At 43.9% G+C, this 70,922-nt stretch overlaps 6 protein-coding genes across 6 annotated transcripts; 3 read left to right on the forward strand and 3 right to left on the reverse strand.

The window, feature by feature from the left end:
• The first annotated feature begins 3,670 nt into the window (after window positions 1-3,670).
• Window positions 3,671-9,910, forward strand: LOC127331661 (uncharacterized). Its single transcript, XM_051357836.2, has 11 exons — window positions 3,671-3,967; window positions 4,464-4,577; window positions 5,615-5,766; window positions 6,334-6,427; window positions 7,089-7,159; window positions 7,228-7,334; window positions 7,761-7,882; window positions 8,279-8,367; window positions 8,633-8,692; window positions 9,142-9,246; window positions 9,329-9,910. Exons 1-11 carry the CDS (start codon window positions 3,769-3,771, stop codon window positions 9,443-9,445), a joined length of 1,230 nt encoding a protein of 409 aa, XP_051213796.1. The 5' UTR covers window positions 3,671-3,768; the 3' UTR covers window positions 9,446-9,910.
• Window positions 9,911-12,810: 2,900 nt separating this feature from the next.
• Window positions 12,811-13,414, reverse strand: LOC139835434 (uncharacterized). The gene is made up of 2 exons (XM_071825288.1): window positions 13,207-13,414; window positions 12,811-13,124 (listed from the first exon to the last, which is right to left on the reverse strand). The coding sequence occupies exons 1-2, from the start codon at window positions 13,412-13,414 to the stop codon at window positions 12,811-12,813; spliced, it is 522 nt and encodes a 173-aa protein (XP_071681389.1).
• A 20,473-nt stretch (window positions 13,415-33,887) lies between these two features.
• Window positions 33,888-36,538, forward strand: LOC127328342 (protein GAMETE EXPRESSED 1-like). The gene is made up of 4 exons (XM_051354947.2): window positions 33,888-35,277; window positions 35,379-35,538; window positions 35,626-35,702; window positions 35,850-36,538. Exons 1-4 carry the CDS (start codon window positions 33,888-33,890, stop codon window positions 36,092-36,094), a joined length of 1,872 nt encoding a protein of 623 aa, XP_051210907.1. The 3' UTR covers window positions 36,095-36,538.
• Window positions 36,539-36,713: 175 nt separating this feature from the next.
• On the reverse strand, window positions 36,714-41,531 carry LOC127331662 (probable serine/threonine-protein kinase At1g54610). The gene is made up of 7 exons (XM_051357837.2): window positions 40,994-41,531; window positions 40,608-40,892; window positions 40,199-40,516; window positions 38,953-39,180; window positions 38,251-38,351; window positions 37,411-37,528; window positions 36,714-37,308 (listed from the first exon to the last, which is right to left on the reverse strand). The coding sequence occupies exons 1-7, from the start codon at window positions 41,342-41,344 to the stop codon at window positions 37,027-37,029; spliced, it is 1,683 nt and encodes a 560-aa protein (XP_051213797.1). The 5' UTR covers window positions 41,345-41,531; the 3' UTR covers window positions 36,714-37,026.
• A 4,981-nt stretch (window positions 41,532-46,512) lies between these two features.
• LOC127331663 (probable nucleolar protein 5-1) lies at window positions 46,513-50,353 on the reverse strand. The gene is made up of 10 exons (XM_051357839.2): window positions 50,214-50,353; window positions 50,012-50,102; window positions 49,854-49,895; window positions 49,182-49,361; window positions 48,931-49,095; window positions 48,546-48,746; window positions 48,168-48,464; window positions 47,802-48,002; window positions 47,591-47,722; window positions 46,513-47,208 (listed from the first exon to the last, which is right to left on the reverse strand). The coding sequence occupies exons 2-10, from the start codon at window positions 50,087-50,089 to the stop codon at window positions 46,822-46,824; spliced, it is 1,683 nt and encodes a 560-aa protein (XP_051213799.1). The 5' UTR covers window positions 50,090-50,102; window positions 50,214-50,353; the 3' UTR covers window positions 46,513-46,821.
• A 7,927-nt stretch (window positions 50,354-58,280) lies between these two features.
• Window positions 58,281-59,639, forward strand: LOC139835435 (uncharacterized). Its single transcript, XM_071825289.1, has one exon. It carries the CDS (start codon window positions 58,281-58,283, stop codon window positions 59,637-59,639), a length of 1,359 nt encoding a protein of 452 aa, XP_071681390.1.
• Window positions 59,640-70,922: the final 11,283 nt, after the last annotated feature.

Here is a 70,922-nt window from a genome sequence, read left to right on the forward strand (position 1 = left end):
GAGTCCTGTCCCCAAGAGGTCGCCCCTCCCAAAAGTACCAAAGGTTCCTCCCCCCGTCCTTGGGATCTTACTGTCGAGGAAAATGCGGCCGTTGCGAAACACAACTATGATCATTTCCATAAGCCAAAACCTCCAGCGCCAGAGCCATACACGAGAGAAGCAAATAGAATATGCTACTAGTTTTCTCGAACACACCATCGCAAAGTATGAGTTACACGAGAAGAAGGATGACTATACACGCACTCTTGCGAAGGTAATTGACCAAAAGAAGGATGAAAAGGCTAAGGAGAATGACATTGCTGGCACGAGCAAATCATCGGCTAGAAGTGCGAGATGAGAAAAGGTCAAGTTCAACAAGTGCACCCCTCAAGGCCAAGCAAACGACAAAAGGCAAAAAGAGAAAGGAAGTTCCCCTCCTCGGTGCTCAGCCCAAACAATCGATCCCAAAGACTCAAAGTGTTTAATGTTCTCAAGGTGTACGAGGAACATGGTGGTGGTGTCAATATGGATGAAGCTGCAACTCTAGCGGCTCAATGTGGAGTTACCGTGGAGGAATTGTTTGGTGCCGCAGATGCTGCACTACCCACTTTGATATAGCTCCTAAATTTGTCTACGGGGCCGACTTGGTCAGCAGAGAGCAGCTGCATAAACTGCCAACACATATGCGGAATTTGCATCGATGGTACCTTGATGCATGCAAGGAGAAAAAATGTACATCGTGGCGAGTATACCATGGGAATATTACTACCGAAAGGAGGAGATCCATATTGAGATGAATGAACTCGCGGTTATTCAATCTAGAAGCCCTCGACAAATCTCTCATGAGTTGCTATTGCTTGTAAGTTGTTAACTACATATAAGTTCATTTTCATTCAGTTCATGTTCGTTTTCATTGCATATATATACTCATTATATCTTATGGGTTCTCTTTTGCAGATCAAGATCGTGAGTGCAAAAGTAATAATATTATCAATGTTGGGTTTGTTGACCCAGATAAAATACATGTTGAAACGGTGAAGCATAAACGCGAAGAAACGGGGGAAACCTACTAAGGTTTTTGGGGCAGCAATATTTACGTGATTCAATATTGTTTCCTTACAACTACGAGTGAGAGTCTTAATGATCTTTTATATATGCACATTCAATTTTTATTACTCGATGTTAAGTGTAATTCCGACGTATATGCATAACATGTGCAGCTTCCACTGGATTCTACTAGACATTCAACCCGATAAGGGAATAGTTGAAGTAAAAGACCCATCGAGTAGAGGCCTGGACGGGTTCCAGGACTTGCGTGTTGCTCCAAGTGTAATTTCCTTCATCGCCGCGCTTTATCTTTCGTGAGATATCAATTAATTATCCACTCATTCAATCATTCTTTTGCCTGGCAGGGCTTGGCAAGCTTTGAAGAATGTTCATAAGGAGATTACCTTTGCAAAGAAGCTAACATTTAACTCGCATCGTGCCCCACAGCCACAAGGGACGAATCTATGTGGATACTACGTTTGCGAGTCCATTCGCATGTTAACCACTCGAGAAGCGTAACAAAAATAAATTCGACGTAAGCAATAACATTCACAACTTTATTTATTATCATCAATATTTCGTTATCAAGACTGATATAGTCATACTCATCTCATTTTCGTATATAGGTCGACTTCATGCGGATGGACTCCAACCAAAGGAACACGCACTAGGAATCGCGGAGGAACTGGCGGGACTTTTGGTTAGAGAAGTAATAAACAACAAAGGCTTGTTTAGTCCAGATAGTTGTTCTACCTCCAAATAGACGGTCGTTAGTACCGTTTGTCGATCGTGAGCTCCATGTATATATGTAGGGAACCTACGAATATGTGCAAGGGGAATCGACTTCTGCTTCCAATATTTGTTTGATCGATCTATATATATATATAATGAATGAATGTGTACAACTTCTAGTAGCGTACAAATATATGCAACTTTTATTTTCGGACGAAAAAAATGAAATAACAGGCGGTCGGTGGCGGGGGGGAGGGGTGCTGCACCCCTCAAACCCTAAAGCAGAAGCGTTGTGCGCGCGCCACGTAGAGGGCCTTTTGTCGCGGGTGGTAATACCGCCCGCGACAAAAGGGCCTGTGCGCTGCGCGCCCCGCGGCTGCCACGTGGTGGACCTTATGTCGCGGGTCGTAAGTGACCCGGGATAAAAGGCCACCCTTTTATCGCGCCTTGCTTGTCGCGGCTGGCCGCCCGCGACAAAAGGCCCTAACCACCCGGATCAAAAGGCCTGTTTTCCACTAGTGACTCAGGAGCACTGGTGCTCATGTGGCAAATACATTTTCCGGTTGTACACCTCATATATTCGCTGAAGACTTTTAAGCACCATGTTTCTTATGGAAAGAATCTGCTAATGGATAAGAATGAGACCCTTTAATAAAATATAAACATGGCATTCCTTGATTTTCTTAGAAAGCATGACTATAATACATCTATAAATCTCTCCGAGGTCTTACAATCTGTTCATACAACCAATCTAAGAGCAACTCTAACAGAACCCGTAAATACCGCCGGAACTAAAAAAATTCTGTGGATTTGCGGATTCAAGCCGAAAGCGTCATAGGATAGATGTGTAGGGAGTGATAGGTAAGTTCCCTAGGGACACCAGGCAAGGTTTCCATGCAAATATATCTCTATTTACACGTAGGAACTCCACGAGCACGCTTTCCTACTTGGAGTCAAAGTCGGCACCAATGGTGGCTTACTAGGAGTTGTCACCCTCGGGCAGGTCCAACTTCTTAGTTTCTTAAGATGGCTTGAAGGCTAAGCAGTGGCGGAGGACGAACAAAAAGTTTGCTATGGTGGAGTTAATAGTTTACTGGAAAAAACGTACCGCAAAATCAAGCAATCCATATATTAACTACCTAAAATGAATCACCGGGACATAAAACTAATCTTTCACGCATGTTCTGGCAAGAAAACTGATAAAAATAACATATTTTGGCCATGCTCTAGTCAGGAAATTGGTTTAGATAACATGAGAACTAGTATCAACGGCCAAAAGTAGCTATGGCGTGAGCCATACCTTGCCAGAATGGGTCCTCCGCCACTGAGTCTAAGGCGGGCTCAACAAACTTCTTCTTCGTGGTCGACATCTCCTTGGGTCTACCTTCTTCACTAGTTGCTTGCTTGTATTCGTCCGTGCTAAGAACAACTCCTCTGAAGGCGGCTCCACCAACTTCGCACTCACGAGCCTTCTTGATGTGAGACTCAATGGTGATGACATTGTCTAGGCCCGGGTACAGTAGCGGAACTACAACACAATTGTTGGGCGGGCCAGCCCAAAGAAGATCATATATTTTTGCATTTTTGGGCCAATTTTTCTTCCCACTCTTCAGTGTTTTGGGCTGAGCTGGGCGGGCCATGGCCCAGTTTTGTTTCAACATAGGTCCGCCACTGCCCGGGTATCTTCAGCTTGCTATAGATGTAGCACGACCTTGCCATGAAGACGGCAAACGCCGGACGACCAAGGCACGACCTCGAAAGTGAGGGGCTCAGCGCGGTAATTATCCGGGGTGGAGAACACAACATCTAAGACTTGTAACCGTTCAATCAGATTTGTACGGTCCAGATTGAGCCGGCGAGCACAAGTGGCGCAGTGACGCTGTGAATGTTCCGCTCGTAGCTTTGGGCCGTTAAGCCCAGGCGAGTCCCAGCCCAGCTCAGGCCGCCTCCCAAACTCTCCGTCGCCTCCTCTCTCCTCTCCTCCGGCCGCCGCACGGAGAAGGACGAGCCATGCAGGCCGCCGCAGCGCGCGCGCGCCGCCTCCTCGCATCGCCGGCGGCCTCCGGGATCCAGGGAGCGCTCTCCGCCTCCCACCGGGGGTGCGCGGCAGGCGCCGAGCTCGTCCTCCTTCCCCATCTCGACAATGGCTTCCCCGCCTCGCCTTCCTCCTCTCCGCATCACGCCAGGAGCTTCTCGTCGCACCTCTCCCGTGAGTTCCCTTGCCTAGAATCATCTGTATATTCATTTTTGTAGCCTCTACACGCTGCTCCCCGAGTTGGTTGATGGGGCATTTCGTCGAACTGCTGGTGGGCACGCGGCCTGGTCTGCTAACCGTACCATCTCGACCTCATGGTCTAAAGGGGTCCGAATGGCTTCTGAGGTTTAAGGGTTTGTTGCGATGGAGATGTCCTTGAGTGGGTCATGCTCTGCAACTTGCTTTGGCTTATGTGTGATAGATTTTTGACATAAGGCAGTAATCTTCTGTCGATGCTGAGTCTTTCCAGGTTATCTGTAACCAGTTAGCTGTGATTTAGGGATTTGATTATTAATGGTTTAGAGTCTATCATGCTTGGCTAGCTTCTTGGTGAGGCACTTTGTGGACGATGTGCTGGATTATTAGTTGAGAGTGGCTATTCAGTTGTTTTGCGGTAGTGCAAACTACTTGCAAAGCAGTCGAACTGACTACCTTTACTTTGATAATTTAGGTACTTTTCTATTGCGAACCGGGACTTCTCACTGGCAGAGTAAGAAATCGGTGGGCTATCACATTGAAAGAGCTCATTTCACGACAGAATCAAGCGACACCGACCACCCTAAAGGTTACTTTTGAATACTGTGTTTTGCCCTGGTCTTTATGTTGCTTTTTGTCCCTTCTGTTCCATGAATCCTTTGCAGTGCGTTGTACATTCATTAACTTGCTAAGTTGTACTAGTGTTTAGCTCCCATGACCTATCAGTTAAAACTGCACCATTTGAAGTATTTCACTATTTCATCGAGGAGAACTGAGCGGATAGTGGTAGAGGCAATGTCTGGTGCTGCACGCCAGCCCAGTTCGACTCCCCACCCTTCACTGGGGCGAACATTGTACCCAAAGTTAAATAACCAAAGGGTCCCTCCCTTTCTACTATTGCATCAATACATGTTTTTGTAAATCCCGTACTCTCGAAAAAAAAAGTCTTGGTACTAAGTGTTATTCATAACAAATTCTCTTACATTGCTGTTATATCCTTCAGACCTTAACCTGTTACTGAAATCAATACTAGCAGATCACCGAAGAGATTTTGATATGTGTGCAGAGATGCCTTCAGATCCATTACTGAGATAGATAGCAATTGTTTTTTTTTTTTTGAAACGGGGATATATAGCAATTGTTTTCTTATCATTAGTAAGAATTTTTCTTACGAGTATTGCCTGCCATCTATCATCTGGACTCACTAGGGATTTTGCCCTGACTCTTAACGCTCAAAATAATGTTATCATGTGATATTTGTTTACCCCGTTTGACCTTTCCTTTTGGCTCTTATAAGTTCATAGACATATATTTCAAATGTTTGCAGATAAATTAAAACCTGTTTACAAAGCAAAACAAGTAGTTCAATGAATCAAGTTTCTGGTGAATTTTCTTTTGTTTTTTATACGAGTGAATTGAATTTGTATGCCTCCTATATTTGTTTATCCATTGAAATCACTTTTTGTTTAAACAGTCTCACTCATTGTTACAGTAATGTTATGTGACACATATGTTTCTATCTGGTTGTATAAAATCTGTGCGAATTCCCTATGGTTCATCAACCTTCCCTTTGGTATGTTTTTTCTTAGTATAATGTTTCTATTAGCTAATATCTGTTGGCCACAGAATCTGCAGAGGAGCTGTACCAAAAAATGCTGAAATCCGTTGAAGCCCAAACCATGCCTCCAAATGCCTGGTTATGGTCAATGATCAGTAGTTGCTCCAGTGAGGAGGACATCAAACTCCTTTTTCAAATTTTGCAGAAGCTAAGAGTATTTGTAAGTCACATCCATTTTCCTCTTAAATTAAGAATGCTTCCTTCTCCCACCCTTTGCATGCTCTGTGTGTATATTTGTTGTATCTTATGTGTACCACTTCGAAAGCCAGTTTAGTATACTGTGTGTCATGTAGTATCATCATCACAACAGATACTCATTTGTTGGTATCACCACCCAGTTTGGCATAGTTATGAGAAACTATCTGTTGTTGAATTTCAGGATCTGCTTTACTCTGATGAGACACAGATGCTCACTCAGCCGAGTTAACATATAATTTCCATTATATATTGATCATATTGAAAAGTTTGTCCCATGATTTTAAATATGCAATATGTAGCACTGTTATATAATGTTGGGTCATGATGTCAATTGACTGTCAGTTATTTCTATTGCTAGCATATGAAGATTCTAAGTATAGGTAGCAATATGTTGTCAGTCTTGTCATTCCCTCTGTAGTTAGTAGTTTTTGTCTGGATGTTAGACAGGCCAGTGTGTTTTTTGTACTCCTATTTATATATTTCTGTAACTAGATGCTGTCTTAAACATCACTTTTTTTTATTGATGCAGAGATTATCAAATCTTCGCATCAGTGCGAACTTCAACGACCATCTGTGTATGAAAGTTTCTGAGGCTTGTGCTCGTGTGGGTGTCCTTGACTATGGTATAGTTCGGTCTCAAAGATCATTTTTATTTGTTACCTTGACTAATGATGGGTCATATGTTCCTTTCCAACCTTTTGTTCGGTTATGAATATTATTTTGATGTACTTCTAGTATTTAGCTCTAGATTGCCTTGTAGGCTTTATGCATGCTTATTAATCCTAACCAAAACAATTAAACAATGATGTTATATAGTTTTTCAAAAATGAAAGAACACGCCGCTAGATACACCCATTTCTAAATTTGTCACGGATTTGAAACCTTATTCGCTAGGAAGCATTAGATAAACTTGACATGATATGATGATGATGTGGGTCACGTCTCAGACTCTCAATTATATAAATGTTTTATTTCGTGTACTGCATGTAAACAATAACTTCTTTCCTCTTTCCAGTTGTGTACTTGTGTAGAAGAAAGATTTATGGAACTTTGCTGTGCTATATTTTTTTGTGTGTCAATGCCCCCATTCTAGCTTCAGAAGTTAACTTTGTTGTGTTTCAGAACTTTGAGGCCCTGTTTGAAATGGATGTATTTTTTGTGTTTGTGTCTTCCAGTTCTTAATTCGCATTTGAATTAATTACCAGAGCACAAAAATACCTCTAATCTAAACAGGCTCTAATGGAACCGAAAACCCTTAATTCATATTTTGTACCATGCATGCAGGGTTGAAGGTTTTATGGAATCACAATGTTTATGGAATAACGCCAACCATTGGTTCTGCCCATTATCTACTGGTATTCAGTGTTACTAGCTCTTTGATTATCTTTTCAAGTTGCTTTGTAATGATTTCCTCCTTCTACAGCAACATGCTAAAGAGCACAATGATACTAAGCTAATGGAGAGGATAATGCAAGTCCTTAGGAGGAATTCCTTACCATTACAACCAGGCACTGCTGATATCGTCTTCAGGTATGTTTTGCATAAGTTCCCAGTTGCTATTTGCCGATGTATACCATTTGTTTCTTTCGGTTGTTTAATTTCTTCATATTGTAGCATGCCAAGTTCTACCCTTTTAAATTAATCATTGATGAGAAAATATGCATAGCTCTTTAGTGAACTTATACATCAATTCCGGTGTTTTACTACATAGTATCAGTCCTTTCTGTTTTGCATGATATTTCTGACCAGCTTTGGCCTCATTTTTCTAGCCTAACAAATCCACAAAATGTTATTTTAGTAGGCTATGAACTACAGAAGTACGTTAAATCATGTAAATCTTTCACAAATGTGTCATAGAGTTTGTTATAATTTTGATTTGTATTCCAAGTCGTCTTTTAGGCAAGATGATGATGATTTGTAGGTATTAATTCCATGGGCAAATATTGTGTTATGCAGTATCTGCTATAATGCTGATAGATGGGATTTACTCTCAAAATATGCGGCGAGATTTGTTCAGGCTGGAGTCAAGTTGCGCCGTACTGCATTTGACATATGGATGGAATTTGCTGCCAAAGTTGGTAAGCAATTTTACCCTTATGTAAATTATAGCGTAATGGCCAACTTAAGCCTAAGATTAGCTATGTTAGAGGTACATTGCTGTTCTGGACGTCCGCCCAAAAGGCAAGATATTGCTAAATATGTTTCATTGTTTGTTTCAACTGGCCTTCTCGCTCCTAAGGCAGTTATCCTCACTATAACATCCAGGAGTGGTAGTGATGATCTGGGAATTAATGATTTGGTATTATATTTTTGGGCTGTGATGTTGCCTCTCATAATAATCATTTCATTTGTTTACTAATCATAGTTCCCCTCTTGCTTTTTAAACTTTAAACATTTGTATTTTGGAGTTACCGAGTTAGTGCTAATTTTTGTTTCTGTGAAGGATGCTTTCTAATATATTTCTGCTTCTGCAGGAGACTCTCAATCTATATGGGAAATCAATAGTCTGAGAGGGAAGTCTGTCAAACACTATACTCTTACAACCGGTTTTGCATGTGCAAAGGTAATTGTTCCTAGTATGGGCATTATTTTCCGTGTAGTAATAAACTATGATGCTGATTCTTCTAATGTTTATTTTGTGTGAACTTAACTAACTGGATTTTTTCACGTCAAGCAGTAGCAGTATACTAAATCATGTAGTAACGTCCGTAGCATACCAGTATATCACATCACTACCTTTTTTTTGTCTCCCATGGACCGGGGGTGTATCTCCTCTGCTACATTAATTTCTTCTAATACGAGACCTACCGTGAATTGTCTCATTGCAGGGGTCTCTGCTTGAACATAAGCCGGAAAATGCCGCTGCCACCATTAAACTCCTGCACAAGGTTGGTTGCACAATGCTAATTGCTATTAGATTTATGTTTCTCAAATACTGGTTATTGCTTCATATTGACCAGCAGTATCTTCTCTTCTTTCTGGATAGCAAGATTCATTCCATAGTCTTGTTGTCCAATTGCATCCTGTTTATTAGACTTGCATTTGTATTCCTACAATATTGGAATTCCTGTTCATACCGAGAAGGCAAGAACATTACACTGGTTTGTTTCAGGATGAAAGTGGCTCTTCCTCACTCTTAATGTCGTTCATCTATGGATCACATGCTACTATTGTCATTTTTTAGTCTATGTTTTCCACGCATGCTACTATTGTCATTTTTAGTCTATGTTTTTCACAAATCTTGGGAATATGGGATGCCATAATAGTTGGCACTCAGTGTTTTTGCATATGAATCCTTGTAGAAATTTGCCTGATGACATTTTTGGTTGTATATTAGCACCTTCCTGATCAGAAGAAACCGTTTGTCAAAGATGAACTCCAAAAGCTTGTTGCTGAATGGCCAACAGAGGTGACAAAAAGGCAGAACAAAGATGATAGGAAGGTGAGAATTAGACAAACGATCTTTGGTTCAATTTTTACCTCGTGCTACATTCGGCTAGTAATAAAATATCTACATATTCCAGGCAATGGAGGAAGCTTTGTTTACGGACATCCCTAAAATGATCAGTTCTATGGCAAAGTCGGGCCTCGACATTTCTGTGGATCTGGACAAGCTTACCCCTCAGCCCGAAGCAGCATAGAGAAGAAAATCCTGCAGTGCCCTGATACCCCGGGAGAACTTTTTGACTGGGCTGGATGCAGGCGAGCAACCTAGATGTTTGATCTGACATGTTGTTTTGACATGGTAGCACTAGCGTCTGCCATAATAACGTGTACACTTTTGTTTCGGTACAATAGATGAAGGTGGCAAATCCTTTTCTGGTGGCAACACATATAGTGTATTCATCAAAGCCGACAATGGCTAGTTCTGAACAAAATATTGAGCGTAAATTTTTTGGAGTTAATTACAATACGTGTTCTGAACGGGAAGTAGTTTTATGAGCATCTGTAGTGTTGGACAGCCGATCGCGGTACCAAATCAGTGCATGGATAAATTTAAACATCACTCATTCATTTTTTTAGGACATAACTATATTAAATGGTTGTTTGATCTCAAACATAATAAAGCAGCAGGGCGAAATGGACTGCCTACTGAGTTTTATCAAGTGTTTTGGGTACTATAAAGTACCTCTGTTCCATATTATAGTATGTTTTGGAAAATTAAATTAGTTTTCGAAAACATACTATATTATGGAACAGATGTAGTATGATTTAAAACAAATGTTGGATGCTTTTCATGCTTGAAGGCTGGATATTGCTAGGTTGAACCATGGGATCATCTCTCTAAATTTCTGATGATGACAGGCCCATAAAGTTATTGCTAACGTTTGGACTGACTTCATCAAAGATATATTCGTCACGGAAAGGATTGTTTTGCTACATGAGACCATACATGAAATTCAACAAAATAAAAAATGACAGGCGTTTTTTTTTCTAAATTGATTTAGAAAGTGCATATGATGAGGTGAATTTGGTCTTTCTCTACCGGATGATGCATGCAAAAGGAATGGGAGATATCTGGTGTGACTGGGTGATGAAATCAGTAAGAGGGGGTAGATTGGCTGTTGCCCTACTTTTGCACCTATCAGTAGTCTGGCAGAGAGATCCTTTCTGTCCTCACACTGATGCTGATGGGCTTGCTCCCCCGATGAAAAAGGACAAGGAGATGGGTATTATCACAGGTTTGGTTGGTCATCTAGTGGAAGGGGATTGTCAATCTTGCAATGTGTAGATGAGACTATACTTTTGCTGGAAGACAATCTAATAAATACCAGAAATGTTAAGTTTATTTTGTTCATTTTTAGCAGATTTCTGGACTCAAAACCCACTTTAACAAAACTGAATTTTTACTATCTGGTGAAACGCAATATCTAGAGGCACAATATTGTGATTTTTTTTTCTCTTGTCCAACTGTCAAATTGGGCATGAAATATTTGGGCATGCCTATTGAGGGAAAACGGTTGGCCTTGTCACAATGAGACCCAATTAGGGAGAAGCTTGCAAACTAATTAACAGGATGGAAAGGGAAGATGTTGTCTTCGGGAGACATGATAACTTTGGTGAATGCATGTCTCAGCGGTGTCACTATATATATGCTATCCTTCTTGGAAACCCCAAAAGGCGTGATTAAAAGATGAGACATGCCTAAGAAAAGATTGATTTGACATGAATTAGATGAGATAAAAGGTATCATTTGGTAAACAAGCAAACTATTTGTCTTCCTAAGAGCATTTCCAGCCGTCTCTCCGGGAAGGCCCCCAGAACGCTTTTTTTTCATCCGGATGGAAGAAAATGGCCCAGCCGCGTCCCCGGCTCCTCGCTTTCCCCCGAAATAAGCCTTTCATCCGTCCGGTGAACCCAGGCCATCCCCCGGTCCCCGGGGAGCGCTCGGGGACTCCGGACGAGAGAAAAGCGCGGGAACCATCTGGTGGCCCCGACCTGTCAGCGACAAAGGCCTGGGTTCTACGGCAATACCCTCGTCTTCCCGATATATGGCACGCGTGCGTTTCGGGGGAAATTTGTAATTCTACGGCAATACCCTCGTCGAACGAAAGCTTTGAACAAACTCAAGTGGTGCAACATAGACAAATTATATATAAAACTTCGAATAAACATAAAAATTACATATAAAAACTTTAAAACAAACTTAAACTATTTCTTCTTCCTAGATGGCCTCGCCTCATCGTCGTGGCGGCGACGCTTCCGGCTCGTCACCTCCTCCGAAGAGCCGGTGTCCTTCGACGTGTCGGAGGAAGTTGAGTCCTCCTCGTCGTCGAAGGTTGTCGCCGGCTGCGCCTTCGCCTTCGCCCGGGCCGCCGCGTCCTCAACCTGTTCCTCCTCCTCCTCCTCCTCGGCCTCTTCCTCGGCCTGATCCTCGGCTTGCTCCTCGATCTCTTCGTCCTCCTCCTCGTCGTCATCCCATTCGTCCTCGCTGGCCGGCGGCGGGGAATCGTCGCTGCTGGACGATGCATCTCGATCCCACCAATGCCGCTATCTAGACGGCTTCCCCTCGCTGTCGGTGTCCGATGGCCAAGAGAGATCGCTCATGGTTGACAGAGGATGGTGAGGAGAGAATAGATGAATGGCGTCGACCGTCGAAAACCGTATATGTAGGTCTATCGACGAAGAGAGCGGCGGTTGCTCTTCCACGGAGTTCGTGCTCCATTACGGCGGTTCTCGCGTCGAGGCCACTTCGACCGTTCCCGACGAGGCGTTTGGACTCCCCAGACCACTTCACGGACCATTACGGCGGTTCAATGCATCGAGGGCACTCTGATGGTTGCCCTTCCCGACGACTGCACCGTCGCTATGCACGCAGTGGATGAGCGTCAGAAGGAAAATCATGGGCTCGCCGCTGGGAAAATGGGCCTCCCCAGGCCAAAAATACATCCATCCGGCGCTAAATAGCGCCGGATTTTGGCCTGGGGAACCCCAACGGCTGGGGATGCTCTAAAGATTGTGGAGATTTACGAGTGTTGGATCTTAGAGCATATTCACTCATTGGCGCTCCCCGGGCCAAAATCCGGCGCTAGTTAGCGCCGGATGGATGTAATTTCGGCCTGGGGAGGGGGAGTTTCCCATCGGCGAACCCATGGCCGATCCTCAAGCCCGGCGAATTCGGCCAATTTTTGGCACAATTTCAGAATACAACACAAAATATAAAAAATTATGACATTGTTCGCTGAGATTTGGCATTAGTTCAACAAAGACAACATGACAACAACACAACAAACACAACAAATCATGGTGCATCCGCTCTTGCTGCACCCTTGCGAGCCCAGTGGTGGTCGACCAGATCGTCATGTAGTTGTTGATGCACACGTGAGTCTCAGATCTCCTGGCGCATAGCTAGGAAGGAAGCCCATGATGCCATCACTTGATCATCAAACTCTGCAAGAGGATCCTATCGGTGATATGGCTGCAGCAACTCAACTTCAGGAACTGGATATTTCCGCTCATTCTCTATGATCATATTGTGCAATATACCACAACAATTCATCACCTCCTACATCTGATCCTGCGACCAAGTCATAGCTGGGAACCATACAACTGCAAATCTCGTCTGGAGGATACCAAATGCTCGCTCGACGTCCTTCCGGGCAGCTTCTTGCTCCTTGGCAAACCACGCTTCTTTTGGTAGCTTCGGGCTTGACATCGTCTTCCTAAATGTTGACCATGTAGGATAGATGCCATCTGCAAGGTAGTATCCCTTGTTATAGTGGTGCCCACTAACCTCATAGTTCACCGGCGGTGCATGGCCCTCAACGAGCTTGGCAAAGACAAGCGAGCACAGCAAGACGTTGATGTCGTTGTTTGAGCCTGCCATTCCAAAGTAGTGCCAAATTCAGGTATCATATGTAGCCACTGCCTCACGTACCACACTACATCCTCCTTTGTGGACCTTGTAAATACCCTGCCAAGCCATTGGACAGTTCATCCACTTTGCAGTCGATGCTTCCAAGCATTCCAGAAAATTCTCTTGTTGCATTGGTTGCAAGTATCTGCTCAGTATCTTGAGTAGTTGGTGATCTCAAGTATAGTTCCCCGAACACTGCTATAACTGCCCTGCAAAACCTGTATAAGCAATCAATGGCGGTGCTCTCGGCCATGCGCAGATAGTCATCGACACTATCACCCAGAGCTCAATATGCAAGCAATCTCATAGCGACCGTGCACTTCTGTAGCGAGGAAAACCCAATCATGTCGGTGCAGTCTAGTTTGCATCAGAAGTAGGGGTCCAAGTCCCAGAAGGCATACACAATCTTCAGAACAAGATCCCGGTTCATCCTGAACCGGCGCCGGAATACTGCCTCAAGGTGCAGCGGTTCATCAGAGTAGTAATTGGCATACAACATGATGTACCCCTCCAGGCGCCACCTCGCCTTGGCCTTCCGGCAACCCGGCGCAGAGCCACCACGCTGCGGCTTTGAGTTCCGCTCGGCGTATAGGCTGGCTAGAGACGTCAAGGTCATCATGTGCTCTTTATCTTCGGTGGTGGTGTTCTCCTCCTCCAACAGCAAAACAAACATTTGCTCATCCTCGTCGTTGGAGTCCATGGCCGAGCAATCAAAACTCCGAACACCTCACGGGCGTGATGCAGTAGAGGTCGGCACAAGGATCAGCACGAGGATCGACAACGGAACACCGGTGAGGTGATGAAAGGCGGCGAGCTCGGCAGTAGCTAGGGAGCGGGTGCGGACTTTCTACCGGCGTATACACGATGATAGAGGGTAGGGGTGGTGACGGCGGCGAGGTGGAGGCGACGAGGTGGTTTGGGCAGAGAGAGTGGAGTGGGGGGATCTTTGTGAGTGTCACACTGATAGACCTGGCCCACACTCTTTTTCTCTTCATCCGGCGCTCGCAGGCGCTCCCCGGGGTGTTGGGTTCGGTATGCGATCGCCGGATGAAAAATAGGCCCAATCCGACAAAAAATGGGCTCCTGGCGACGCGGCTAGGGAATTTTCGTCCATCCGACGATAACTTTCGGCCCGGGGAGGGGTGCTGGGAAGCCGAGTGGAGATGCTCTTAGAACCGCGAATCACAATTTTAGTTTGCAAGTGGTTTTGAAAACTAGAAAATACTATAGGAACTTGGCAAGAAATGCTAATAAATAAATGTCTTCAACATAAAGTGCCATAACAAGCTACTGCAGGACCTGGGAGCTCCCATTTTTTGCAAAATGGTAATTAACCATATCTTCAAACAATATATAAGAGACTTACTAACAATGGTGAAAAAACACTCTTCTGTATGGATAGATTCCTGGGTGAACAATTCACCTCTGGCAAGTCAATTTCCAAGACTGTACCATCACTTTTTCTCCAAGCTCATTACTCTCAGTAGGGTGAAGGAAGAAAGGTGGAGTTGTTTAGTGGGGAGAACTCTGTGGGGAGAGATAGATGTCTCGTGGGAAAACCTGAAGCTTTTAGTAGATCCCAGTCACTTTGAATGATGAACCTGATAAAGTTAGGTGGTGCATTGGCACATCTCGTCAATTCAAAGGTAAGAATATGTATCATCATTTGACATAGGAAGGGGGTTTCCCATACAAACATCGGAAGGTTTGCCGCTTGCAGCGTCGCCTCGGGCTTCTTCGCCCCTCCTATATATCTAATACACCTTCCAGGGTGTATTCTCGAAAAAGAGTGTTCATTTGGTTAATGCTTAAGAATGTACCAACTTTGAAAAGAGCTCTATGGTTCCAATTAGATGTGGCGGCATCAACCTTGACGAGGTCTTCCATGGCCTACAGGTGGTGAGAGCTTCTTTCCCTATGAAGTATCGATCTCGTCCTCCCACTCTCCGTTTGGCGTCTCCATCGTGATGGCTTCCAACACCTTGAGGAAAAAGTCGTCGGTAAACTCCCATCCTACAATGGAAAGCTCATCACCATGTCCGGCCACACCTCCCATGTCAAATCCGTGCTCACATCCCAAGCGATCTACCATTTGACACCCCTCAATGTGCACCCCGACACCCTTGAGAGCATAAATAAGTTGTACAGAGCCTTCATTCGGTGCGCTAAGAAGCAGTCCACCGGTGCACAATGCAAAGTGGCTTGTGACTTTCTAAACTGTTTGGCGTCTTTGTTAATGGATATTGACGAGGCGGGGCTCATTGGGTAAATAAACTATATTAAACAGCTTAGTTTTCTCTAACTAGTTCCTCTTTTCCTGAATTTCCATGAGTCCTTAGAAGTTGTGTACTTTGAACATGTATCTCCCATAATCGGGCAAGCTGTATGAGTAACGATTATTTATACTGAACTGGTATACTCTGTTACAATTCATTTTCTCAATGGACTTTTGGTCACTTTGCCGTGTGCACACACACGGCAAACGAGCCACGTGGCGGCAGCCTTCTGGGAGCTCCTGGGGGCGTGCTTGGAGGGGCCTTTGCCGTGCGGGCTGGCATGCTGGCGCACGGCAAAGCCAGCTGCACGGCACAGATCTGCCGCACGGCAACGATTGCACGCACGGCAAAGAGCAGGCCGCACGACAATGTTGGCGCGCACGGAAACCCTAGCCCGCACGGCAAAGACAGCGCGCACGGCCAAGCGCCTGCTAAAAGGACACGGATGTCGCCTAGAGGGGGGGTGAATAGGCAATTTAAAACTTTTTACTAGATGGGCTTAACAAATGCGGAATAAAACTAGCGTTTACTTTGTCAAGCCCAAAGCATATATACTATGGTTCACCTATGTGCACCAACAACTTATTCTAAGCAATGGTTCACCTATGTAGATCTAGATCTCCTCTCTCTTTTCCCTCAAGAATATGCAAGAATCATGGGAGGAATCAAGAACTAGGGCAAGCTTTGAAGGACAACAATGGAGGGGGGAGAGAGAGAGAGAGAGTGAACCAACCAGTCCAAGGAGGAAGAAGGGGTGCTTAAATAGCCCTCCCATCGAAATATGACCGTTTGGGTATGCTCAGGCCGGATTTTCCGGGCCGGATATTTGCAAAATATCCGGGCCCCGAAAAACGGCTAAGGACCAGAAAAAACATGCCCCAGGATGGGGGCCGGATATTTGGCCGGATTTTCCCAGAGGCCGGATTTTTCGGGGGGGGGGGGGGGGGATTATCCGCCCCAAACTTGGGCCGGAATATCCGCCCCTGAAAACTTGCAGAAACATCAAACTGAAACGGGCATAACTTTAGCATCCGGACTCCGATTTTGATGATCTTGGGCTTGTTATAAATCTAGGAACAAGATCTACAAGATCATGCAGGGAACCATCATAATCCAACAATGTAGGATAGAAAAAAAATGACGAAAGGTTTGACCTATCTAAAAAAGACATACCGGTAAAACCTCCAACCTTGAAAATGCAACAAGTTGCCCGTGCAAAAACCATTCTTGATGAACTAGAGCTTGTCATGAGAATAAGAACAAGCTCTAAAACATCACATGGATAAGATCCAAATAACAACCAAGAAAGATGATGCAAGGATGCAAAGGTTTGAGCTCTCCGAAGGATACGATCGAGTTACTCACCCGAGAGCCCTCTTGATAGTACGGCAACTAAACTATAAACTGGTCTCCAACTACACCATGAGACCGGTGAGAAATAAACCCTATCAAGAGCAAACCTTATACTTGCGCATTCCACTTGAGCTCGATGATGACGATCTTGACCTCAACAAGATGGAACGCCTTTCTTGATTGTGCTTGCTTGACGAAGTCTTGTGGATTGCTCCCCCATAATCCACCATGGGAGAGCTTCTTCTTTGGCGCATCTTCACATATCCATGATCACCATATGGATGACAAGAGTCAAGCAAAGAATCTCTTCGAGATGGCTCATCTTGAACTTGCACATCATTTCTTGATGGCAAGCTTCAAGCTTATGATCTCTTCGAGTTGGCTCATCTTGAACTTGCACTTCATTTCGTTGATGTCTTGAAGTTAACCTTGAGAGCTCACTTCATCTTCATCTTCAAGACATAATTGACACTTGATCTTCTTCATTTGCTTCTCATTGCAATCTTGAAGCCAACATACGGTTTAAGCATTGCCTTCAAGCATATGATCTCTTCAAGTTGGCTCATCTTGAACTTGCACTTCATTTCTTCATTCTTCATCATGTTGATGTCTTGAAGTAACTTGAGGGCTCACTCCATCTTCATCTTCAAGACATACTTGACACTTGATATCCTTCATAAATTTCTTCTTCTTGCAACCTTGAAGCAAACATATGGTTCAAGCATTGCCTATGGACAACTCCTACAAATATAACTCAATCTAAACATTAGTCTATAGGGATTGCCATTAATTACGAAAACCACACATGGGGGCTCCATGCACTTTCAATCTCCCCCATTTTGGTAATTGATGACAATCTCTTTGAGAGGGTTTATATAAGGAATTTAAGTAACAAACAAGTTGAATATATGAGAGTGGATTTGGTGATCAGATGGGTACGTGAGCATGCATTCATCACCGTTGGATATTATCCAGCACCGTTGGATTCTTTCCTTGACTAACGGCCACAACACGGTTACTAACAGATTGCATGCGGAGGTGGGACCCATTTTCTGAAAAGAGAAAAAGTAAAACCAGATATATCTACTCTATGTTGCTTGGCATGTTGTGCTTGCAACTCCTCGCGAGCGTATAATTAACTAAGCACTCTATTAACTAACAGATTTCTTTCTCTCAGTTTATGTAGACATGCCTAATTAGTATCTTTGTACTTAAGCTAAAATCTCAAATTTACATATATGGAGACAAAGATCAGCTACGAGTTGGAGGTCACATGCATATAGATTTCCATTCAAGAAAATTCCCATCAAATTCAGACAAGGTCATCTCGCACTTTTCATCAAAATACGATAAATAAAAATACTCCAGCGACAATTACTTAAAACCAGCGATTAAAATGCAGGAGTAATAAAAGCACACGCACAAGGATAACAAAGAATCTTCAGACTGTCAATATACAGCGGTGCCGTTCTTTTCAGAGGAAAAGCTTATGAGATTGTACACAACAGCTGTAGGTATAATCTGGATTTGCATTGCATAAATTACATATTGAAGTGGCAAGCACTGAAATACAGCCATAATTTCCAGGATTTGCATCTGCTCCTCTAGCCTATCAAATACAGTGCACTGGTTGGATTGTGCTAGTACCAGCCGTGGATCGATTGCTGAATGCAATGCTGCTTGTATTCAGAGCTTTCACAGGACCGTATGGCGTCTTGCAAGATTTGGAACAACCGCTGAGTAGAGCACATATCTACCAATAGCAGAGCAGTCCATAAGAGATAGGGAGAGGGAGGGAGCGAGGTGAGGGAAGCTTGGGCGAACCGTTCTTCGGCGGTGTCCCAACTCTGGGCCAGGTAAAGCAACATGGACGCAGGTGGACGCGCGGCAGGTATGATCCCGGCCAGCCAAGCCATGGACGCAGGTGGTCTCCTGCGGGAGGGCCGGCCAGCCAAAAATATGGTCATTAGCCAGCGGCAACACCTTCGACCTCCGGCTAGCCCCCAACAGCCACCGCCAGCACCTCCGACCACGCGTCCCCTCCGCGAATCGGTCCGACCGGAACTCGCTCGCGCCAAAGCCCCAGAGCGCCTCTTCGTGGATGCGGGATCAGGCCGAATCGGACGCCACCCTCCAATGCCACAACGTCTCCCTCCTCACCCCCCGCCGCCTATCGGAGGCCCGAGCCGGAGGCCGCGACGAAACCAGGAGATCCACAGGTGGAAGGCCGCCTCATGAGCTCCACATAGCGCGTGGATCCGAGGCCCCGGCTCCGCTCCTTGTGGAGACTCTGCACCTTGATCCCCGCCGCCGGCGACCGCCGTCCTTTCTGGACTGATCCGGCGCAGCCGCGAAACCGAGGCGGGCAGTTGGACTGGGACCTCGTCGGATCGAAGCCAAGTCCCCGAATGGAATTCGCGCGCGTGCTTGGTCGGCGGGATAGGGCAGGGGCAGCGCACCTGGCTGTTGGGAGGAGGATTGGTGCCTAGGGTGAGGTGGGGCGGACGGGGCGGCGCCGCATCGGGTTGGGTCAATGCTGTGGTGCTGCATCTGGTGACGATATGGGATAAAGAAGACACAAGCCAGGTTTTTTTTAGTACCTCACGCTGCTGTGTTTCCACCATCCACAAATGACAGACAAACGGAGTTAGACACGTGTTAGCTAGTCACCGCGTGCTCACGTACCCATCTGTACACCAGGCTTCATTTGTTGAATATATAGAGCAAACTCCCCCATAATATATGCATGTGTGAATGATCTTGACTTTCATTGTATATATTGGCATTCAAGGCCTAGTGGAGTTTCCTCTAAATATTCAACTATGCAAAGCAACAAGATGCAATGCAATAAAGGCACATGCTTCAGCACAAAGCAAAAACATAACCAAATTCTCTTAAACCCTCCAAACTTCTCCCCCATTGGCACCAATTGCCGAAATGGGTGAAAAATTAAGAAGGCCAATATAGTGAGAGTTCCTCCATAGCGTGTGCATTTCTCATAATTTGAGTGGATTCAAATGCACGTATCCAATGACGAATATTCGTAAGGAATCACACTATAGATAGGATCAAAGATTGCAAAAAGATAACAAAGTCAAGAATCTTCAACAAATGAAGCAAGCAACCAAATGAACCACAAAGAAGATACCAAAATAAAGATATATATTATGATAAAATCAAGAAGATTGCTCTAAAAAATATGAGGAAGCTCCCCAAGGTTTGTGCACAAAACTAGACAATTTGCATTGGAGTATAAAGTGCACAAACATGGAATCATCACTCCCATAATATCATTCAAAACGAAAGATACCAAGTGAATCAAACTCTAATGATCACTACAAAATAGTGCCTTAAATAAAATGAGGAAGCTCCCCAAGGTACATGTATAAATTAAAATGTTGCATTTGAATACAATATGCATAACATTGAATCCTCACTCCCCCATTACCATTTAAAACACAAACATTTGCAATAGATCATAGATAGAAAATTAAACTTAACACTTGCAACAAACAAATGGTTGAGCAACAAGTAAGAGGCACCATAATAAAAGGCTCAACCAAGAGGATATGTGAAAGGCATGATAAAGCATATTATAAGACTATTACAAGGATGAGCAAAAAGCATCATCATAGTCTTCAATGAATTATATTGCTTAGCATGACCAATCAACACGCAACAAATAAATAAGATATCGAATGGAGATGTATCATCTCTTATGTGTATAAGTTTCTCTAAGTGAGAAATATCACAAAGATATTTATCCACAAAAAAACATGCACACACAAAATAGATACACAATAAATATAGCATGATATCCAAGACAAAGTCATGCAATATACCAATAAGAATTTTTGCTTAATAGCATGGCCAAAGGCTCAATTTTATCTTATGGTACATTCATGAACTTCAACCATAAACACATAAAATACATCACAAATATCCACAAGGGATAGAAGATAGTTGGGATGCTTTGAGAAAGGCAACAAGTATCACAAACGAGGATACTAAAAGAAATAACTCAATTTGCACTTTCATCGATATTGCACATGTGAGAGGCTTGAGGAATTGATATGCAATAAAATTGCTAGATAGGCATAGATGGGATGGGTGAATCATGAGCATGATTTTATATACTTCCCAACGTATGTACTCATCTCAAATTATTCACATTCTCAATAAAGAGGTTTCGTTAAGACTTTAGCAAGAAGCACAACATTTGTAAATCAAGAGATTCATGCCAAGATGCAACCACATGGTTGGATGCTAGAAAAATATGCATGAGAAGATACTTGTTACCGAGATAGCATTGGTGAGGATGTAGTAGATATGTGTTCATTGACCATCCTAGCTTGCCTCAAGTTACCATTGAGTCACCACTTCTCCCCAAGAGTGAGAGAAGCATCCAATGCATATCCATTGTACCTAACACAAGGTAAGTACAAAAAGGTCCCCAAACTAATTGGGTCCAAAGTTGTTAGACACACTACAATATATAGGACAAACTCCAAAATACTATGTGCATATAGATATGAAATTGAATTTCATGCACATCTTAGCCAAATTAGGATTTGATGGAGTTTACCCTATATATTGGATCAAAGAAAGTAACACATGCCATAAGATAGACATAAATTGAAGATGCATGTACAATACTTTTAAGAACCAAAGAAAGATATAATTTGGACAAGACACCAAATAAATCAAGAGACAATGGTTGTCCAAATTATATCAAAGAATCAAATCAACACAAGATTGACTCCAAATAATTATCTCATTATAAGAAGCTAATTAAACCTAAACACAAAGGAATGAGATAACCAACTCCCAAGAGAGCAAGGTTCCAACAAACAAACCAAACCCTCAACACTTTTTATGATGGCACAAAGTACCAAAAAGAAAGTTTATGTCTCCCAAAACCAAATTTTTGATAATGATCAAGAGATGTTAAGCATTCTAACATATATAGGAGAGCTCCCCCAAGATTAGTGCATTATCTAGGATTTTGCATATGAATACTAAATGCACAAAACTAGGATCATCACGCTACCTATATCTACTAAAATGCTAAGAAGGTTTGAATAGACAAATTAGATCCATAAGATGCAAGGAAGACACATGGGAGTCAAAGCACAACACATTCATGGCAATAAATAAGACAATTTAAACACAAGAGCCAATGTAAATAAGATCAATAAATTTCTACCTCATAATAGATTGCCAATTGTCCTAGGACAAGAGGTATTAGGAAATATTTCCCGGTGGTAGTTTGTAAGTATATGCAAGATCATATTTACACCAAATAAAGCATATGGTAAAAGATAAGAGTTAACCATCATGCAAAGAGAGTTTCTTGATAGCTTCAATTAGTCATACCAACATGCAAAGCAATTAATAGTATTCATACCAACATGCAAAGCAATTAATAGTACTCCCTCTATACCGGTTTATTGGGCTTCTTATGGTGAGCGTTGTGACCAAGGTTAATAGTGATTGGCTCAAATAATTACTGGTAATGATAGTTTTTGTCTCGGGTAATTATCAGGGGAAGGCGAGAGATCAGGGGAAGCCCACATCGTTGGTTTGCATGCATATTCACACGAAGGAGGATGAAGTGTTCACACAGCATGCAAAGACTTTTCAAGCAAAAACCATTTTGCCTGCCTAATGCTATTAAGAGGGAGAGGTGGGCGCTGCTTGTTTCCAAGAACTGACGGCAATTAAGTCAACATTAATTATCAAATCAAGCCTAATTTTTGTGAACTTCTCTAATTCTAAAGTGGGCCTAGTAAACCGGTATGGAGGGAGTATTCATACCAACATGCAAAGCAATTAATAGCATTCATACCAACATGCAAAGCAATTAATAGAATGACTTGAAGCACATGGTTTTCCAAAAATGTATTGAGGGACACATTGTGAAAAACCATGCCAAGAAAAACTTTCACAAATAAGATCCACAAAGATATTAGCAATGAAGCCATTTAAGCAAATTGGAACTTGTTTGAGCAAACTTGCCACATATGAGAGAGATAATTTATAATATCAATTCTATGTGACACAACCTCAAATGTTCACATTTTCTAGGCTTGTAATATACACAAAGCTTATTACTCCCCCACAATGTGATAAGGAATTTAATTTCACAAGAGGCAAATAAGATCCAACTAGAGATATTAATGGACATTAGAATTTGAATTTCTCATGAAGATGACATACCACATAGAGACTAGATAATCTTGCAATATCAATTCTAAGTGATATTCCTCATGTACACACATTGTTAGGATCATGAAATTCCCAAAAGAATATCACTCCCCCAAAATGGGATAGTCCATTAATCGCTCATAAGAGCCATATAAGATACAACAAGATGCAAAGTGGCTCCAACACAAATACAAATACATGGTGTGCAACCCAACATACATAGACTTGATTTCTCAAGAAAAGCAAGTAGGAAGCACAACATATACAAACACATGTTAGCAATAAAACTAACATATGCAAAGGGGCGAGTAACTTTAAATATATATGAGTTGAGCACATGTTACCGCAAGGAGGAACATTGGATATATGATAGAAACAAGATAACCAAAAGACTTGGCTTGATATAATATAAATGATGAAGATCCCTTAATTCTGCATGATGTAGCCAAGTCTCCAATGCCCACCAACAAGCACCTATTGATCAAGTTTTGGATTGTTGGTCCCCAACTAAGTTGGGTCCTAAGAGGTTAGTCACAATAGGCTTGGCAACCCAAATGGTTCTTTTCTTGACACCACTTTGAGCACCAACATATTTGGCAAACATATTGCCACCCTCATCCTTACGTAGAGAATAAACATCATCAATGGTGATAGAGTTGGATGAGGTACCAATAGTAACAAGTTCTTTTCTTCTCCTTCTTCTCACTAGATTTCTCCACAATGGGAGCATTGGCTTGTTTCTTCTTGGGAAGTGACATTTCTTCAACTTGAGGTTGAATATGAGTTTGAACTTTAGGCCGCTTCCCTTTTTGCTTCTTCTTCAAAGGGCAAGATCTAACATGGTGCCCTTCAATTTTGCACTTGAAGCAAACAATCTTGGCCGGGTCTTTGACTTGTACTTGGCCCTTCTTCTTGTTGTTGTTATTGTTCTTGGACTTGTTCTTGTTGTTGGATTTGAATCCAAGTCCACTCTTGTCATTGGGGGATTGTTGCACACTTAACATCGTGTCAAGTTTGCATTTCCCTTCGTGACTCTTTACCAAGTCATTCTTCAAAGAAGTGACTCGGGCCTTGAGCTCTTTGATTTCCTCTACATGGTTAGTAATAACACAAGTACTAGAGGAAGTAGAACCTTCATTGTTAGAGCAACAAGGCAAGGAAAATAATTCATCACAAGATTTAGCAATACTATGAGTGGATGAATTACTAGGACTTGCACATGGCAATATAGAATTTTGAGTAGTAGTGCTAGTATCCACATGAGGCTCACAAGGTGTTGCCTTTGATATGATAGCCTCATGAGCTAACTTTATCCTATCATGGGAGGCTAGAAGATCCTCATGGGAGCTAGAAAGCTTTTTATGATTTTCTTCCGATTTCCCAAAATTGCTAGTTAGCAATTCAAGTCGAGCCCTTAGCTCAACATTGTCCTTTAAGATAGATGCTTCACAAGAAGTAGAGTTAGTAGCACAAGCATCATCACAAGACATATTAAGAAGAGATGGTAACATAGCATGCTCTTTTAAATAGGAAGCTTGAAGTTGCTCATGGGACTTGGTGACGATAGAGTGTTCGCTCTCCAAGACCTTGTGGGCCTTGTCTAGATCATCTAGATCCTTAACAAGTTTATCATGACCAACACCAACTATGGAATTTTCCTTTTTAAGCATTTTTACTTGAGCTTTAGCATGGTCTCTTTCCTTAGTGAGTTTAGAAACTATTTCATTTTGAGACACTTCAAGGGTTTCAAGTTGCTCAAGAGAGGCAACGGTCTCTTGTTCTTCTTCAAGATCATTCTTTAGGGATGCTACATCATTGGCATACTCTCGTTCAAGAGCACCCATTTTATCAATGGTGTTCTCATGCATCCAAATAAGTTTTTGGCTCTCAATAGCGGTAGTCAAGATTTCAAAGAAGTGAGTGCTAGCAATTTTATCTTTGCAAAGAACCTTGAATACATTCTTACCCTTATCGCGTAGAGAGACAACCCAATCCTCTTCTTCATATTCATCCTCATCCTTATCACCACGAGAAATATTAGGTTCCACGGTAGGAGACACCATGGAACTCTTGGCCATAAGGCATATATGAGAACTGTGAGATAAAGATGAGGAGTTACTTGAGGCTCCTTTCAAGATCTTGTCTTGACCAATAGAATCTTTGGTTTCCTCTACATTGTTAGTCACACAACAACTAGAGGAAATAGAAGCATTTTTATCATGGCCACAAGACAAAGCAAGCATATCATCATGAGATTTATTCAAGCAACTTACACATGATATGCAAGGACTACCAACACAAGCATGTAGATGATTTATAGTTCTAGATGTGTTTATGTCCAAAGATGAAGCATTGCAATGAGATAGAGATGATGAATCATCAATAGTAAGCTCAATATCAACATTGCAATTTTCATCACCACTCACCATATCATTACCTTGTGTCTTTCCACACTTTGGTGAAGTGGATGAAGATGAGAACTCATCACGGCCGGAAGTGGAGGCAATGCAATCATCCTTAATAATATTGGACACATCATATTTATCTTGAATCTTTGTCCATAACTCATGAGCGCTCCAAAAAGGCAAGAATTGAAAAAGACCTACATCTCTCAAAGCATTCATAAGAACATTAGAAGCTTGAGAATTGAGATATAAATTTTTCTCATCCTCTAAAGATAGATTTTGTGAATCCATAGGAGGAGAAAAACCTATATCTACAATTTTCTCCATATGTGGGTCAATGTCCCGAAAATGACTGAGCATGCAAATTTTCCAAACATCATAATTTGTGCCATCTAATATAAGAGTGTTATCATGCACTAATCCTCTAGCCGACATCTTTACTCTCAAGGCGGTGAAGCCTAAAATGAGAGACCTAGCTCTGATACCAATTGAAAGGACACGGATGTCGCCTAGAGGGGGGGTGAATAGGCGATTTAAAACTTTTTACGAGCTGGGCTTAACAAATGCGGAATAAAACTAGCGTTTACTTTGTCAAGCCCAAAGCCTATATACTATGGTTCACCTATGTGCACCAACAACTTATTCTAAGCAATGGTTCATCTATGTGCACCAACAACTTATGCTAACCAATACAAGCAAGTATGTGATAGCAAGATATATATAACTTCAAGCATGATGGCTATCACAAGGTAAAGTGCATAAGTAAAGAGCTCGGTATAGAGATAACCGAGGCACGCGGGAGACGATGATTTATCCCGAAGTTCACACTCTTGCGAGTGCTAATCTCCGGTGGAGAGGTGCGGTGGCTTAGTGCTCCCGAACGCCACAAGAGGCTCACCTTGAGGTGTGGTTGCTCGATGCACACCAACGCCACAAAGGCCTCACCCCAAGATGCGGTACTCACACCACACACCGAACGCCACGAAGGCGCCTCACCTAAATCTCCGGTGACCCTCGCCACAAAGGCCTAGGTCACGGTTCCACTAAGGGATTTCCTTCGAGGCGGAAACCGGGCCTTACACAAAGGTTGGTGCACACTTCCACAACTTAATTGGAGGCTCCCAATAAATCGCCACAAAGGCCTAGAATCCGTCTAGGGTTCCAAGAACCCAAGAGTAACAACCTTCTTGCTTTCACCACCACGAATCACCGTGGAGAACTCAAACCGATGCACCAAATGCAATGGCAAAAACACCACAAAGATGCTCAAGTCCTTCTCTCTCAAATTCCAACAAAGCTACAAAAGCTATTGGGGGAATAAGAGAGGAAGAACAAAGAGAAGAACACAAAATTCTCCAAGATCTAGATCTAGAGGATTCCACTCACAAAGAGAGGGATTTGATTGGTCAAGATGTAGATCTAGATCTCCTCTCTCTTTTCCCTCAAGAATATGCAAGAATCATGGGAGGAATCAAGAACTAGGGCAAGCTTTGAAGGACAACAATGGAGGGGAGAGAGAGAGTGAACCAACCAGCCCAAGGAGGAAGAAGGGGTGCTTAAATACACCTCCCATCGAAATATGACCGTTTGGGCATGCTCAGGCCGGATTTTCCGGGCCGGATATTTGCAAAATATCCGGGGCCCAAAAAACGGCTAAGGACCAGAAAAAACATGCCCCAGGATGGGGGCCGGATATTTGGCCGGATTTTCCCAGAGGCCGGATTTTTCGGGGGGGGGGGGGCGGATTATCCGCCCCAAACTTGGGCCGGAATATCCGTCCCCCTGAAAACTGGCAGAAACATCAAACTGAAACGGGCATAACTTTAGCATCCGACTCCGATTTTGATGATCTTGGGCTTTTTTTAAAGCTAGGAACAAGCTCTACAAGATCATGCAGGGAACCATCGTAATCCAACAATGTAGGATAGAAATAAATGACGAAAGGTTTGACCTATCTAAAAAAGACATACCGGTAAAACCTCCAACCTTGAAAATGCAACAAGTTGCCCGTGCAAAAACCATTCTTGATGAACTAGAGCTTGTCATGAGAATAAGCACAAGATCTAAAACATCACATGGATAAGATCCAAATAACAACCAAGAAAGATGATGCAAGGATGCAAAGGTTTGAGCTCTCCGAACGATACGATCGAGTTACTCACCCGAGAGCCCTCTTGATAGTACGGCAACTAAACTATAAACCGGTCTCCAACTACACCATGAGACCGGTGAGAAATAAACCCTATCAAGAGCAAACCTTATACTTGCGCATTCCACTTGAGCTCGATGATGACGATCTTGACCTCAACAAGATGGAACGCCTTTCTTGATTGTGCTTGCTTGACGAAGTCTTGTGGATTGCTCCCCCATAATCCACCATGGGAGAGCTTCTTCTTTGGCGCATCTTCACATATCCATGATCACCATATGGATGGCAAGAGTCAAGCAAAGAATCTCTTCGAGATGGCTCATCTTGAACTTGCACATCATTTCTTCATGGCAAGTGATGCGCGTGAAACACACGTCCGTTGGGAACCCCAAGAGGAAGGTGTGATGTGCACAGCAGTAAGTTTTCCCTCAGAAAGAAACCAAGGTTTATCGAACCAGGAGGAGCCAAGAAGCACGTTGAAGGTTGATGGCGGAGGGATGTAGTGCGGCGCAACACCAGTGATTCCGGCGCCAACGTGGAACCTGCACAACACAACCAAAGTACTTTGCCCCAACGAAACAGTGAGGTTGTCAATCTCACCGGCTTGCTGTAACAAAGGATTAACCGTATTGTGTGGAAGATGATTGTTTGCAGAAAACAGTAAAGAACAATTATTGCAGTAGATTGTATGCGATGTAAAGAATAGGACCGGGATCCATAGTTCACTAGAGGTGTCTCTCCCATAAGATAAATAGCATGTTGGGTGAACAAATTACAGTCGGGCAATTGACAAATAGAGAGGGCATGACAATGCACATACATGATATGATAAATATAGTGAGATTTAATTGGGCATTACGACAAAGTACATAGACCGCTATCCAGCATGCATCTATGCCTAAAAAGTCCACCTTCAGGTTATCATCTGAACCCCTTCCGGTATTAAGTTGCAAACAACAGACAATTGCATTAAGTATGGTGCGTAATGTAATCAACAACTACATCCTTGGACATAGCATCAATGTTTTATCCCTAGTGGCAACAGCACATCCACAACCTTAGAACTTTCTCGTCATCCTGTCCTGCATTTAATGGAGGCATGAACCCACTATCGAGCATAAATACTCCCTCTTGGAGTTAAGAGCAAAAACTTGGCCAGAGCCTCTACTAATAACGGAGAGCATGCAAGATCATTAACAACACATAGGTAATAGATTGATAATCACCATAACATAGTATTCTCTATCCATCGGATCCCGACAAACACAACATATAGCATTACAGATAGATGATCTTGATCATGTTAGGCAGCTCACAAGATCCAACAATGAAGCACATAAGGAGAAGACGACCATCTAGCTACTGCTATGGACCCATAGTCCAGGGGTGAACTACTCACTCATCACTCCGGAGGCGATCATGGCGATGAAGAGTCCTCCGGGAGATGATTCCCCTCTCCGGCAGGGTGCCGGAGGCGATCTCCTGAATCCCCCGAGATGGGATTGGCGGCGGCGGCGTCTCAGTAAGGTTTTCCGTATCGTGGCTCTCGGTATAGAGGGTTTCGCGACGAAGACTTTAAGTAGGCGGAAGGGCGGAGTCGGGAGAGTCACGGGGGCCCCACACGCTAGGGCCGCGCGGGCCCCACTTCCTTTCCCCCTCGGTCTTCTGGAAGCTTCGTGCAAAAATAGGACCCTGGGCGTTGATTTCGTTCAATTCCGAGAATATTTCCTTTGTAGGATTTCTGAAACCAAAAACAGCAGAAAACAACAACTGGCTCTTCGGCATCTTGTTAATAGGTTAGTGCCGGAAAGTGCATAAATACGACATATAATGTGTATAAAACATGTAGATATCATCAATAATGTGGCATGGAACATAAGAAATTATAGATACGTTTGGGACGTATCAGCAAGCTTCAAGCTTATGATCTCTTCGAGTTGGCTCATCTTGAACTTGCACTTCATTTCGTTGATGTCTTGAAGTTAACCTTGAGAGCTCACTTCATATTCATCTTCAAGACATACTTGACACTTGATCTTCTTCATTTGCTTCTTATTGCAATCTTGAAGCCAACATACGGTTCAAGCATTGCCTTCAAGCATATGATCTCTTCAAGTTGGCTCATCTTGAACTTGCACTTCATTTCTTCATTCTTCATCATGTTGATGTCTTGAAGTAACTTGAGGGCTCACTCCATCTTCATCTTCAAGACATACTTGACACTTGATATCCTTCATAAATTTCTTCTTCTTGCAACCTTGAAGCCAACATATGGTTCAAGCATTGCCTATGGACAACTCCTACAAATATAACTCAATCTAAACATTAGTCCATAGGGATTGTCATTAATTACCAAAATCACACATGGGGGCTCCATGCACTTTCACCTGCCGCACGGCAGCCCAGCACACGCACGCCAAAGGCCATTGCCGTGCAAAGTGGCGATGCGCACGACAATGGTGCCGTTGCCGTCGGAATCTTTATCGAGCGGTCTTTGCCATGCGTCCCTTTGCCGAGCATATAGGGTCCTTTGCCGTGCGATTTGTCGCACGACAAAGGGCAGTTTTCCCATAGTGTTAAGTATTTACACAATGCTTATTTGTATAAACGATGCACATGATTTTTTATAATAATATTATATAATGCATATGTAGGATGATATTCATCTAAGGAGGCGAATTTTGGTTCATAATTTGAAGTATGAAGAGAATGAGGCTCTAAACAATATCCCATCCATGCAACGAAGCATCATTGATCACATACATAGATGGACCTTCAAAAAATAAACATAATATGTTAAATTATGTGTTGCATGAATAAATGTTATATTAATTTCTGTTTTTGAATATTTTTGTAACTGGTTATAATACATTGTGATTGTGCGTTTCACGCACCTACCCATCGTTAGGCATGAGAGTGGCTTGGCAAATAACACACTATAAGAAACTGTGTTTGATTTTTGTGACACATTATAAATTATAAAACGTGTGTTGCACGTGCATGCTTACTAGTAGTAGAAAAAAGTCTGAAGTTCTAGATGGAATATACCGGCGCCTCCTCAACATGTCTCTCGACGGATCATGGCACACGGTGGAAGCCCTGCCCTAGGCGGCTAGGCCCTAGCTATTGTGGTGAGTCGGCAAGTCCTACCGATTGCGGGCTGCAGCGATCGGCGGGCAACGGCTAGCGGCTCTTCGTGACGACCGGCGGCAGGTCGTTAGCAGCCCTAGGTATTGCGGCGAGGCGGCGATTCGGTGAGCCCTTGCCGATTTTGGCTGCAGCGACCGGCGGGCAGCAGAGTAGCGGCTCTGCGCAGCGACCGTCGTGGCACGGAAGTCGGCAGCTGTCAGATCAACGACGGACGGGTACTCTTTTTTGTTTGAACAACCGCATGTGCATAGTAGATGATTAGCACTTTGGCAGAATAGTGTGTGCAACTTATTCACCTGATTTTAGATATTACGGAAACAGGGATGTCATGTTCAGTTCTTCCAAGTTGAGATTAGACATAACACTAGTGACATTGTTAGCTACTTATTGGCTACATGATTTCACATAGTGCAGGCTAAAAGCCTTCACAAATATTTGCAATTGAGTGTCCTAAAACGGCAGGATGTTTACAACAGAACTAACAATATGCAGATTATCAGCTTAATTATAGCATAGGTTAACAGTTTAACAATAGGCATGATTTTGCTCTTTTTCTTCGTAATTTTGTTTAGAATTTGAGAGTGTTAGTAGTGGCTCACTGTAGTTATCATATGGATTTTGTTTACTGAAATGTGTTCCGTATGTTCGAGAGAAGAGATTACCTATTGCTAAGTTAATTTACATGAATGTTTTCTGAACTTGAAGTTCATATGGATTTTGATTTGATATTGGCAATGTCTCCTATTTCACCTTATTTCCTGCCATTATTCTCTTGCCTAACAAGAGAAAAGAATAAGTAAAGAAAGTGATAAGAGAAGAATTGAAGTTTTAGTCCTTGGATATGGTTCATTTAGGAGTACCACAAAACGCCTCTTTTCTAACTAGTCCTCTTTCCCTGAGTTTCCATCTATCCTTAGAAGTTGCGTACTTTGAGTGTATCTCCTAAAATCGAGAAATTTCTATAAGTAACGATTATTTATACTGAACTTGTATACTCTATTACAATTCATTTTCCCAACTTAATTATGAGTAAATAGTTGCTTATTTATCATGATTAATATCGTGACAATATTGCCAAATACTATGGAATATGACATTCTTGGTTATATTGTTCTAACATTATGTTTCAAAAATAGCGTTATGTAAATATTAACTGTGTTTTTTAGCAAAGGGTACGCCTCTTTTAGGTAGAGCTAGCTAATACGATATTGAGATGACCTTAATGGAAGTTTTAGTTTTGAAGGTTGTTCTATGTTTGTTTCCATTTCTCTGATCAACTATAGCATGTTTGTTGAATAAATAATTCAAAATTATTGTGATAGACATATCTATTAGAAAAAGGACTCTTAAATGTGAGAAAATTTAAAGGAAAATAATTCATGCCTTTTGTCTTGTTTTTGTGACACTTGCCTAAACCACAATGCATGTATACTAAGGATTTTTTGTTTGTGTTACTTTAATATCTTTAAATATCTTGGTAGAAAACTATGAAATTATAGGGTCTAACATATATATTGAGAGAGGTTTCTAGTGTGCAATTAAGTATAGGGCGTTACGAAATTCTAGAGTATATAAGGTGTTTATCAAGGGAGTACTGTATGTAATCTTCCCATTGAACACCAAAAACTTGCATTCATTAGTTAAGAGGAAATTCGTATGAATGTTTAGAGCACACCCGGGACGCCGGTTCGATCTTCCTGCCGGCGCGAATGAACCGACGCGGCCACGACAGCGCGTAGTAGTAGAGTACAGTAGTTTACCCGGTGGAGCAGTCGCGTTCCGAGGCCCCGCCGCGTCGTCACCGACTTAACCCGTGGCGGCGGCGAGTTGGCTCAGATCTTCCCAGCCGAACCGACTTCTCCCGATTCGCCTTCCTTTCTTGGCGCCAACGAAACGAGAATGCGCTAACCTCCGCACTTCCCAAATATAAATACGGCCCAGGATTGGCCCCTCCGCCTTCCTCTTCTTCTTCCTCATCCAGTCCGCGCTCTCCCTATTTCGTCTCCGGCAGCGGGAAGGGTTGCAGGACGCGGTCGAGTTCGAGGCGAGCCGGCCGGAACCGCCGCAGCCGATCGTACGTCTCAGATGCCGTAACTGAGATGCCGTAACTGGTTTATACGTTACTGCTCTGTTTCTGTTTTTCTATGATCGGTCGAACGACGCACGCGATGCTCTGCTCCGTGATTGCCATGTTCAGGTTCTTGTCAAGCGCTGGCGATTTCGAAACTAGGCTTGCCTGGACACCGTAGCATGCACACAGGCGCCTCCCATTCTTTTCATTACTCACCTAGTTAGGGCAAAGGCCTGAGGCAATGAAGATGAGGAGGCGGCGGCAGTGACCGACGGATCAATGGAGAACATGCCCGCGGCGGCGGAAGGATCAGGGGACGGCAGCTTCTTAATTTAACTAAACTTTTACTCACCTGTTGCGAATTTGAGATCGACTTGCAACTTGCAAGCGCCTAACTGACTAACGAAATTTTTCATCTCATCTTAACATAAACTAAAAAGAAGGTTGCTGTAATCCAGGTGCTCAGTTACTACGGAAGATTTCATCTTTAGATGCACGAATTGCTTCTCTTGCAATTTGATCCATCAGTTCTGTGCAAGCTCCCGAGATGAACTGTCGTGCGGTTTTAAGTTCAGGCATAGACCCATGCTACCGGTCGTTCGTCGGTTCACAGCTTTGCATTCTTCTAAATTTAGTGCGTAGATTTAAGAGAATTTTACAATTCAGGCATCTTTGACTAGTTGTGAATTTCTGATCCTGCGTTTCTAACTTCAGGCATGCATCTGTTGTCACAGATCATTCATTAGTTCACAGGTTGCATCTTTAAAAAATTACCGCGTGAGATTAAGAGAATTTTACAATTCAGGCATCTCTGACTAGTTGTGAATTTGTGATCCTGCGGTTTTCAGTTCAGGCATGCATCAATGTCACCGATAATTTACAGCTTAGCGTCTTTATATTCACCGCGTACAATTAACGCCGAAGGCACGGGACAGTCTGCATTGTATTAATCGGCCTTTAACACTTCCTAGTTATGTTATTCATATGCACATTGTACAGCTCAATTTAATTACGCGTGTGTTTTGCATTCCTCAAAGCACTAATCCTCACGAACATTCGCAATGCAGGACTGCTGAACAATTTCAGAATCATCCGAGTCGCACAACAATTTCAAGATGAGAAGCACAGGTCATCTCCTTCTCGTTGCCGTTGCGCTGCTGATCCTATCAACGCTGTGGCCCGCGGCTAGTGCATGGAGCCTCTTCTCCTCCTCTAAACCCGCGTCACCGCCGCCGCAGCTGCTGCTCGACGGCGCGGTGGCCGACTTCTCGATCGACGGCGGTGGCGCCGGCAGAGACCCGAGAGGGCTCAAGCTCCTGGACGGTGCGCGGCGCAAGATCGCCGCCACCGGCACCTGCTGGAGCGAGGCGTACCGCGGCCTGTTCGCGAGCTGCGCCGACATCATGGCCGACAAGGAGCGGCAGTCGAGGCTGGCGTGGCGCCTCAGCGAGTGCTTCCAGGAGGACTCCGGCCGCCCGCCGCTGCCGCGCTGCGACGACGAGCGCTCCGGCATGGTGCACTGCCGCAAGCGCCTCTCCGAGTCCGAGAGCAAGGTGTTCCTCGAGTTCTTCCTCGAGACCAACACCCTGTGCCACCAGCTGCAGGCGGAGGCGTTCAAGCAGAACACGGAGAGGCTGGTGAACGACCTGTCGCGGTCGGCGACGGCGGCGAGCGAGAAGCTGTCCACGATCGAGGAGAGGTCGGGGAAGATCATCCAGGATTCGACCGAGCTCCACGGCTCCATGTCCTCCATCGTGTCCCAGACCGAGAACCTCACCGCGGCGTCCAACAGCATCAAGACCAGGATCGGCGACGTGCTGGAGCAGTCCGCGGCGCTCGCCGAGCAGTCCAGGCAGATCGCGGCCGCGCAGGCGGCGCTCGGGGAAGGGCAGGCGGAGATGCGGGAACGGATCGACGCCGGCATGGCAAGGGTGGAGGAGGAGTACGCGAGGTTAGGCGAGGAGATGGTGAGGCTGAAGGAGGAGGCGGCGGGGATCGAGAGGGAGGTCAGGCTCGTCGGGGACGCCATGGCGGCGAGGATGGAGGGACTGCAGAGGACGGCCGATGCGATCGGGAACGCCACCGGCCGGTCGCTGGAGAACCAGAAAGAGCTGCTAGACGGGCAGTTGACGGCAATGAAGGGCCTCGCGGAGCTCCGGGGCTTCATGGCGCGGGCGCTCCAGGAGGCCAGGGAGACGATGCACAAGCTGGCGAGCTTCGGGCGGCAGCAGCAGGAGGAGTTGCTGGCTCGGCAGGAGCAGCTCCGGCAGGCGCACAACCACCTCATGCACAACTCCGAATCCATCCTTCAAGCGCAGGAAGAGTTCAGCGCGAAGCAGGCCAACATCTTCGCGGCGCTGGACAAGCTCTACGTGCTCCACAACGCCATCCTGGTGGAGTCCCGCTTCATCAAGGCATTCTTCTTCTACTCCTGCGTCGTCTTCCTCATCTACCTCCTCACCAGCGCCAAGCAGACATTCGCCATCAGAGGACACCTCTACTTCGGTAACATCTTCAGACTGAATTCTCTTTTCTTTTTTTGGCAGACACCATGCTGAATTCTGAAAATTATAAATGTTTCATGTGTTTCCTGCTAACCAAATCAGGTCTGTGTGTCACGCTGGCGGTGGAGGTCATGCTCATCAGGTTCAGCGCCGACGACGACATCACCAAACCGTTCGGGATCGTGTCCAAGGTGCTGCTGCTCCGGTCGTTGTTTCTCGCCGCCGCAGCCGCGCAGATCCTGCACGCCGTCTTCGCCTTCAAGTATGGCGACTCGACCGAATCACAATCTTTCAATAAATTGAACATCACATTGCGTTGATCTGACTGCAGAATATTTTTTGGCTGCAGGGACTATGAGGTGCTGAACCATCAGCTGCTCCGGACGCTGGTGGAGAAAGTCCGGGCAATTGAGGACAACAATGCGGGTGAGCTACTAGTACAAAATTCAGATGAAATCGCCTTTAGCTTTCATCAGTCCCTTTGCCGCCAACTGCTCTTTGAATTTTGAACTGTGGTTCTGGCAGTACGAATTTTCACCCAAAAGCTTTATCACGCTCTTTGCTCTGGTCCAGGAGACAAGATGTGCCCATGGAGCACCGGCAGTGATGATGACGAGAAAAGCCTCAGCGACTACTCGTGGGTCTTTGATGAGCTACAGGAAGAAGTGGACAGCGAAATCGATCCAGATTTCATGCTCCCCAAAGATGAAATCTACGGGAAGAATCACCTTTTCCAGGAAGAAATCAGCGATAATTCACTCACGGCATCGGCCGCCACGAGGAGATACAATCTTCGGGTGCGCATTGCACCACGGTGACTGCGTGCAAGTAGATCATACTTATGCAGAAGTATTTCCAGAAGTTGGAATAGTAAATAATGTCAGCAGTATGCTGAAGAACCGAAAGGACAATGCAATCTTGTTTACAAACTCATATTCAGCTTTTCTAAATCTACAACTTAGATTGTACAAATATATATAATATAACATGGGTACTTGAAAAATCATCAGATGTAAGAAATGTTCAATCATATAGCTGCTTCTGTAAGAGGTAGGAGTGAGTTAGAGAATGCCAGGTTGATCTAACAATTACATTACTCACAACATGACATATATCTGCTTATATGAATGGAAAATGAGGGCCTAATGTACATGATTTGACTAACTGTTGAAAAGTCATCAGATGTAAGAAATATTCAATCTGACATGACATATAGCTGCTGCTGTAAGAGGTAGGAGTGAGTTGCAGTATGCCAGCTTGGTCTAAAAGAATTACATTACTCACCAACATAGATATATATGTGCTTATGTGACTGGAAAATGAGAACCTAATGTACATGATTTGACTAACTGTTGACAAACCATCAGATGCAAGAAATATTCAATCTGACATGACATATATAGCTGCTGCTGTAAGAGGTAGGAGTGAGTTGCAATATGCCAGGTTGATCTGAAAATTCCATTACTCACCGAAAAGAATCTAACATGACATATATCTGCTTATAAGAATGGAAAATGAGAACCTAATGTACATGACTTGACTAACTGAGCTCCCTCTCCGATCTATACACTGCTGTTCGAAAAGAATCCGTACATGGAAATGAATTCATGGATCTTTGATAAAATTAATTGCTGCTCGCCTCGACTGTAAATCAGATATCACAGCTTCCAGCAACTTCTCCCCAGTAACTTTTAGTATTGAAGAACTCTTATGCACCAATCATCAAAGGACGTATTATGGGGCAGGGGCGTTATCGGGCACGGGCAGTCGATGGTTGTTTCGAAGAGCGGCCAGACTTGTGTTTCCGCTTCTGCTTACCTGCAGAAGGGTCAGCCAATGGTCCAGACCAAGTAGGCACGGAACCCTTCTCGTAAGGAAATACGGTGCTAAACGAAGATGGATCTGGGGGTTCAAATGTAGGTTCCATGTGATTTGAACAACCCAACGGATATCCGATTGCTCCATCCTGATGTGGTGGAGGGAACTTTTCACTCTTGCTCTTCGCATTTGCATGCGTTATTAGCCTTCTTTTCTGTAAATAGTTAAATCGAGATGAGTCGATATGTTGACACAAAAAGTTAAAACAGCTCATGAAGATGAATAAATAAGGAAGGCAAGATAACATTCAACATACATCAATGTTTACTTGGAGTTCAGCATTTGCCTCCGGTGCTGGAACAGCCCGAGGCCGATCACGTGTCCTTGTCTTCCTAGCTCCATCACCATTAGGTCTATTACCAGCAGCTCTTAAACTGTTTTTCAACCAATGAATATGTAAATTAGCAATTTATAAAAAGCAAAAGCTCGCTGATATGATATATCATCCAATGAACAGGATCAAGTGGTCATGAACGGAGACATAAAATATATTTACAAATATTTTTTGATAGATCTATATCAGAAAGGTACAGACAAATTGCTGCATGACAGCCTGACTCATGATGATGTCTAACCAATTATTCCAACAAGTTCCCAGAAATATAGGAATCTTGGCAGTTGGCACGATAGCCAAGACTTACTTTTAGTAAAAATAAGTATACGCCTAGCAGCCCACTGATGTTAGCTTTTGAACCAAAAGAAATGTTCTTTTCTTCCTTATATTCTGCTGTGCTAAATACAGTGTTGTCATGTTACGCTTTCCTACTATCAAGCTTACTGAAGCATTCCCCAGAAGAATGCACCTACTGCAACTAGATTTTAGGATAACTCCTGTAAAGACTGTATTTCTAACTCAATTTGGGACTCTAACTTCCAACAATTTCTTCAGAATTGTTTCTGTTTTGAAAAAACAGCCCATCTATTTAGTATGAATTTGAATGTGCATGCTTTCTCTAAAGCAACTACTAATGTGTGTACATTTCGAGATTGTGAAAAGAGCTTAAAAGACATTAAAGCATTCACAAAGATCAGGTAAAAGCAAAAGCAGAAAAACAAATAAAATCTTTCCGAGTGTAGAAGAGTTAGGATGACAAACCGTCTAGCTTCTTCATCTCTTCGTTTTGCATCCATCTCTTTGCTTGGTGGGTACTGGGGTAGACTTGATGGATCACAAGCATGAGGTTCCGTTTTGAAGAACTGTATTAGCAGTACAAAAAAGTGCAAGTTAATAAGTTGGTGTAACAAACATGAACAGCAAAGTAAGTACTTGATGAAAAATCTATAGATAACAAAAATCAGAATCCCATCATCGTCTTTAGACAAAAATTTCACCACAAGTTCATGTCCCAATATGACCCTAAAAGTTGAGCGCCTCTAGAAAGAAAGGATGAGATATTCCTAATTTCAATGTGATTCTAATGTATTGGATTTTAACTCTGTGACATCACTGCAGCATAAGTAGTTAAATACCAAAATTACAAGTTCCAACAGAAACAATAGACACAGTAATCCAATTTATTGAAGAAACTCATATAGGTTCCATCATGCACTGCAAACTTGAGCGTTTGTTACCCTTCTGAAAAAATGAATATTGACTAATTGACAAACCGCTACAGGATCTTTTCTGAGAAATTGATTTACAAAACGAAAGTGATCAGCATAAAATAACAAAGTTTTATGCTGTTAGCATTTGGATACAGTTAACGATGTGCTCTCCTATGGTCATCCTTGTGGCAATTTATCCTGTTTTTAATTTACATCAAATAGGAAAAGGATTGTACAAGCTGAGACAACTTACATCACTATTTAATGCAGCAGTTGCTGTTAAACGATCAGCAGGATCAATTGAGAGAAGTGTTTCGATCAGCCGAAGTGCTGATTGCGGAAAGTCTTTGAATGTATCTGCTATTCGCCTTTTGTATGGCTGCTGGGGCTTAAATATGGTTGCATGCGGCAACTTCGATTTTTTCCAATATTCTTCAGCGGGGGATCCGCATAGCTTAAATATCTTATGCAACTGTTCCACCTAAAATGGAAAACAACATTAAAACTGTTAAGCCTGATGACCAATACAACAACAACAACATCGAAGCCTTTTTCCGAAGCAAGTTGGGGTAGGCTAGATATGAAACCCAACAGAAACATAAGGAAACCAAAACAAGGAGAGAGAGAGAGAGAGAAAAAACACAAGTAAACTAAAACTCCGGCGCAAGGATCGCTGATTTCCATCCAGTCCTATGAAGAGCTAAATCTTTAGGGACATTCAATCCCTCAAGTCTCTTTTTACCGCATCCGCCCATGTCAACTATGGTCGTGCTCTGCCCCTCCTTATATTCTCAATGCTCCTTAGAATTCCATTGTTAACTGGTGCTTCTAGAGGCCTTCGTTGGATATGACCAAACCACCTTAGTCAGTGTTGGACTAGTTTCCCGTTAACCGGTGCCACCCCTAGCCTACCCATATAACCTCGTTCCTAATCTGGTCCTTTCTTGTATGGCCACACATCCACCATGGCATGCGCATCTCCGCAACACTCATCCGTTGGATGTGTTGTCTTTTAGTGGGCCAACATTATGCTCCGTATAGCATCGCCAGTCTAATCGCCGTCCTATAGAACTTACCTTTGGCACTTCATCCATCCCGCCTTGATCATTTGGCAAACATCCTCATCAATATCACCACCGCTTTGCAGCATTGATCCCAAGTATCGGAAGGTGTCCCTCTTAGGCACTATTTGTCCTTCTGAACTAACATCTCCGTCTTCACACCTAACACCACTAAAATCGCATCGCAAGTACTCGGTCTTCATACTACTAATTCTAAACCCCTTTGAAATACATGCTTATCCTATCTGAATTGCTCTAATATGAAATTGATTTCATCAGCAAGGCCATCTTACACTAGACCTGCCTCGAAAAGTTAAAGTATTTTGCACGGAATAGCACTTGGTTGCAGTACATGCTCAACTGAGTTTTCAGAAGACGGAACCTAGCAAAGGCATTTCACAATGTGAAAAAGGATGAAAGCATTCTATAGCTGCTAACCTCGGTCCGTCCCGGCATAATAGGTTTCCCGGCCAGCAGCTCAGCAAGGATACAGCCGGCGCTCCACAAGTCGACGCCTACTCCGTAATCAGTGGCGCCCAACAGCAACTCTGGCGGCCGGTACCACAGAGTCACCACCCGACTAGTCATCGGTTGCTTGTGGTTCGGGTCGAAGAAGGATGCGAGACCGAAGTCCCCAATCTTGAGCACGCCATGGTCATCCATGAGCAGGTTGGAGCCCTTGATGTCGCGGTGCAGCACCCCCTGGTTGTGGCAGTGCTCCAGCCCCGACAGCAGCTGGTGCACGTAGCACTTGACCTGCAGGGCATAAATAACCACCTCTGTATGTTCAGCTATACATTCTGCTAGAGGTAGTATATTCAGCAGGACGCAAAATGGGGATCTTGACCTGCGGCAGGGTGAACTTGATGTCGGGGCTGGCGGCGAGTCCCGCGAGGTCGTGCACCATGTAGTCGAAGACGAGGTAGAGGCTGCATGACATGCGGGAGGTGACGAGGCCGTCGAGCTTGATGACGTTGGGGTGGTCGAGGCGGCGCAGGATGAGGATCTCCCGCGCCATGAACCGCACGCTCTCCGGCTCCAGGTTGTCGAACCGCACCTTCTTGAGCGCCACGATCTTGCCGCTCACCGAGTCCCGCGCCTTGTACACGTTGCTGTACGTGCCCTGCCCGATCTGATAGAAGAAAGAAACGAGCTTTGCTGTCGTCAGAGGAGGAGGAAGAGGCGCGAAGGTGGAGGGGATCACGGAGCGAGGGGAGGTGGGGCGGGAGGGACCTTGTCGATCTTCTCGAAGGAGTCGGCGCGGCGCGGGGTCCAGCCGTTGATGGCCTCGCCGGCGACGGCGGAGAGCCAGGCGGGCCAGCCGGCGGCGACCTGCTCGCCGCGCGCCTTGTTGGCGAAGCTGCCCCCGAGGCGAGCCTCCGGCGGGCCGTGCCGCGACGACCGCGACCGCCGCTCCCGCTTCACCGGCGCGGCGACGGCGGCGGCCGGCTGCTCGACCTTCTCGCCGGCCTCCCCCGCCGCCGCAGCAGAGGAGGCATCCGCCTTGTGCTGCGGCTGGGACGCGGCGCGGCGGTCGGGGCTGGGTGTGCAGGCGGCGGACGGGCGGCCGTACACGCAGCCCATGGGTGGGGACGGGCCTCACCGGCGCCGGCGCATGGGGAGGGAAGGCAGGCCGCGATCCGGGGGCGGCGCCGGAGCAGAGGGGGCAGAGCGGAGGAGGGAGAGGTGGGTAAGTAGTAAAGTCGCGGAGTGAGGGGAACGGAACAGGACGGAGCTGGTGGGGATGGAGTGGAACCCCAACCGGTTTTGACTCCGACGGCTCTGCACCTGCACCTGTGTATCACTCTGGATGTTTTCTTGCGCCTAGGTCTTGTTCCTGCCCTACACAACACAACCCTGTTAAACCAGGGGAACATGGTGAAACAAACAAACTTAAGTTTGTTGTAGCAAAACAATTATAGTTGAACAGTATCACTGATATAAAAAATTGATTTAACAAAAATACATGATATGTATGTGTGAATGAGATGGTAGATGTCAACATACGCAATGAATACGATGTACTTATGACCGCGAAGGGTTCTCAACGAAAGCGATGGCATGTTGAGACTTGGTCGGGTACGCATACATGGACCATTGGTGACGCCACAGCGGTGTATGAATAAGTGTGTGATTGAGATACAGCGCAGACGATGACACACACTATAAAATTATGTTTTTGGGAGAAGATGGTTTGCTTCGAGAAGTCTACAAGATTACGTGTGTAATTTTTTTGTTCTCTCAACCCGTATTTTAATTTTGTGCTTTCTTCTTCTAGCGATTTTGAGTTGTACTATCTTGGGTCAAGTAACCTTTAAAAAATGGTGTTGGGGTAGTCTTACAAAATGGTATTTTTCCATTTAATGTTTAGATGATGGCTCACATACGCAAATAGTTATTATACATTTTAAAACATATAGTATTATATCTAGGAGTATAATGATATGTTTTTGTACATGATTTGTTTGTGTGGTCCCTGGTTGTATATGTTAAGACACAATAAATACATATATTAGTGAAAGTGAGAGGGTTCTCGCCAAAAGCCGTGGCACATTGAGACACCACAGACCATGCAGCATTAGTATATTGACCAAGTGTGTGACCAGGATAGGTAAAGACGATGGCACGCTTATAATTTATGTTTTGTAGAAATGTCTAATTTTTTTTCTCTTGACCACTTGGTTGATTAAATTCTGTAAGTGAAATCATCCATACTGTTAAACAAATTTATACTGTGGATGATTGCTTGGTCCTTTTGTATTTTTGCGTGTCCTAATGCAGTTCTTATATTCTTTTCCTTTTATGGGGAGACTTGTCCGTCCAAGAGTTGTGTGATTAGGAAAAGGAGAATAAAGACCTGTTGCAATTTAGGCTGCTGACATAGTCTTAAAAATGTTACTATTTTTTTCATTTAAGTGCAACATATGATGACTAACGTATACAAATAGTCGTACCTTTTTAAACATATATTAAATCTAGTAGTATCATTGTGATGTTTTGATTATCAAACATTGACTGTTTGAAGGTAAGATATTTTTAACTGACTTGCATTTTGGCTAGGAGGTAGTAAGTTGTAAAAGGTTAATAAAATTGTAATAATGGTATACATGGTACGTTTGTGTGGTCCATGGTTGTATATGTTAATGTACATAATAAATACACGTATCTGTGAAAGTGAGAGGGTTCTCGTCAAAAGCGGTGGCACGCTGAGACTTTGCATGGATATTGTTTGTCAATATGGACTAGAGATTACGCCGTATTAGTATATTGAACAAGTGCGCGACCATGATAGGTAAAGACGAAGAAACTCTTTAAAATGTATGTCTTGGAGAAGATGGTTTTGCGTCGGGAAGTCTAAAATTTTCCTCATGTAAGTTTTTCTTCTCGACGCACATGGTTAGTTAAATTCTAAAAATGAAATCATCCATATTAAACAATACATTTTTATTCTGTGGATGATTGCTTGGTCCTTTTTGGATTTTGCCTGCCCTATTGCAGTTGTTATATTCTTTTCTTTTTATGGGGAGACTTGTCTAACCAAGGACTGAATAATTATGAAAAAGAGAGTAAAGCCTTCAGTTTAGGCTGCAGATGTCTCACTAGGGAGGGGGGCAATAAGGCATTAGGATGATGCATTTCGGGCTTTTAGGTCTGCCGAAAGCCAATGCTTTAGCCATCTTAATAAGATAACATCTGCTTTTGTTTATCAGACAGTGGACTATGTCCTTTTCATTCAGCATTTCATGCACTGTTCTGCACATCGTCAACATGAATGATGGAGATCTTAAAAAAGGACGAAATCATGTATCCTAATCCAACTTGACACGTAACCGGTGTTGTTTCGGTTATACTTGAAAGCAACATATATTGATATACTTTTTCCACAAAATAATGTGTTAAAAAGTACATGCCAAATTGACCTGACAGCTAAATTCCTGCCAGTGGTCTGTTGGAAGGGTTCAGAGCAAACGACGACGGCGACATGCATCTCTCTCTCAAAAATCAAAATGCTGTTCATCAGCTCTTGAAGCTGTGTGTATGCGAAATTGTACGTACGTGAATCCCGAAGAGAGCTCCAGAAAGAAAGGACGATGTGCCTTGGAAGGCAAGAAGATGTCCGCACCGGTGGCTTCAGCCGGGCCTCGGAGTACGGAGCCACCCTCAACAACGGGGGACAGCGCCATTTCGCCATCCGGCATATGCTCCGCCGTACACTGGTTTTTTTTTTTTTGAACAAGGAGAGACCCCGAAGGGTTAGGAAGCTTCAATAATCAAAGCAGTCGGTACATTTTACAAACAGGTCCCTTAAGAAAAAGGAAAAGTAAAGCAGGCCTAAAGTATTACAACGAGGACCCTGAAGAAAACTGCAGAAACGCAATCGAGTCCTCAGTCGCCGCCGCCGATCTGAGACCTCCAACTTCAGGCACCATCGTCGCCGCCGGGGACCTTGCCACTTGGAGCGTCGATGGCGTTGCTTCCTGGAGCGGGGTCGGGGAAGTTCCTCACACAGAGGAAAGATAGCCGACGATGTGGTCGGCTTGGAGTGGCTCAAGACGCCGAAGATAGCGCCGGCTAGCCATGGCCGACGCTGATGAACTCCAAGAGCAGCAGCTTCCAGCGCGCGATGTGCACGCTCGTCGTCTCCCTGCCAAACTACAAATCGAAGATCGTTAGATCCCTCTTCCCCCCCTCTGTCTATCACCACGACCACAAGAGGGGGTTGGAGGCATCCACAGATCCTTGCGATTTGGGATCCGGCACTCGAGCTTTATTGAAAGGGGTGGGTGGAGGACTCCGCTCGTCGCCATCTCCGACCGCCGGAGCTCAGCAGCGAAGAAGAGAACCTCCCTATTCCAGCCGGAGTAGCTCGCCATCTCCAGCCAAAACCAGCCCTCCGGCATGACGCCAAACTGGCACCAAGGCCAACAACTACATCTAATCCTACAGTAATATACATAGCGGCCTCCTCTCCGTCTCCAACTCCGGCCGGCAAGGCCGCCGGAGCGGGGAGGGAGAGGAGCCGTGTCTCGGTCAGCTACTCTCAAGGGGGAGGGCACTGTTCACCGCTGAGAGCGGTGTAGGGGAAATGAGACTTCGTACACTGTTTACTAGTAGTACCGGCTACTACAGTAGCTAGCAATGTTGCTGCGTCTCATCTCCCTGTAATTACCAGCAATCGCCCTCTGTTACTGTTAAAAGGCTCAATTCCCGCAGAAATTGGGAAACTCTCTTCCTAATTCCAAAGAGCAATTTCTTGCATTTTCTCCAAACATTTTTTTTATTAACAGGGTTTTAAAGAAACCATAGTGTTTTGCTACAAGACCTCTGCAACACAACGCCAGCAGAACCACCAGGTTTAAGTTTAGAAAGACAATGAGAAAAGCAATGCCTGAATCCAGGAAACCTTTATTTTCTTTTACTCTTTTGCAGGGACAAGAAACCTTATTTTGAAATGAAATGAAATGAAATGAAATGAAGAACCATAAATATCCAGCTAAAAAGATACTGATGCAGTGATGCCGATTGGCATACAAATCAACTGGGGAATAAGGATACTGACACTTACTTCCTCCGTTCCAAATTGATCGACTTTACATTGTTTGTATCTAGACGTGTTTTAGTGCGTGGATATATACGGATCTGAACAAAGATGTCGATCAATTTGAAACCGAGGTGTACAAATGATGATCCGTTACCATCATGAGCAGTACACTGCAGTATTATTGAGTTTTTTTTTTCGTCCTCTGACGAGTATGAATGAACGATGGTCCTTGGTCCACTCTCCTCCTCTGGCCTCTGGGTATATCCTGTTGCACCTTGAGGCCTTGTTTACTTCTAGGGTATTTATGGGGATGGGAGGGGATTATTTCGTATCCCGGAAAATCCCCACTAGTCCGTTTACTTCTCCGGTTTTGAACGACATAATCCCGAGATATCCCCTCCCATCCCCACATTTTTTGCCTAAATCAAAAACTCTACATCATACTAGTGTATTTTTCGGGAAGGGTATTTGAGGGGATTGGGTGAACACCAAATCCCCTCCCATCCCCATACCTATTGGAAAGAAAAATACAAGAGAAGTAAACAAGGCCTGAATGACGATGATGGTCACCGGCAAGTGCCAAGGAAGAGGATCCAAGGAGTGAAAGGAACCGCACAGTGACTGACATGCTGGTCCGGACAATCTATCCCTCTTTCCCCCGTTTAGTTCAGTTTGATTTGGTCTTCTCTAACAAGTTGACTACTCATGGGAGAACAATCCAATCTCCCAACTGCTACGCCGTAAATGATTTTGCCAGGCACTACACTAGTTCTTGGCAGCTGGTGCATGGACAGATTCAGCTTTGATGCAGTATGTGTATAGGTGCTAGCTTAAGGATGGTTAGTTGTGTGATTGCATCATGGATTGGTTGCTGCAACTGCTGTGATTGAGAGATGGGATTTTACAATTTTAGGTAGGTTATCTACCAGAACCATACTGTGATGCTCCTTTTGACTCCCCAGGATCCAGTAGCTTTTCTCTTCAGGTCAATCTCTTGATGCTTGGGATGTTGAATTAAAATATTAGGGCAGCTAGTTACAGATACATTTGACTGTTAGCACAGCCTTAGAGGTACAGCATTTTATAATCAACAAGGATGGTGAACCAAAGACTAACATTAGAGGTGCAACAAAATATTGACCACTTGGGAGTGTAGTTTTCATCCTACACAGCAAGTCATTCATTGATAGTAAAACAGAAATAATAATACCAGATAAACATAGATAGCATATTTTATATCAGATGAACATGGCAAAAACTGATACATCACTCACCTACTACCTTCACAGAATGAACATTGCAGAATTTATGGATAAGACGAACATAAGATTGAGCATTCCACTTGTTACCATCACTACCAGGTACGTGCAAGTTCAGAAAAGTAGGCTTCGTTGCAGCTAGTCCTAATGTGACATTCCATTCTACAGGAATAGGAGGATGTCTCAAATCGGCGCTACTCAAAACTTTTAGATGACAGTACAGCATTACACCACAAATTTTGGCCATGTTTCTGTGCCACTCACTCATCGGCGTGCTTCTTCTTTTTCTTCTTCTCCTTCTTGGCAGATACATCGGTTTCCATGGGGGCGGCATCCTCCGTGTCCGATTTCTTCTTCTTTTTCTTCTTCTCGCCATCCGCATCAGCTGAAGGAGGAACCTCCTCACTGTCCTTGCTCTTCTTCTTCTTTTTCTTCTCTCCGCCGTCGGCATCAGCTGCTGGTGACTCCTCGGTGTCCTTAGATTTCTTCTTCTTCTTCTTTGACTTCTCCTTCTCCTGCTCGCCATCCTCTGCAGCTGTCTCCTTTGTAGGTTCTGCCTCTTCATGCTTCCTCTTCTTTGAAGCAACTTCTGACTTCTTTGGTGTTGCTTCAGTGGAGAGCACTAGATCTGCTGCTGGGTTGTAAGTCTGACAGTAACAAAAAAGAAAAGGTCAATTTAATCCAAACTCACTGTTCAAGTATAGTGGGGTAAATGTAATCACTACCACGACATACAAAACTTCCTTAAATGTTAAGTAACAAAAAATACATTACGTGCCTGGACTCTTAAAGCAGTACTTCAAGTTCTAAAAATATTTACAGTGATCACATGGACTCTTAAGTGGTTACCCAAAACAAGTATTGTTGGACATTACAATATACATATACAATATTAGACCTGCCAGGCTTTTGATAAATAACAAATCAGTATGACATCCTGATAGTTATCTTTCAGTGAAATATGAAAAATGACAATGTTAAACAAAACATCTACATGTAAAAACATAGAGCAAGTCACAAACGGCTTACTTTGGCGGGTGTGATTAAAGCCCCAGCACCCTTCCGGTCCTTCTCATATGCTTCTATCTTGGGCTTTCCTTTAGTGGAACCCGCAGACTTCCCTAATTCTTTACCCTCAAGGACGCGAAGCCGTGTTTCAAGCTGTTCAAACATTCAAATGTGAAAAACCGTATCGCACGTTTAGTGCCAAAAAATGCTTCCACACCACGGTAACAAGTACCTTGATCCTGCTCTCAAGACCCATGGAGTTATCGTCACCATCAGCAAGGGCATCATATCTTATGGCAAGTGCAGTCTTAGCAGCAAGTGATCGAGAGATCTTTCCCTTGTGCTTGGGAGCCGCCTGTCCAATCAATGATGCATGATAGATGAGACCGTACTTTGGTGTAGCATGCTTTGTCTTCAGAGCTCTGAACAAGGCCTGCAGACAAATAACTTGTTTGAGTCCCTGGCGGTAAAACAAGTACAATTGCAGCAAAAACCAAAACCATTTTCAACAACATAAGTATGACAGTAGTCCACTACCAGAACGTCAAAGTTCAGCCAGTAAAGAAGAAAGAGCAATTTAAAATCCAAAGAAGCACACCTTCTCTGCCCCCAGTATCTGAATAGTGCTGCCAGGCTGCTTCGCCAGATTCATCAAACTACCACCATGGGCAATAAGGCGAGCGCCAACAAGTTCACCAACAAGTGCAGTCAAGTTGGGAGCAATGGTATTCATCCTACTTTTCAGATAGTCATAGAGCTGGGCTCTGTACTCAGAAAGAGATAGGACTTGATCACACAGCTCTCTGATGTTTGAAAGGTCAAGATCATTAACTTCTGTTCCCATGGAAATTACAGCAGCCTCCTTCAGCTCCGCTTCCACGTCCTCTTCTAGTATCTGAAAAGGCAGACGCTATCACTAACTACCAAACTTTAGGCACGTGCAAGACACAAGTTTGGACGTGTGTAGACAATTTACCTCGGAGAAATCAAGGTTGACTGCATTAACACGATTGCCCATCAACTTGACAGCTTTCGCGTAATGAATATTATCTGCAACAATTTTTGTGAGCTCCGGGAAGTGCCAGCCATACCATTCACGAACCCTCATGGCATACGTGTTAAGCTCCTTGTCAAGATCATCCAACAAGCCAATGGCCTGAATGATCATAGTATCAACCTACACAATTGGCACATTCATAAGTACACTTTCTCTTCACTTGCAATTTGCAAACACAAAACAAAAAGCTCTCAAAAGAAGAGCTTGACAAGACCGCATTGCTAGTAGAAAATGAATAGTTTGGAACAGTGAGAATAAAAGATAGCCTCAGTAAGAATCACAATGATAGCAGTATCAAGCTCACCTTTTCAGGGCTGAACTTGAGCTTATACCTAGACAAGCTGTGGGACAACCCTAGGCTCATCGGACCTAGATCATGTTCAGCTAGTCCAGACATAAGTTCAGTGAGCTGACTCCTGAGCCCCCTCATCAGTTCCATGACAGCACTGTTGTGAAGGCAATCAATTTTCTGCAGAACCACAAAACCAAATTTGTCAGTGAAACATTGGTACCGATGATTTCATTTGATTTAAACAGCTGAGGCCCTAAACTCACCAGCTTCTCTTTGATAGCGTTGCCAAGCTTAGAATCGGCAACAGCCAATGTTTCGCCATCGCAGTGCTTCGTCAGAAACTTGCGCAGGCCCTTGCTAGGCTTGCTATCAATCAGCAAAGTTGCGGCTGAAAGAGCATCGGAAGTGTTCTCAAACTTGTTGAACGCCTTGAGCTCAACCACCTGATATAAAATCCATTACAGAAAGCGAGCCATGATATCAGGAAAACAACGAGGACCATTACACACACTAAACAGAAAGCATGCCAAAATATACAGTATCACAGGCGGATGAACTAAGCCTCCCACGTTAATTTAGCTGCCAAGTAGTGATCATATAAAGCCTATACAAATCATCTGATAGGGGATCCATCCAGCCAGTCAATATACTAAACTAAGTGTGCAATAATCATCATGGAAAAAACGTTAAACTTGAAGGCTGAAATTCCTCTCACCGCTAGCATTTGAGAAGGCAAGAACTTGCCTTGACCTAAAGAGCACATACAAGGTGTAACTTATGTAATTCAAAGTGGCACCCTATAAACTCCATGTGTGTGCATTTTTTTCCTCCAATAACAAGTTGTGTGGCTGTGGGATTGACTAATTATAGAACAGCAGCAGTATATTACGATATTAACAGCATAAACTCAAGACAAGAGGCTCGCATCATCCAACCTTTCTCGCCTTGTCCGACGAGGCAAAGTCCTTCCACAGATCCTGCAACCCAAAACCACAGCAAACCACTATTAGCCAACAAACCGGAACCAACACCTCGAACATACGCGCACGCGCAGACGCAAGTACAGAAACAGAGACGTGGCGGAGGCAATCACCTCGACTTTGCTGAGCTTCCCCTCGTCCAGCACCTTGAAGAGGGCGAACCCGGCGGGCGTCTCGAACAGCACCAACATCTCCTCTTCTCACCTATCAGAAACCAAGAACGCACGCGCGCGTCAGCCACACGAACGAGACCGGCGAGACACCGCGGGAAGGAAGGGCGCCCGCGGAGGCGGCGGCGGCGGGAGGGGTTGGTACCTGCTTCGGAAGGTAAGCGGCGGAGAAGGGAGGTGGCGGCGGCGCGGGGAGAGGAAAGAAGGAGGCGCCGCGCGAGGAGGGGAGAAGGAGAAGGAGAAGGCGGCCAGGGTTTTAGGGCTCGCCTTATATTGGCCGAGCGAGCTGCCGTGCGTGCCTGCAGAGGTTTATCGCGGCCCACCTTGGCTCCGCGACGGGCTGCCCTGTTGTGGGCTGTCATTACTGGGCTGGCCCAATAATTTGTCGGGCCGAAACGGTGCATGGTGGTGAGAGGATGTTGAGACGTGCCCGTGTCTGATACTCTTTTCTAAACGTGAATAGGCGTTAGCTTTGGGTTGAGGGTTTTTGGTCGGAAATTCAATTCGGCTCCCGGGTGCGTATGCTCCCTCTACCAACAAAACATATTTCGAAGTGTGGAAAAATTTTGACAAAAAATTCTACATGTACATCTCCATAATATATGTGTATGCGTCAAGTTTCACAAAAAATTAATATTTTTTGTGGCCTATGTAAAAAAGAGAAAACTTATCCTGTGAAAAGTATTGTTTTCAGCACTGTTTTTTGTCTTTTTTACACACGTCACATGATAAGTTCATTTTTTATGAAACGACTTTGTGAGCGCGTAGCACGTAAAGTTGTACGTGCGAATTTTTTGTTTCAATTTTTTTAAAATTTAAAATATGTGTAAGATACAATTCAAAATATAGGGAGCATATGATCCCATGTTCCAAAACACCACTCCCGTTTTTGGTAGGGTTTAAAGTAACTTTCTGTTTTTGTGCGTGAATTTTTTTTTAATTAAACACATATATATTAAGCTAGCAAGCCGCCTCATTAAAAACCTTTCAGTCCCCTTAGGTACCCTGGTAAGGAAAAGAGTGCGTCTGATAATTGCTGCCGATAATCATTCAATGGTTACATCGTTTAGGAGCCTATCAAGGAGGAAGCTAGGGGGATCATCGTCCCAATTACAAGAGATCTTATTGGAATAACTATATACCTAGCTAACTCATGGGCTACCTGGTTTGCTTCTCTAGGGCAGAGCTTAAAAGAGACTTCTCCAATATTTGTAATTTTGTCTATACACTCTGGGTAGATTGACGCTGATTCATTCCACCATCTTTGTTCTCCGGTGAAGGCTTCAATTATTTCACTAGAATCTGATTGTCGCTGATTTATTCCACCATCTTTCTGTTTTTGTGCGTGAATTCTTGGTTACAAACAGTTCAATTGGGATAAATCATGGGGGCTATTTTCTAGGCACTAGAACTAATAGAGCAATGTGAATGGGCATGTATTTTGGTATGATAATATTGACAGTGCAACATGGTCACCTTTGGTGCTAGAGGACATTATTGAGGGGATAGGTTATGAAATGCATGGACGGATCAAAGTTCATTACTGTATCCCAATGCCTCTCACTTAGCAGGAATGGTCTGAGAGTTATCGATGAACAATATGACACATATTAAATAGTTACCTTTTAGTCATTTGGGCATAACTTTATTTATCTGTATTTGTGTCATGATGAGAGTTTGAGTGCTATGAACTGGGATGACGATGTTGTACAGTTTCTTCTATTGAACGATCTGTCCCTAGTCATTAGCCCTATCAAACCAAATGCAATGTTTGAACCAGTTTTAATCTGCAAGTGAAGTTGTAAATGCAGTTGAAGAAGAACTAGTCCCTATACAAGTTGCCTATGCTGATTAGGATTGTGTTGCTGGTAGAACTAGGATGAGCAAGAGGAAAGCCAGTGTTGTTGATCTGGATGACAAAGAAGCAGAAGCAGATGTTACTGACATTGAAAAAGATTCAAGGCATATTGTTCATTCTGACTTTGTGATAGGTGAATATGATGATGATCTTTTTCGAAGATAGTGTTGATGAGGAGGATGATTGCAATTACATTAAGGAGAAGTCAGAGAGGCTAGACATCACTGTGGGAGCCAGGATTTTTAGATTCGATATGCAAAGTTATAAAAAAATAACACAACAATACAAATTGTTGGTTTCTGAGTGTCACTATCTACTACACCAATGCAAATTGTTGGTTAAATTAGATTGAGCGTTCACCAATGAAAATTATTAGTTAAATAAGATTGAGTGTACAAGCTAAGAACAAAGTAATTTTATCCTCTATTCTCAAGTGACAGCGAGAGAAGATTTAAAAATAAGAAGATATAGATTAGCATCATCCCCATGCTTCGGCAACATGTATAGTAATATGCATCAATGCGTCGGCGGTTTGACGTCATAAGTTTCACCAAGTGAACACACCCTACTTTACTTCTTGTTTCAGCGTATCGGTCGGCTTCCATGCAGTAGAGTCTTGCGTCGGGACTCGGGACAACACGAGGCAAGGCACTGGATTCTATAATACATCATGTGGTCGATAGCAGTCCCGTGACAGGCCAAAGTGAATGTTGCAGGTTGAAAAGAGGCTACCATACACATACATGTATCTATGGGCATAAATACTGAAAAACTTTCACAAAAAATATTGGGTATGCATTGCATACCCTTGAATTATCCTAGCTCCGCCCATGCAACTCAGAATATAATGCCTTTTCTTTGTTGGTCCACACAAAAGCATAATTTGGAAAGGGTTCAATTCCACGTTAGGTCAGTAACAACCTAATTTGGGAAGGTAGGGTGTCTCAATGATGCAAAAACATGCCAAATTTTATTCGCTTCGAAAAGCATTGTCCTCTAGGGGTGTTACCCCTCATCATGTATTTCAGCCTTTCAGTAGCAAGTTAACATTGAAAGAACACAATGTCCTCCTAGCACATGGAGTATGCAGTACTAACAATGGACTAATATACATACACGAATAATGGTAAATATAATCCAGTAATTGTCGGCGGCCATAATATTGAGAAGTCTCTTTTATCTGCATTGCCTTCCTTCACACCTTCAGTTCAAGGTTAGGTCTGTTTGTACAGAAGCAAAAAAAATCATTATACTAGCAGCATCAAATAGCACTTGAGTGAGGATGTGCAGATGTTAACAACATTAAATACCTAATATAATAAATTATATATAGTGATCTATGTAGAATACCGAGTATACCAATATGGCAAGGGTCACTACCATGCCATCACAACTAGACTAGTGAGGGGGGTTCTTTAGATCAAGAGTGGGAAGGGTTAGGTGGAGCCTCAAATCTGATGAAGAATACAACAATTGCAACTCATAATGTAAAATGTAATTCTTGTTGGTCCGCATAACATCCAATTTGGAAAGGCTGGGTGCCTCAAAGCTGCAAATTCAATACATGGTAGCACTTTCAAAATAGTCTCTGAATTATAGAAAACTTAATGATAAAAGATAGCCTAATTGGTAGTGACTCACATATGGAAACTATCTTGAGATCACAATCCTAACAAGTGGGCAGAGCAAAGCATTACAATTCACACTTCACGGGTCACAAAAGAATGGTATTAGAGGAAGAAGAAAAATTCAATATATGGAACCAGTGACATCCTGTAGCTTGATTGAATGAAATATAATTTCAGATGTGCAATTGACCTCCTTGAGAGTAGTACTCTTAAAAAAACAAATTGTGCAGGGACCAATATGATTGACAAATAAATATATAAACTATGAAAAGTATTTCTAACAAATTTCTCTTCGAGAAACTCTTTTTGGGGAAATAAACGGACACTGAAAACTCGTAAAAATAATTTATGTATATAACATCAACATGAGTTCTGGGAGGCACTTCTACAAAAGAAAAATACATGGAACAACACCACACACAAGTTGAAGATACTAGCTACGGATTAGCGGAAGGGTCTGTTTCATACATTACCATCATAGTTTACTTACATGAATTAATCAAATAGAATTTCCATTTGCTACCTTCACCAAAACAAAGCCTTACATTGGTACACAACGGATAAAATAGAGCATATGAATAACCCACTCCTCTTGAGGCCTACCACTCATAGTGGTTTTGATAGATAAATTCGTATCAGCCTAATCACGGGAATGACTAAACATAAATAGTGCATACTAGGTTTCAGTTGATGATCTCTCCATTAGTATCTGGTTGGTAAATTTGTGACTGGCATCAAAGAAGAGCCGTGCTAAATTTAAATATACTTAGTAAAGCTAGCATCTATCAATAGCCGAGAAAGCAATTTCTCTTGTAGGTATAACTGGGATGCACCAAAAAATTGTTTGGGATAACATTGTTAAGAGGCTAATAATGTAGTACAAAAAATAAGTTTCATTAATTTAGAGGATCATATGGCTCGTAGACATACGAGAAGCCAAAAAAGAGGGGAAGGTATATACCTCAACAATCCGCCACCGTGAGTCCTGATTTTGTGCCCGCCTGGTCCTTCCTCCAGATATCAAATGCCAAAGCTGGAATGATAACAAAGCAAGCTACGGCATGGAGGCCAAATGTCCCCACATCCGCGATCAAGGAACCAATCCTTTGTCCGTGAGATATTGATTTCTCCACATGTGGGGACATGATCATTGTCACAATACCAGCGACAATTAGCAGGATGCATGCCAAATCTGCAGCGAACCCAAGGACCGCGACGCGAGGAAACTTGCATAGCTCCCGAGTTGACTCCCACGTGATTTCTCCAAAGATGTTCTGAGGAGGACAACAATTTCAGCGAAATCGCAGGGATGGACTACGCCATGGTTCGAAAATGAAAGGATGCATATGAAGTGATAAGCCCACATGAAACACTATTACTAGTCATATGGACAACTTGAGTTATGTATGGCAAGTTAATTCTAGTGCAATAATGTACAAGCTTAGCCACTGATCTATGGAATCTAGCTAGCGTTGTAATTTTATCGAAGTAAAGATCACAGGAATTTATTTGCAGGATAGTACCTTCTTGAACTCAGAACCAGATCCAGATACAACTGCAACCAGGTAGGCCAGGCACAAGCCGCATAGAAAAATAGCTAGAAGCGCGAGGAAGAGAGAGATGAGGCAGATGGAGAACTTGAAAGCCACGTGCGTGAACGACTCGAGAAAGACGAGGGGGGCGGAGCCCTTGCGGCAGGCGTGGTGTGCGACAATCGTTGCAGCCATGCCCGCGGAGATGACCCAAGTGGCCGCGAAGCCTAGGTAGGGGAGCGCTGGGGCCGCGAGGCGGACGACGCGCACGAGCCCCAATATCGGGGTGAGGATGAAGCGCACGAACGCCATCACCATGACGATGATCCGTGTCAGTGGTGGCGACGAAGGCGGTGAGGGCTTCACGGCAGCGTCAACGATGGCCATCGAAAATTTGGAATGTGAAACCCTAGCTCCTAGAAGCTTTCTCTCTCTCTCGATCTCGAAAGGGCTGAGTGGTTGGGTGGGCAGCGGAGTGAGGGGCTTGTGGGAATGGAATTAGCGAAGAACACAAGATGTGATTTTAAGGCGAAAGCTCTTTGCTTCCGTGGTGTTCTAACCTACTGGATTTGGTTTAATTAATGAAAATAATTAAAAGTGTGAAGCGGTTTAATGTGCCGTGTGGTACTACCTGGCACCTGGCAGAACCACCGCGGTGACGTGGGGCGCACCGAATAAGGAATGCCGCGAGCAAGCGGGGTGGCGTGCGCACGGAAGCGATCGATCGACAGCCACAACTTTGGCCGCATCCGTACGTAAGCGATCGCTCCCACGAATCCATCTGCCCTCCAAAAACGTTTTGTTTCTCTCTCTATCACCACTACTCCATGGCTGCATCGCACTCCTCAAGACTCTCTCTTTTAAATTGAAGGAAGCCTTGCTTTAAATAATAAAATTATGCGCCCGAGAGATACAAGAATGTTAAAACAGCTTACAACACAACGCCCAACTCAAACACACAAGATAAACTAGAAATGCAGCTTGAGCCGGCGATGTCCTCCTCGCAAGAGCGCCAAGACAGTAGCATAGCAGCATCAGGTAAGCAGTGGCATTGAGGGCAGCAAACAGTGATCACCAATGGTGTCAACGAAGGAACACCTTCCTTGTCCATCGCCGAAGAGAGTCCCAACCCTCTCGCCCTGGATCGCAGGGCGTCGTACCGTCGACGGTGGAGATGTTCACCCTAGAACAAGGAGATCAACATTCCAGGAAAACCAACCGGGCAGAAGTCGGTTGCAACTCAGCAGTGGCGGAGCCAGGATTTTTAGATTGGATATGCGAAGTTATAAAAAAAATAACACAACAATACAAATTGTTGGTTTCTGAGTGTCACTATTTACTACACCAATGCAAATTGTTGGTTAAATTAGATTGAGCGTTCACCAATGAAATTTGTTGGTTAAATTAGATTGAGTGTACAAGCTAACAACAAAGTAAATTTTATCCTCTATTCTCAAGTGACAACGAGAGAAGATTTGAAAATAAGAAGATATAGATTAGCGCCATCTCCATGCTTCGGCAACATTTATGGTAATATGCATCAATGCGCCGACGGTTTGACGTCATAAGTTTCACTAAGTGACACTCTACTTTAGTTCTTGTTTTAGCGTATCGGTCGGCTTCCATTCACTAGAGTCTTGCGTCAGGACTCGGAACAACACGAGGCAAGGCACTGGATTCTATAATAGATCATGTGGTCGGTAGCAGTCCCGTGGCAGGCCAAAGTGAATGTTGGCCAAGGTTAGAAACACACAGAACTCGGGAGGGCACAAGAGGCTACTCGTCTTGATTTTTTTTGCTTAGTTCTACACATTGAAAAGAGGCTACCATACACATACATGTATCCAAATACTGAAAAACTTTCACAAAAATTATTGGGTATGCATTGCATACCCTTGAATTAGTCTGGGCGGAAGCTCCGCCCAGACATGGAAGGCAAAGAAAATGTTTGTAAGGAAGAGAACCTGGAGGAATAGGACCTATGGGGTCCAGATTCAAATGAAGAAGCAGTGGCAATGAGAACCAAAATATTTAAAGAAATTGACTTGGCTGATCCAAAGTTTGAGACTTGGATGATTTTTTGAGTCAGTTGAGTTGTTAATTAAGAAGAGAAATCACTGCATAAAGTTGCATCAACAGGAAGGGTATCAAATAGCCAATAAATGGCAGGAAGATGGTTTGTATGTTCAGGTGACTGCAAGTGGTATATCGTGGGCTTCGTATGACAAAATTAGCAAGGCCTTTAAAATTAAGAAATATATTCCTGAGCACACACTTGCAGTAGCACTATGGAGGTGCATGGGTTCACTTTAAATATCTTGGCAAAGAAATATGTTGAGAGCTTAAGGGTTGACCCTTACATGAATATAAAGAACTTTTCAAGAATAGTTCAGGAGTGGAATATGACTCCTAACAGATCAAAGCTGCCGAGGACTAAGAGGTTGGCAATCAAGGTCATTTATGGAGATGAAGAGATAGAACATAACATTTAGGTGATTTGCACCGATGTTACATATATTATTGTGTAATATTGGATACATTACACCAAAATGTTGGATGGATTGCAGAGAATTGTTGTTTACCAATGTCATATTTTAAATGTTACATACATAGAGGAAAAATAATACATTTGGATATTTTTTGTACCGTTAGAAAAAAAGTTGTACCATTATTTCACGACTAAATAAAAAATGATGGAAACCGATGTTAGATACTATGAAAAAAGTTGTTACATATGAACCATTTTTACACCACGGTCGGACGCGCCACTCACTTAAATTGGTCTAACGGTCAGGAAGAGGGTTGATAGATGGTCTTTTTACAACCGGAGCGATGGCCTTAAATACACGCCGCACTAGGGAATTTTTCGGAAAGAGGTAAACTGCGGTACCCACCAAAAGTTTACGAAATTTCAGATTTTTGGAATAATATTTCAGATTTTTGTTGTTCAAATTTTAATACTAAATTTTATCCAGTCCCATTGTGGTCATTTATCTGCCCAACAAACACCGCCAATAGATTCGCGAAAAAAAAATAACACCGCCAATTGTGCCAGGTAATTGTACGTCTCAAATCCATGATTCCGTGACTGATACGCCGAACCGAAGAATCCATATCCGACCTCGCTCGTGAATAATCTAGGCCGTGTCTCTCGGCTATACGGTTACTGCTGTACGAAGCTTGGATCTATTCCAATGGAGCAGCTCGAAGAGATGTGCGTAGATGTAAATCTCGACGAGGGCCTCGCCACCGAGATCCTCGTCCGCCTACCAGCGAGGTCGGTCCTCCGATACCGCGCCATCTGCAAGGACTGGCTCCGCATCACCGCATGCCAGTCCTTCCTCCGAGCGCACGCACGCCGTCGCCCGCTCGGGGTCCTTTTCTACACCAGAAGGACGGTGGTACAACGACAAGAATTGGATGGCGCCGCGGGGCCACGGTGGCCGGGCCGACGGTGGGATGCTGCACGACAGCGCTGGCGTTTCCCGCGTAGCCCCATGATCCAGGAGGTCGAAGATCGATTCTTCGCCATAAGTAAGGATCACAGATCCAATGACTCAGGCTACGTGGAGCTGGACGCTCTGTCCATCACCGCCCACCGGCCGGCCTCGGGGGAACGTCTAGCGCGCTACCCATCGAACTGCGTCCTGCTTGCCTCCCTCGACGGCCTCCTCTTGCTCCGCAGCAGTAAATCCGTCTTGCACTGCCAGCACCTGGTGTGCAACCCTCTGACCCGGCAGTGGAGCGACCTCCCGCCGCTGATCCGCGATGCCGGCGTCGACGCACGGCAGCGAGAGTCCGGCTTCTACTTCCACGAGCCGTCCGGCGAGTACCGGCTCCTGTGCCACGTCACGTTCTGTCAGCCGCGGCCGGAGAGCTGGGCCTACTACGTCTTCTCGGCCGGAGCGGACGAGCCGCGGCGGCTGAACGCGGAAGCAACTCCCATGTGGAACACCGTCGTCACCACCCTACGGTCCCACCCGTCGCTAATGAAACCGGCTTTCTACGACAACTTGATGGCGCCGGCGGTTCTTCACGGGCACCTGCACTGGATGCAGCACATAGAGGCCGGCTTCACCGGCCAGATTGTGGCGTTCGACACGGTGACCGAGGTGTTCCGGCAGATGGCTCCTCCGCCCATGACCCACAACGATCCGGAGCACTCGCACCTGCTTGTCGCGAATGGGTCCCTCATGGCGTCGGAGCTGGACCAACTGTTCGTGGACCTCTGGGTGCTCCAGGGCTATGACGGCAGCGCCGCGCCGGGGACGTGGGAGCGCCATGTCCGCATCGAGGTGCCGTGTCACACCGACAACAGGCTGCTGATAGCAACGGGCGGCGACGGAGGGGACGTGATCCTGGGCACCCCCGGCGGCGTGGTAGTGTACAACGTGAGGAGCGGCACGGTCAAGCAGGTTATGGACATCGACGCTTCGAGAAGCGACACTGGTGTTTCCCCGTCGCGGGTTGTGTTTAGGGAGAGCATCGTGCGGCACCGCTTCTTTGAGGCGAGGCCGCATCCCGGTTTGCGGTACTTCAGCTTCTGTTCATGAGTTTGATGTGGTCAAATAAGATCGAAAAGTTGTGACCAAATTCTTGCATGAAGATCACGGCTAGAATAATTAACATGTCAACATGTATATCTCCACAATATACATGTGTTCATCAAGTTTTGCGAGGAACCAATATTTTTATATTTTTTATGATCTACGTAAAAAAAGAGAAAAAATATCTTCTGAAAAGGCATATTTTTTACATTAAACTTTGTCTTTTTACACATGCCACACGCCCACACGGCAAGTCGATTTTTCATGAAACGAATTTGTGAGCATGTAGCACATGAAGATATACGCATAATTTTTTCTTTCAATTCTTTTGAAATTTCAAAATATGTGCAACATGCATTTCAAAATAGAGGAAGCATATACCCCCATATATCAAAACACCACTCCATATGTCAATGTTTTTTTAGGGAGAAGACATAGCAATGCTGATGGAAAGACAAATTCACACTTGACTACTTTATTGTTGTACTTAATTAAATACCGCTGTAGTGATTTACATTGCTTTATTTGTTTAAGCCATTTTGTCCTCATATCCCTAACTTTCAGCAAAATAAAAAAATTAAGGTACACCTCAACCAAGAAAATTAATCAGAAATTAACCTAAGAACTAATTCAGGAGGGTCAGACTGCCAACAACTCGGATCTGCATAATGATGAAGTTGTGTCTTTACACAACACAATGTGGCTTGCATAGTAGCTAACTATATAGTGAATTAGTTTAGTATTTTTATACATAACAATATATACACAAACATAAGGAAAAAAACATATGTGTTTCATTGAAAGGGCGATCAAAAACCCAACCAAATGGTGGAGTCCAAATAGCAATCAAAATTTATTGAAGCTCTTATCATGGGAGTGCAACACATGCAATAGATTGATCCGCGAGCAGTTCACATGGTGAGACTACTCTAGCCTTTAGGTGTATCGGATATCCATATACGCGGTGTGCGGCCCAGAGGCAACGAAGGATCATTAAATGATGTACGGCAGGATTGGACTCGAAAGCACTGACGTTGTATTATACATGGACGGAGCCGCGTGAACAGCGTGTACGCAATAAATGCCGGGAGCTGTTAGCGACCATATTCATGATGAAGTACAGGTCGGGGCAGTCGGCGGAACAGGAACAGGATGTTTTGAACTAGCCTCTGCCACAACTTATTTGAGAACAAAACTGCTGGTTTGCTTTCGTGTGAAGATGTTTGCCTGCGGCTGTCAAAAGAGAAGTCTTGGACCTATGTCAGGTGTTTGTCATCCGTTGGATGCTCCACGTACCAACGGCATCGACTTTGGCGTGTCCCCTATGAGGCTAAAAACATCTCCAGTTATGTTCCCAAACGACGCCGAATCGAGTGTTTAGTTGATGCCTCTGTTTCGTGTCGCGTTTGGGGCACGTCGCTGCCCAGCCACGGCTCCCAAACGCACCCACAAACATTAAAATAATTCATATATTTTTTGTTTCATTTTTTATTTCAATAGAGAGAAAAAATTTGTAGGTACAATCGAGATTTTTAAAGTAGTGCAACATATTAAAACATAAAAACTACAAAAAAAAATGTTCAAACTAATTTTTAACTACTTCTTTGATGGCCCCGCCTTGTCGTCCTCACGGAGGCATTTCCTGCCCGTCGCCTCTTTCGAAGAGGTCATGGTGTTTGACGCGTTGGAGGAGCTTGTGTCCCCCTCCGACGAGTAGTCCTTGCTGCATTCATTGTCGTCGGTGCTCGCCGGCTGCGTCTCCCCCTTCGCTCGGGCCATTGCCTCCAACTTTGCCGCCGCCGCCTCCTCCTCATTCAGCCGTCTCCACCTGGCATCTTCATCCTCTTCCTCCTCCTCCTCATGACCGTCTTCAGCGACGGCCTTCCCTGATGCGTGTAGTTGACACGTCCGTTGGGAACCCCAAGAGGAAGGTGTGATGCGCACAGCGGCAAGTTTCCCTCAGTAAGAAACCAAGGTTTAATCGAACCAGTAGGAGTCAAGAAGCACGTTGAAGGTTGATGGCGGCGGGATGTAGTGCGGCGCAACACCAGAGATTCCGGCGCCAACGTGGAACCTGCACAACACAACCAAAGTACTTTGCCCCAACGAAACAGTGAGGTTGTCAATCTCACCGGCTTGCTGTAACAAAGGATTAGATGAGTGTGGATGATGATTGTTTGCAGAAAACAGTAGAACAATATTGCAGTAGATTGTATTTCAGTATAGAGAATTGGACCGGGGTCCACAGTTCACTAGAGGTGTCTCTCCCATAAGATAAACAGCATGTTGGGTGAACAAATTACAGTTGAGCAATTGACAAATAGAGAGGGCATGACCATGCACATACATATTATGATGAGTATTGTGAGATTTAATTGGGCATTACGACAAAGTACATAGACCGCTATCCAGCATGCATCTATGCCTAAAAAGTCCACCTTCAGGTTATCATCCGAACCCCCTCCAGTATTAAGTTGCTAACAACAGACAATTGCATTAAGTATTGCGCGTAATGTAATCAGTGACTACATCCTTGAACATAGCACCAATGTTTTATCCCTAGTGACAACAGCACATCCATAACCTTAGAGGTTCTTGTCACCCCTCCAGATTCACGGAGACATGAACCCACTATCGAGCATAAATACTCCCTCTTGGAGTTACTAGCATCAACTTGGCCAGAGCATCTACTAATAACGGAGAGCATGCAAGATCATAAACAACACATAGACATGAATTGATAATCAACATAACAAGTATTCTCTATTCATCGGATCCCAACAAACGCAACATATAGAATTACAGATAGATGATCTTGATCATGTTAGGCAGCTCACAAGACCCGACAATTAAGCACAATGGGGAGAAGACAACCATCTAGCTACTGCTATGGACCCATAGTCTAGGGGTAGACTACTCACACATCACTCCGGAGGCGACCATGGCGGCGTAGAGTCCTCCGGGAGATGAATCCCCTCTCCGGCAGGGTGCCGGAGGCGATCTCCTGAATCCCCCGAGATGGGATTGGCGGCGGCGGCGTCTCGATGGGTTTTCCGTATCGTGGCTCTCGGTACTGGGGGTTTCGCGACGGAGGCTATTTGTAGGCGGAAGGGCAGGTCAGGGGGCCACACGAGGGCCCCACACCACAGGTCGGCGCGGCCAAGGGCCAGGCCGCGCCGCCCTAGGGTTTGGCCACCTCGTGGCCCCACTTCGTCTCCTCTTCGGTCTTCTGGAAGCTTCGTGGCAAAATAGGACCCTGGGCGTTGATTTCGTCCAATTCCGAGAATATTTCGTTACTAGGATTTACGAAACCAAAAACAAAAAACAAAGAATCGGCTCTTCGGCATCTTGTTAATAGGTTAGTTCCAGAAAATGCACGAATATGACATAAAGTGTGCATAAAATATGTAGATAACATCAATAATGTGGCATGGAACATAAGAAATTATCGATACGTCGGAGACGTATCAGCATCCCCAAGCTTAGTTCTGCTCGTCCCGAGCAGGTAAAATGATAACAAAGATAATTTCTGGAGTGACATGCCATCATAACCTTGATCATACTATTTGTAAAGCATATGTAGTGAATGCAGCGATCAAAACAATGTATATGACATGAGTAAACAAGTGAATCATATAGCAAAGACTTTTCATGAATAGTACTTCAAGACAAGCATCAATAAGTCTTGCATAAGAGTTAACTCATAAAGCAATAATTCAAAGTAAAGACATTGAAGCAACACAAAGGAAGATTAAGTTTCAGCGGTTGCTTTCAACTTATAACATGTATATCTCATGGATAATTGTCAACATAGAGTAATATAATAAGTGCAATATGCAAGTATGTAGGAATCAATGCACAGTTCACACAAGTGTTTGCTTCTTGAGGTGGAGAGAAATAGGTGAACTGACTCAACAATGAAAGTTAAAGAATGGTCCTCCATAGAGGAAAAGCATCGATTGCTATATTTGTGCTAGAGCTTTGATTTTGAAAACATGAAACAATTTTGTCAACGGTAGTAATAAAGCATATGTATCATGTAAATTATATCTTACAAGTTGCAAGCCTCATGCATAGTATACTAATAGTGCCCGCACCTTGTCCTAATTAGCTTGGAGTACCGGATCATCGCAATACACATGTTTTAACCAAGTGTCACAATGGGGTACCTCTATGCCGCCTGTACAAAGGTCTAAGGAGAAAGCTCTCATCGGATTTCTCGCTATTGATTATTCTCAACTTAGACATCCATACCGGGACAACATAGACAACAGATAATGGACTCCTCTTTAATGCATAAGCATGTGGCAACAATTATTATTCTCATATGAGATTGAGGATATATGTCCAAAACTGAAACTTCCACCATGAATCATGGCTTTAGTTAGCGGCCCAATGTTCTTCTCTAACAATATGCATGCTTAACCATAAGGTGGTAGATCTCTCTTACTTCAGACAAGACGGACATGCATAGCAACTCACATGATATTCAACAAAGAATAGTTGATGGCGTCCCCAGAAACATGGTTATCGCACAACAAGCAACTTAATAAGAGATAAAGTGCATAAGTACATATTCAATACCACAATAGTTTTTTAAGCTATTTGTCCCATGAGCTATATATTGTAAAGGCGAATGATGGAATTTTAAAGGTAGCACTCAAGCAATTTACTTTGGAATGGCGGAGAAATACCATGTAGTAGGTAGGTATGGTGGACACAAATGGCATAGTGGTTGGCTCAAGTATTTTGGATGCATGAGAAGTATTCCCTCTCGATACAAGGTTTAGGCTAGCAAGACTTATTTGAAACAAACACAAGGATGAACCGGTGCAGCAAAACTCACATAAAAGACATATTGTAAACATTATAAGACTCTACACCGTCTTCCTTGTTGTTCAAACTCAATACTAGAAATTATCTAGACCTTAGAGAGACCAAATATGCAAACCAAATTTTAGCATGCTCTATGTATTTCTTCATTAATGGGTGCAAAGTATATGATGCAAGAGCTTAAACATGAGCACAACAATTGCCAAGTATCACATTATCCAAGACATTATAGCAATTACTACATGTATCATTTTCCAATTTCAACCATATAACAATTTAACGAAGAAGAAACTTCGCCATGAATACTATGAGTAAAGCCTAAGGACATACTTGTCCATATGCTACAGCGGAGCGTGTCTCTCTCCCATACAGTGAATGCTAGGATCCATTTTATTCAAACAAAACAAAAACAAAAACAAACCGACGCTCCAAGAAAAGCACATAAGATGTGATGGAATAAAAATATAGTTTCAGGGGAGGAACCTGATAATGTTGTCGATGAAGAAGGGGATGCCTTGGGCATCCCCAAGCTTAGACGCTTGAGTCTTCTTAGAATATGCAGGGGTGAACCACCGGGGCATCTCCAAGCTTAGAGCTTTCACTCTCCTTGATCATGTTGCATCATACTCCTCTCTTGATCCTTGAAAACTTCCTCCACACCAAACTTAGAACAACTCATTAGAGGGTTAGTGCACAATAAAAATTAACATGTTCAGAGGTGACACAATCATTCTTAACACTTCTGGACATTGCATAAAGCTACTGGACATTAATGGATCAAAGAAATTCATCCAACATAGCAAAAGAGGCAATGCGACATAAAAGGCAGAATCTGTCAAAACAGAACAGTTCGTATTGACGAATTTTAAAATGGCACCAGACTTGCTCAAATGAAAATGCTCAAATTGAATGAAAGTTGCGTACATATCTGAGGATCACTCACGTAAATTGGCATAATTTTCTGAGTTACCTGCAGAGAATTTTGCCCAGATTCGTGACAGTAAAGAAATCTGTTTCTGCGCAGTAATCCAAATCTAGTATGAACTTTACTATCAACGACTTTACTTGGCACAACAAAACACTAAACTAAGATAAGGAGAGGTTGCTACAGTAGTAAACAACTTCCAAGACACAAAATAAAAACAAAGTACTGTAGTAAAAACATGGGTTGTCTCCCATAAGCGCTTTTCTTTAACGCCTTTCAGCTAGGCGCAGAAAGTGTGTATCAAGTATTATCAAGAGATGAAGCATCAACATCATAATTTGTTCTAATAATAGAATCATAAGGTAACTTCATTCTCTTTCTAGGGAAGTGTTCCATACCTTTCTTGAGAGGAAATTGATATTTAATATTACCTTCCTTCATATCAATAGTAGCACCAACAGTTCGAAGAAAAGGTCTTCCCAATATAATGGGACAAGATGCATTGCATTCAATATCCAAGACAACAAAATCAACGGGGACAAGGTTATTGTTAACGGTAATGCGAACATTATCAACTTTCCCCAAAGGTTTCTTTGTAGAATGATCAGCAAGATTAACATCCAAATAACAATTTTTCAGCGGTGGCAAGTCAAGCATATTATAAATTTTCTTAGGCATAACGGAAATACTTGCACCAAGATCACATAAAGCATTACAATCAAAATCTTTAACCTTCATCTTAATGATGGGCTCCCAACCATCCTCTAGCTTTCTAGGAATAGAGGCTTCGCGCTCTAGTTTCTCTTCTCTAGCTTTTATGAGAGCATTTGTAATATGTTACGTGAAAGCCAAATTTATAGCACTAGCATTAGGACTTTTAGCAAGTTTTTGCAAGAACTTTATAACTTCAGAGATGTTGCAATCATCAAAATTTAAACCATTATAATCTAAAGCAATGGGATCATCATCCCCAATGTTGGAAAAAATTTCAGCAGCTTTATCACAGGCAGTTTCAGCAGTTTTAGCAGTTTCAGACAGTTTCTCGCGCTTTGCATCAGAAGTGGAAACATTGCTAATACCAATTCTTTTATTAATAATAGTAGGAGGTGTAGCAACATGTGAAGAATCAACATTACTTGTGGTGGTAATAGTCCAAACTTTAGCTACATTCTTCTCTTTAGCTAGTTTTTCATTTTCTTCTCTATCCCACCTAGCACGCAATTCAGCCATCAATCTTATATTCTCATTAATTCTAACTTGGATGGTATTTGCTGTAGTAACAATTTTATTATGATGATTCTCATTAGGCATAACTTTCGATTTCAAAAGATCAACATCAGCAGCAAGACTATCGATTTTAGAAGCAAGTATATCAATTTTCCCAAGCTTTTCTTCAACAGATTTGTTAAAAGCAGTTTGTGTACTAATAAATTCTTTAAGCATGGCTTCAAGTCCAGGGGGTGAATTCCTATTATTGTTGTAAGAATTCCCATAAGAATTAGCATAACCGTTACCATTATTATAAGGATATGGCCTATAGTTATTACTAGAATTGTTCCGATAAGCATTGTTGTTGAAATTATTATTTTTAATGAAGTTTACATCAACATGTTCTTCTTGTGCAACCAATGAAGCTAATGGAACATTATTAGGATCAATATTAGTCCTATCATTCACAAGCATAGACATAATAGCATCAATCTTATCACTCAAGGAAGAGGTTTCTTCGACAGAATTTACCTTCTTACCTTGTGGAGCTCTTTCCGTGTGCCATTCAGAGTAGTTGATCATCATATTATCAAGAAGCTTTGTTGCTTCACCAAGAGTGATGGACATAAAGGTACCTCCAGCAGCTGAATCCAATAGGTTCCGCGAAGAAAAATTTAATCCTGCATAAAAGGTTTGGATGATCATCCAAATAGTCAGTCCATGGGTTGGGCAATTTTTAACCAGAGATTTCATTCTTTCCCATGCTTGTGCAACATGCTCAGTATCCAATTGTTTAAAATTCATTATGCTACTCCTCAAAGATATAATTTTAGCAGGGGGATAATATCTACCAATAAAAGCATCCTTGCATTTAGTCCATGAATCAATACTATTCTTAGGCAGAGATAGCAACCAATCTTTAGCTCTTCCTCTTAATGAGAAAGGGGACAATTTTAATTTTATAATGTCACCATTTACATCCTTGTACTTCTGCATTTCACATAGTTCAACAAAATTATTGAGATGGGCAGCAGCATCATCAGAACTAACACCAGAAAATTACTCTCGCATAACAAGATTCGGTAAAGCAGGTTTAATTTCAAAGAATTCTGCTGTAGTAGCAGGTGGAGCAATAGGTGTGCATAAGAAATCATTATTATTTGTGGTTGTGAAGTCACACAACTTAGTATTTTCAGGGGTGGCCATTTTAGCAGTAGTAAATAAAGCAAACTAGATAAAGTAAATGCAAGTAACTAATTTTTTTGTGTTTTTGATATAGAGTGCAAGACAGTAAATAAAGTAAAACTAGCAACTAATTTTTTTTTGTATTTTGATTTAGTGCAGCAAACAACGTAGTAAATAAAACTAAGCAAGACAAAAACAAAGTAAAGAGATTGGGAAGTGGAGACTCCCCTTGCAGCGTGTCTTGATCTCCCCGGCAACGGCGCCAGAAATTTGCTTGATGCGTGTAGTTGACACGTCCGTTGGAAACCCCAAGAGGAAGGTGTGATGCGCACAGCGGCAAGTTTCCCTCAGTAAGAAACCAAGGTTTAATCGAACAAGTAGGAGTCAAGAAGCACGTTGAAGGTTGATGGCGGCGGGATGTAGTGCGGCGCAACACCAGAGATTCCGGCGCCAACGTGGAACCTGCACAACACAACCAAAGTACTTTGCCCCAACGAAACAGTGAGGTTGTCAATCTCACCGGCTTGCTGTAACAAAGAATTAGATGTATAGTGTGGATGATGATTGTTTGCAGAAAACAGTAGAATAGTATTGCAGTAGATTGTATTTCAGTATAGAGAATTGGACCGGGGTCCACAGTTCACTAGAGGTGTCTCTCCCATAAGATAAACAGCATGTTGGGTGAATAAATTACAGTTGAGCAATTGACAAATAGAGAGGGCATGACCATGCACATACATATTATGATGAGTATTGTGAGATTTAATTGGGCATTACGACAAAGTACATAGACCGCTATCCAGCATGCATCTATGCCTAAAAAGTCCACCTTCAGGTTATCATCCGAACCCCCTCCAGTATTAAGTTGCTAACAACAGACAATTGCATTAAGTATTGCGCGTAATGTAATCAGTGACTACATCCTTGAACATAGCACCAATGTTTTATCCCTAGTGGCAACAGCACATCCATAACCTTAGAGGTTCTTGTCACCCCTCCAGATTCACGGAGACATGAACCCACTATCGAGCATAAATACTCCCTCTTGGAGTTACTATCATCAACTTGGCCAGAGCATCTACTAATAACGGAGAGCATGCAAGATCATAAACAACACATAGACATGAATTGATAATCAACATAACAAGTATTCTCTATTCATCGGATCCCAACAAACGCAACATATAGAATTACAGATAGATGATCTTGATCATGTTAGGCAGCTCACAAGACCCGACAATTAAGCACAATGGGGAGAAGACAACCATCTAGCTACTGCTATGGACCCATAGTCCAGGGGTAGACTACTCACACATCACTCCGGAGGCGACCATGGCGGCGTAGAGTCCTCCGGGAGATGAATCCCCTCTCCGGCAGGGTGCCGGAGGCGATCTCCTGAATCCCCCGAGATGGGATTGGCGGCGGCGGCGTCTCAGTAAGGTTTTCCGTATCGTGGCTCTCGGTACTGGGGGTTTCGCGATGGAGGCTATTTGTAGGCGGAAGGGCAGGTCAGGGGGCCACACGAGGGCCCCACACCACAGGTCGGCGCGGCCAAGGGCCAGGCCGCGCCGCCCTAGTGTTTGGCCACCTCGTGGCCCCACTTCGTCTCCTCTTCGGTCTTCTGGAAGCTTCGTAGCAAAATAGGACCCTGGGCGTTGATTTCGTCCAATTCCGAGAATATTTCGTTACTAGGATTTCTGAAACCAAAAACAGCAGAAAACAAAGAATCGGCTCTTCGGCATCTTGTTAATAGGTTAGTTCCAGAAAATGCACGAATATGACATAAAGTGTGCATAAAACATGTAGATAACATCAATAATGTGGCATGGAACATAAGAAATTATCGATACGTCGGAGACGTATCATTCCCCTCCTCCTCATGGTCATCGTCGGCCTCCCAATCCTCCTCTTGGCCGTCCATTGGCGGGGAACTAGAGCTGCTAGCCGTTGCAATTATGTCCCACCAATGGCGCCAGCCCCGCGGCTTCCCCTCGCTATCGGTGCCCGATGGCAAAGAGAGGTTCTCATGGTCAGAGAGGAGAGGAGAGATGAAGGGCGCCGGCCGGTTGAAGATCGGAATGCTCAGACGTAGGGGTCTTATTGAGCGGGGATGAATGGCGGCGCAGATATCGAAGAGGGCTACGGTTGCTCTTCCGCGGAGTTCGCACTCCATTCCGACGGTTCGCACGTCAATCGACGCGGTTGCCACTGCGACGGTTCCTCTTCCCGGCAACTGCACCATCGCTAATAAATCCATCGCGAGGTAGGCGTAGGTTGGGCGTCGTTCATGTGTCCATGACGCGTCGGCCCCGCCACTTCCCGCCCCGCTTCTCGCTCTGTCCGGCGCGCCCGTAGCGTCCCATGTGGAGTGGGGACGGGCTCAGGGCGCCGAGCACGGTATTGGGCGTGCCCCAAAAACCTTTGTGGGATGTTTTGGGGAACACGAGTGGAGATGGTCTAAGAGAACCTCCAGCCGCGTCCCCCAAGGTGTCCCTCAAAGATTTTTGGGGTGCGCCAGACATTTTTTCGTTCCCAGGCGCACGTCCCGAAGGCCCTTTCCGTCTGACGCGGCCCAATACGGTGTCCGATGCCTCGAGCCCGTCCCCGGTCCATAGGGGACGCTCCGGGCGCGCCGGACACATCGAGAAGCGAGGCGAGGAGGGGCAGGCCCGATGCGTCAGCGACACACGAACGACGCTTAGCCGTCGCCTACCTAGCTACGGTGCAGTTGCCAGGAAGGGGAACCACCGCAGTGGCAACCGCGTCGATCGACGTGCAAACCGCCGGAATGAGCGTGAACTCCGCGGAAGAGCAACCGCAGCTCTCTACGATATCTACGACGCCATTCATCCGAGCTCAATAAGACCCCTACGCATGCGCATTCCGATCTACAACCGGCCGACACCATTCATATCTCCTCTCCTCTCTCACCATGAGCAACCTCTGTTTTCCATCGGACACCGACAGCGAGGGGAAGCTGCCGGGATGGCGCCATTGGTGGGATAGACTTGCAACGCCTAGCAGCTCTAGTTCCCCACCGACGGACAACCAGGAGGAGGATTGGGAGGCCGACGGCGGCCATGAGGAGGAGGGGAAGGCTGATGACAACGACGGCCACGAGAAGTAGGAGGAGTAGG

Source organism: Lolium perenne, chromosome 2 (assembly GCF_019359855.2).
Source record: "Lolium perenne isolate Kyuss_39 chromosome 2, Kyuss_2.0, whole genome shotgun sequence".
Taxonomy (NCBI): Eukaryota; Viridiplantae; Streptophyta; class Magnoliopsida; order Poales; family Poaceae; genus Lolium; species Lolium perenne.

Bases quoted from the DNA above. Each gene is read 5' to 3' on its own strand.
- LOC139835434 (XM_071825288.1), bottom strand. From the start codon at position 13,414: ATGGCCGAGAGCACCGCCATTGATTGCTTATACAGGTTTTGCAGGGCA. The intron at 13,125-13,206 runs GTCCACAAAGGA...TTGGAATGGCAG, and splicing joins CTTGGCAGGGTATTTACAAG to GCTCAAACAACGACATCAAC.
- LOC127331661 (XM_051357836.2), top strand. From the start codon at position 3,769: ATGCAGGCCGCCGCAGCGCGCGCGCGCCGCCTCCTCGCATCGCCGGCG. The intron at 3,968-4,463 runs GTGAGTTCCCTT...TTGATAATTTAG, and splicing joins CTTCTCGTCGCACCTCTCCC to GTACTTTTCTATTGCGAACC. The intron at 4,578-5,614 runs GTTACTTTTGAA...TGTTGGCCACAG, and splicing joins CGACACCGACCACCCTAAAG to AATCTGCAGAGGAGCTGTAC.
- LOC139835435 (XM_071825289.1), top strand. From the start codon at position 58,281: ATGGAGCAGCTCGAAGAGATGTGCGTAGATGTAAATCTCGACGAGGGC.
- LOC127328342 (XM_051354947.2), top strand. From the start codon at position 33,888: ATGAGAAGCACAGGTCATCTCCTTCTCGTTGCCGTTGCGCTGCTGATC. The intron at 35,278-35,378 runs GTAACATCTTCA...TAACCAAATCAG, and splicing joins CAGAGGACACCTCTACTTCG to GTCTGTGTGTCACGCTGGCG. The intron at 35,539-35,625 runs GTATGGCGACTC...TTTTGGCTGCAG, and splicing joins CACGCCGTCTTCGCCTTCAA to GGACTATGAGGTGCTGAACC.
- LOC127331662 (XM_051357837.2), bottom strand. From the start codon at position 41,344: ATGGGCTGCGTGTACGGCCGCCCGTCCGCCGCCTGCACACCCAGCCCC. The intron at 40,517-40,607 runs GTCAAGATCCCC...TATGCCCTGCAG, and splicing joins TCAAGTTCACCCTGCCGCAG to GTCAAGTGCTACGTGCACCA. The intron at 37,529-38,250 runs GTTTGTCATCCT...GTTGAAAAACAG, and splicing joins AGAGATGAAGAAGCTAGACG to TTTAAGAGCTGCTGGTAATA.
- LOC127331663 (XM_051357839.2), bottom strand. From the start codon at position 50,089: ATGTTGGTGCTGTTCGAGACGCCCGCCGGGTTCGCCCTCTTCAAGGTG. The intron at 48,465-48,545 runs GTAAATTGTCTA...CTGCCTTTTCAG, and splicing joins TCAACCTTGATTTCTCCGAG to ATACTAGAAGAGGACGTGGA. The intron at 47,209-47,590 runs GTAAGCCGTTTG...TGTTACTGTCAG, and splicing joins CTTTAATCACACCCGCCAAA to ACTTACAACCCAGCAGCAGA.